At 32.4% G+C, this 57,925-nt stretch overlaps 6 protein-coding genes across 6 annotated transcripts; 3 read left to right on the plus strand and 3 right to left on the minus strand.

Annotated features, from left to right (window-relative positions):
• The first annotated feature begins 2,413 nt into the window (after positions 1-2,413).
• CYP24 (peptidyl-prolyl cis-trans isomerase CYP24) lies at positions 2,414-5,574 on the plus strand. Its single transcript, NM_001249146.2, has 7 exons — positions 2,414-2,545; positions 2,807-2,885; positions 3,735-3,782; positions 3,873-3,896; positions 4,330-4,512; positions 4,623-4,698; positions 4,999-5,574. Exons 1-7 carry the CDS (start codon positions 2,480-2,482, stop codon positions 5,135-5,137), a joined length of 615 nt encoding a protein of 204 aa, NP_001236075.1. The 5' UTR covers positions 2,414-2,479; the 3' UTR covers positions 5,138-5,574.
• A 2,239-nt stretch (positions 5,575-7,813) lies between these two features.
• LOC100795279 (SMR domain-containing protein At5g58720) lies at positions 7,814-13,960 on the minus strand. The gene is made up of 11 exons (XM_003551227.5): positions 13,323-13,960; positions 12,723-12,748; positions 11,898-12,020; positions 11,572-11,648; positions 10,662-10,891; positions 9,537-9,613; positions 9,361-9,417; positions 8,794-8,861; positions 8,587-8,693; positions 8,407-8,477; positions 7,814-8,207 (listed from the first exon to the last, which is right to left on the minus strand). The coding sequence occupies exons 1-11, from the start codon at positions 13,882-13,884 to the stop codon at positions 8,076-8,078; spliced, it is 1,530 nt and encodes a 509-aa protein (XP_003551275.1). The 5' UTR covers positions 13,885-13,960; the 3' UTR covers positions 7,814-8,075.
• Positions 13,961-17,354: 3,394 nt separating this feature from the next.
• Positions 17,355-19,627, minus strand: LOC100306544 (HSP20-like chaperones superfamily protein). Its single transcript, NM_001249590.2, is given in 5 exon segments — positions 17,355-17,659; positions 18,458-18,600; positions 19,001-19,049; positions 19,142-19,290; positions 19,391-19,627. Coding segments are annotated over 5 exon segments (477 nt in total). The 5' UTR covers positions 19,440-19,627; the 3' UTR covers positions 17,355-17,572.
• Positions 19,628-24,405: 4,778 nt separating this feature from the next.
• LOC100778821 (vacuolar cation/proton exchanger 3) lies at positions 24,406-29,684 on the plus strand. Its single transcript, XM_003552907.3, has 11 exons — positions 24,406-24,773; positions 25,879-25,946; positions 26,059-26,087; positions 26,215-26,411; positions 26,817-27,032; positions 28,122-28,241; positions 28,365-28,481; positions 28,605-28,658; positions 28,754-28,870; positions 28,978-29,077; positions 29,358-29,684. The coding sequence occupies exons 1-11, from the start codon at positions 24,492-24,494 to the stop codon at positions 29,366-29,368; spliced, it is 1,311 nt and encodes a 436-aa protein (XP_003552955.2). The 5' UTR covers positions 24,406-24,491; the 3' UTR covers positions 29,369-29,684.
• A 4,207-nt stretch (positions 29,685-33,891) lies between these two features.
• On the plus strand, positions 33,892-35,709 carry LOC100779347 ((S)-8-oxocitronellyl enol synthase CYC2). The gene has a single exon (XM_003552908.4). It carries the CDS (start codon positions 34,096-34,098, stop codon positions 35,278-35,280), a length of 1,185 nt encoding a protein of 394 aa, XP_003552956.2. The 5' UTR covers positions 33,892-34,095; the 3' UTR covers positions 35,281-35,709.
• Positions 35,710-41,481: 5,772 nt separating this feature from the next.
• Positions 41,482-50,986, minus strand: LOC100805373 (ABC transporter G family member 31). Its single transcript, XM_003551231.4, has 23 exons — positions 50,646-50,986; positions 49,807-49,927; positions 49,428-49,516; positions 48,667-48,751; positions 47,900-48,056; positions 47,719-47,795; positions 47,474-47,618; positions 46,770-47,071; positions 46,402-46,683; positions 45,723-46,039; positions 45,469-45,629; positions 45,284-45,387; positions 45,025-45,181; positions 44,692-44,867; positions 44,246-44,578; positions 43,864-44,154; positions 43,679-43,762; positions 43,355-43,488; positions 42,918-43,145; positions 42,641-42,812; positions 42,467-42,554; positions 42,011-42,177; positions 41,482-41,918 (listed from the first exon to the last, which is right to left on the minus strand). The coding sequence occupies exons 1-23, from the start codon at positions 50,984-50,986 to the stop codon at positions 41,637-41,639; spliced, it is 4,293 nt and encodes a 1,430-aa protein (XP_003551279.2). The 3' UTR covers positions 41,482-41,636.
• Positions 50,987-57,925: the final 6,939 nt, after the last annotated feature.

A 57,925-nucleotide genomic window follows, 5' to 3' on the forward strand; every position in this document is an offset into this window, starting at 1 on the left:
AGATTGATATTTTGAGCAAAGAGATATCAGATGAAGAAATGAGGAGATTTGTGTTCCTTATGGGTAGTTATAAGGCTCCCGGTGAAGATGGTTTCCAAGCTTTATTCTACCAGAGCCAATGGGAGGAGGTAGGTCCTTCTTTATGTGAGACATTGTTGTAACAATATTTTATGGCAAACCGAAAAAATGACTGGCTGAGTCACGAACAATGTCGCTTTTTTTAAGACGTTTTGTGGCACTGCCAAAAATTGTGCAAGCAGACTATCAACCACGACGTCCCCAGGATAAAACAGCCCAGATCACTGTATAAGATTCCCACTGCACTGAGGAAACATTTTCTAGAATTACACCCTCTTGTATGACTTGAAAAGTCACTCTAAAACCACCCGAAAATATAACTTGAAAAGTCACTCTAATAGTCAACCGAAAAATGTGACTTAAAAAGTCACTCTTAAAGGCAACCGAAAAATATGACTTACAAAATCACTCTTAAAGCCAACCGAAAAATGTGACTTAAAAAATCACTCTTAAAGTCAACCAAAATTTTAGAGCAACAAAAAGAAAGAAGGAGAAGTTTGTCGAAAATACATCAGCTGAAATATGGGAGGGAGAAAGAAAAGTTGAGAAAATGCTTCTCAACTAGGATAAGGAAAAAAGAAAAAATGAGCTCTCTATATATAGGGAGTGAAACACTATTCAAATGTTTATCCTTAGCGATGTGGAACTTGAAGTCTTTTTTTTTCCTTTCTTTTTTTTTAAACTTTCATCCTTTGTTCTAACAGACATCTTTTCATAAATCCTTCTGAGGTCAGAAAATTGAATATTACTTTAATTACTCTTATTCCTAAAGTTGACCATGCTAGCAAACTCTTCCAATTTAGACCCATTAGTCTTTGTAATGTTTCGTATAAATTATGTACTAAGATATTGGTGTCTAGATTAAGAGAAGTGATGGAGAAGCTGGTGAGTCCAAGTCAGGGTAGTTTTGTGCCTAATAGACAGAGTAGGGACAATATCATCATCACACAAGAGACCATTCACTCTATGAAGATGAAAAAAGGGGAAAAAGGTTGAATGACTATCAAAATAGACCTTGAGAAAGCTTATGATAGATTAAGTTGGGATTTCATCACTGATACTCTCAAAGAGGTAAGCCTACGCTCAAATTCTATAGATGTTGTTTTCCATTATATAACTACTTCAACTATTAAAATGCTCTAGAATGGGGAGGCTTTAGAAGAATTCCATCAAACAAGAGGAATAAGGCAAGGAGATCTTTTATCTCCTTACGTTTTTGTCCTATGCATGGAGAGGTTGAGTCATATTATTTCAGTGGCGATGTAGAGAAAATTCTGGAGACCCTTTAAAGTGGGGAAAAATGGTCCTTCAATTTCTTACCTAACATTTACTGATGATTTAATTCTTTTTGCGGAAGCTTCTATGGATCACGTGGAAGTTATTTCAGCATGCTTGGGGTTATTCTATTAAAGTTCCAGAGAAAAAGTCAGAAAGGAGAAAACTTGAGTTTTCTTTTCTCAAAATGTGCAAAGGAGTGTTAGAGAAGAAAATCAGTCATGGTTTGAGTTTCCAAAGAACATATGATTAAGGGAGATACTCGGGGATAAATCTTCATCACAAGAGAGTATCAAAGTCCTCTTATAATTATATTGTGGAGAGAGTGCAAAAAAGGCTTAGTAATTGGAAGACTAACTCTAACTAAAGCAACTTTGAGTTCAATCCCCATGCATGCAATGCAATTTATGATAAGTTAGACCAAATTTGCAGGGGTTCCCTTTGGGTGGACACTAGCAATGAGAGGAGGATACAATGGGTGTTTTTATTTTTTCACCCTATTCCTTTTTTTAATATTTTTTTCCAAATTATCCTAATACAGTATTATTCTTCTTCCCAAATTACAAAGCACACCCCCTTTGATAAACCTTTGATTTTTAGGAAAATATTGCAAAATTGTGTTGGCAATTGAAGTGCTGAGTATCTGAGATGTGTAACAGTTAGAAAGGATTATACGAGAGGGACACCCCCTTTGATAAACCTTTGATTTTTAGGAAAATATTGCAAAATTGTGTTGGCAATTGAAGTGCTGAGTATCTGAGATGTGTAACAGTTAGAAAGGATTATACGAGAGGGAGGTAGAAAAACATGAGGGTAGTTTGGAGGGGGGAAAAAGAGAAGGAGTGTAGAAGTAAAAAAAGGAAAATGTAACTAGCAATAGCCAGAATTTGTTAGTGGAAACAATATTGATGGCCCGAAATGGAAGGAGCCCAGGTAATCAACAAATTAGATCACGCAATTTCTTCAACGAAATGCTTACGTGTCGCACATTGATTGGTTGAGATGACGAAAGAAAAGCGAGACTTTCTCATATATATAAGGACAATCCCCAACATCGTTTATTGTGTCTCACTCACATCACACACACTCTCATAGCTGTAGCGGCGACACTAAGATCGGAGAAAGAATGGCGAAAACGACGTCGTTGCTGCTCTTTACACTGCTCCTCTTCGGAACCCTAGCTCTCATCCAGGTCTCAATTTCCCTATTCAAATTTTAGATTTACTCCAATCTCTCTGGGATCAAGGGAATAATGGGTCAACAATTGAGCTTGAGATCGAGATTCATTTTTGTCAGAGGGAAAATCTGTTATGATATCATCTTAATGTAAAATAAAATTCCATGTTAATGAAAAATATGTTAATTGCAATTGGGTTTTGTTACACATTTATTCTCTTCCCCCCATTTTTAATTTTTTTAATTTTGTGGCCAATGTGTGGGTTCACATTCACAGGCGAAGAAATCGAAGGAGGATTTGAAGGAGGTGACCCACAAGGTTTACTTTGATGTTGAGATTAATGGAAAAGAAGCAGGTCATTGAGCTTAATTAATTCCTCCTTACGCCTTTTATTCACTCTGTGTTGTGTCTATGCTTTGCTTTCGTTGATATGATTCTAAGTAAAGTGAGATGATTGAGTAGACTTATTTCTGCTTAGAGTAATCTTCTAAAAATTCAATTTTAGTTTTTTGCTTACACTTTCACATAAATCATTTCCCATGACCAAATATTAAAACTTATTTAACCAGCAATCTACCTAATGGCAGGAATCACTGATTCATATAAAGTGAAATATTGGTTAAATAAGTTTGGTATTTGATTAGTGGAAGTGATTTGGGATTTCGTGGTGATGTGATGGGAGTGGAACTGGAAGTGTGTGTGTGTGTGTGTGGATTCTTTTCTTATTAATGAATCCTCATTGCAAAATCCCAAATGATCAGAATTCCCTATTTCCCTATATATGTAAAATTGAAACTTGGAAGGTAGAATTTAGGGAGAACTTATCTCTGCTAGAGAATTGATAGGTGAGAAAATTGTCGTTGTTAGAGGTATAGGTTTTTTTTCCTTGATCAGGTATCCTCATAGGTAAAGCTGTAAGATAACCCTTAGGTTGGGGATGGTGGTTAGATACTAAAACCCTTCCCAGAATGGCAACTCAAATTCACCTGTGGTCACAGTCCATTTCTGCTATTGTTGATAGATAAGTTGGTGTAGTGTTGTTAAATGACACCGCCATAGTTTGTTAAGGGAGGCCCACTATGGTGGCACATAGACCGCAATGGTGTTCTGTAACAGAGTTGGTGTTTCATTATTTCTTTTCCCCAGAATTTTGAGTTTCAAATATGGACCTTTGGTATTTATGCGATGATGATTGACTTTCCAGGTCGTATTGTAATGGGTCTTTATGGGAAGGCTGTTCCAAAAACTGCAGGTTGGGTTTTCAAGTTCTCTGTGCTTTGATTCTTCTCAATGATCACTGTTAACGTTAACTAAAGCCTTTTTTTGATTTCCATTTCTGCAGAAAACTTCCGAGCACTTTGCACAGGTGAGCTTGTTTTTGCTGCTTCAATATATTGTTTTATCATATAATCGAATAACTTGTTTCAATTCCTATATAAGGGTTTCTTCTTCAGCTATTTTACAGAAATAAGTGAATAAATAGATTCTTTCAATGTAAGAACTGATGAGTAACAATTGGCCTAATTAGACTGCTCTACGTATGAGAACAAATAGAGGACCGATGTATTAGGACATAGTCTAGTTCTTAGAGACAAGGTGGATTATGTGTTGTTCACTTGTTTCTTTTCACTTATGTTTGAGTTGTATACTTGTATTGACATTTCCTCCTCCCTTTCTTAATAATATTAGATGATGATATCACTGTTTGAATTTATAAGGTGCCTATGTTCATCTTTAAAATTAAAATATATTATATACTCAATTTTACATTTTTACTCTTGTTTGGTCCAAATTATTAGGGGAAAAGGGAACTGGTAAAAGTGGAAAGCCTCTCCATTACAAAGGTAGCTCATTCCATAGAATTATTCCTAGCTTTATGCTTCAAGGAGGTGATTTTACACAAGGAAATGGAATGGGTGGAGAATCAATTTACGGAGAGAAGTTTGCTGATGAGAACTTCAAGTTAAAGCATACTGGACCAGGTGATATTCTTTTTTTCCCCTCCTTTTTATTGTTATAGTGTTGGCAAAACATTAATTCAAATGAATCTATGATGGGATTAAATCTTTTTTATTATTTTATTTATGAACAGGACTTCTATCAATGGCAAATGCTGGTCCTAATACCAATGGTTCACAATTTTTCATTACAACTGTGACAACTAGCTGGTAATTAAATCTAGATCAATAACTTATTGCAGAAGAAAACAAATATCAAAATCTTATGTTCTACTGCTTACTGAATCATTTTTCTCTTTTCATTAAAGCATATTTGTAGTGCATAATACTTCGATTCTGCTATGATTTTATGATGTACATCAATTTATGAAGGCCTGTATTTCCTGTAACCATTTAGGCAGATTGTGCAGTGTGACTTTAGATATATGAACGAGTTTCTTTGGTATTCCTTTTGTCATAAATGTTGTTGCCATGCATTACTAACTACTAATGTATACATCTATTTGATAGGTTGGACGGAAGGCATGTTGTTTTTGGTAAAGTTCTTTCTGGAATGGATGTTGTTTACAAGATTGAAGCTGAAGGAACACAAAGTGGCACTCCCAAGAGCAAGGTTGTGATTGTTGACAGTGGTGAACTCCCTCTATAATTGTACTTCTTGATTCTCAATCAGGACTTGTTGAAGGTGTTCCCAGTTTTCATTTCAATTCCATCTACGAGACTACTTATCTTTTATAAGCATGTTCTAATAGATCAATGACTAGTTGTATGTTTGTGATACTTATTAGATAAAGTTTTTCCCCCTAATGATAATATGGAAAATGGCATTTGTGAACATGAACATTGTAGAGGGAAATCTAAGTGAACATGGCTGTTGAATATTAGCAGCTGCCCTTAATGTGGAGTATCTTGAGCTAGGAAAAAAAATTGGCACAAAATCAATTTATGTTCTGCAGTTATGTTGCAATTTGACCCTTTAGTCCTCACTGTGGTTTTAGCTACAGTCAAAGAAGTTAATATAAACTTTCATGATGAGAGCATGTTCCTTTAAGAATAGTTTATTTTAACCAACAAATTATAATTTATGGTTAAGATGATTTTTTTTAAGTACACTTGTATGGTTTTACAATTTTAGTAAACAATGATAATATTCGAACTGGATAAACTTTTTTAATTCTAAAAATTGGTGGAGCAAAAACTTGGCCTATAATTGGTGAAAATTAGTGAGAAAAACTAGTTTGAATTAGGAGAATGAAAAGCTAATTTGCACATTAGTCGAATACATTTAACTTTAAGGGGAATCCCCTCCCCCCCCCCGCAAACAGGTATTTGCTTTTGCAAGGAACGCAAAAAGAAGACGGATTCTAGCTACAAGTTATAAGTGCTAGAAATTCAAGTATACTAATACATACCATTTCCTTGTGGCAAGAAATAAAAGTTGAATATAATATCTAATAACGGTCATCATGTATATAAAAAAAATGAGTCTTAAGTTTTTGTTACCATTAATGTTGAGCTTTAAAGAGACAATAAGAAAAAACTTAAAAAATAATAATATAAATAAGAATGATAAAATAGATAGTCAAATAAGGGAGGATTAAATAAGAAATGATAGTGTATGAAGAGATATTGATTTGACATCGAACAATAATTTTTTTTATAAAAAAAATCAATGTAATCTTAATGTGCAAAGACCAAGAATAACAATGAAAAATGTTATAAGAATATTGAAAACTTAGTTTTTAACCAAGTACAATTACATGATCCCTATAGTCGACCTTACTCGGTGCAATAAAATGTTTGTTGTCGTAAGAGCATCTCCTATACAAGAACTTAATTTGGGTTCTTAACTTAGTAAGTTTTTTGTTGCCACATAAAATTTAAAAACATCATTAAATTTTACTCTTTTATTTAAAGGCAAAAAGGAGATGATATATTAAAATTGGACCAGCCTTCAACAGAAGACGTTTGTAAAGAGATCCTTAAAATTTACTGATACGGCAAAATACAACTTGAATTCTTAATTTAATGGATCTCATTTAATCTCTCAACTCATACAAAAAAGTCCACTTTGAGGTAGATTTTTTTTAATGGTTAAACAACCTTGGTTATAATTTTTTATATAAACAATTTCTATAAGAACTCTAAAACCTCATTTGATCCAATGGTAGTATCAAATTGCTTAACTTTAAGAACATATAAGCAATTGCATTAGTTACTCTAAGTGGCTTAGTTAGCACTTACTGGTTGAACCTTTGAGCAAGGTAGTCAAATTCAAAAGTCTATGTAAACTTTAAGTTTCACTCAACTCATAAATTTGTAATAGTTTACCTAATATAAAAAACAATATAAGGGAACTTATAAATTATTATGTAATTCTCTCAATGAATCAAATGTTGTTTGAGTTCAAGTTTCTTGAATCAACCCAATAAGTTTGCATTGCACTTCTTTGAGCGATACCTTGTGCTTGGATTAACAAGGATTTTAATAAGATCTAAATACATCTTTCCATATAATCAGGCTATTCGTTCTTGTATTAACAACTCTAGCAAACCACAATGAGTGACCAAGATTGCAAGGAATGGGGGTTTATAAGTAAATCATATAATAAGCATAATTGAAAAAACACCGATAATAGAGAAAACGTGAAAACAATGGAGCTTAAAGGACTCACATGCATGCTGAATGGATGAACCGAATAGGTCAGCACAAAAAGCTTTGCTAATGGGATTCACTATTTCAGAAAGCATGTGAGAAAGATTGCTAATGGTTATGGCAGAAGCTTCATAAATGAACCAAGGGAGGTTGATTCAGTAAGCTTTGCAAATGAAACAAGGGGCTGAGGGAGAGAAACAGGAAGGGTAGGAAACTGCTATAGGAAGGTTGTTGTTCGTTTTCTGTGAAAGAGCTGAGAACATAAAAGGCTTAACCTTGGTTTCACCCCTTGAAGTGACAGAAGATGTGCCAGAGAGAACATGAGAGAGCTTAGATCTAAAAGTGAGCCCTAATTGCCCAAGATACCAGCACAAATCCATGTCATCTTACTCTAAAATGGGTGTGGAAAATCGCCAACTCAGACATGAACTCGTGAGTTTGAGGGATCCCACCTGAGTTTGTCCAAGTTCACCAAGAAACATCACAACCAATTCAGCTTAATTTGCAGGAGCGAGCCCGTAAACTCAAACAAATTTACAATTTAACCAGAGATTAACAACCATACCTTTGAGCCAACCAATGCCCGTGGCATCAAGCATACTAGTGTGTATAATTATTACCCTCAACAAATTTTAAAAAAAAAAACATAGAGAAATTAAACATAAAATCCTGAAAATCAAACATCATCTTTACATATTCATGTATGTACACCACTGGGTCATTAGCCTAATCCGGAAATGCAATTCTGACTCATACAATACAACCAGATTCAATAGAGCTACAGGTTCCACATGATATGATAGAACCAAGAAGTCCCAAGATCTAGCTCGGCTAACAATAATGTACATGTCAATGTCACAGCTCTAATTTATTTATTTTCACCAGGCTATTAATCTAAATATGGTACAACAAGCTGATGCACTTAGACATGCTTAATCATTACTGTCACTGTCACTGCTGGTGTCTAGAAAGCTATACTCTCTCCATCCGCTGAGTTTAATCAATACAGTTCCCTGGTTCTCTTCCCTCCATTCAATTGCTTCTCTATCTAAAAGGTTTATAACCTGTATAAACCAAATGGCAAGGAACCATCATTTAGAAACAGTTATGGTCCCTTCAAAAATGATCAAGAATTTCTAGGATTTAAACAAGAAAAAATAATTCAATTTCCCTGTTAACAACCAAGTTCCAAAATATTCATTGAACACTGTTTATACATTAGATCATAAAAGATTGATTAGAAGAGGGTGGATTAAAGCATACTGATTGTTTCAGCTTAGACTTTCCAACACCATGTGATCCACATCCTGTAATAACCCTTAGAGTCTGGACAGCTGAAGCAGACATAAAAGGCAATCAGATAAAGTAAAAGCAAATGCAATGCTGTTTTAGTTTTAAGTCACGAGAAAACATGAGAACCTAGATCCTAAAAAAAAGGCTTACAGGGAACATATGATCCAAACAGAAGGTGTAGTTTCAGCATTCTCATTGCTTGTTTCACGTGCTGCCCATGTAAGTCAATAGTTATCATATTTTCTATACCTTTGTTTCTGCATATACCACTAACAATAGCTTAATACGAGCAATAGTACATGAGGCGAATGTGAAAAGGAAGTTTTCTGGCCTTAGACTTTAAAGAAATCCACCGACCTAGCAATAAATATGTCATGGCTGGCCTTAGTGTCTGCTTTCTGAGCTAATCTAGTTTGTTCTTTACCCTAGCAAGACATAGAAATAGTTAGCATTATATAACAAGGTGACCCATACCGAAGGATCTGAAAAAATAGTTAGTGTGTATATATAAACCACCACAAAGTAGTCAGTATCCCACCAAAAACCATTAACTTAGAAAATAATATCTTAAATATTCTATAAAACAATGAACCTTGACAAGGAACATACAAAACATAAGTTGTATTTGAATCTCAAAACCACATTATCAAATACTTTAACATCTACAGGGGCATAAAAGGAAGAAACAAAGCAATATACAGAGGAAAGGAGAAAGTAAACATTCAGACAAACCTTACTACCAAGATAGACCAATATTTAGGGGAAACGAAATCAATATAATGTTCAAGCTATATCGTAGAAGATAAAATGAAAAGATAAAATCACACCAAAACATTATTATGAATACCCATCTCAATTATCAGTGCAAAATGAGTGTCTTATGTTCTCCACACAAAATTTCATGGTTCTATTCGAAGAATGAACCTGGTCAGAAAGATATGCAGCATAAGCTCGTTCCCGTTTGGTATATGCTGTTGCAGCCTGCAAAATAATGGCACCCTTGTATGTTCTCAACTGACATTTGAACTCCATAACAAAGTGGCTAAAAGATCACAAAGGGAAATAAAATAATCCCAAGAAAAGGTCAAATGTGAACTTACTTTCGTATAATAAGATTTCACTGAATCCCATTGCTGCTTTGAATCTTCCCTAAACACATGATATTCATCTCCCTTAGCTACAAATGAGGAAAGCAAAAAAAGTAAATGAACTCTCACAGTTTGAATTTGCTAGCCTCAAGGAAATAATCAAATTGAAGCATATTATATTAGAAATAAAGATAATCTAAAAGACTAAATACATGATAAGATTGGAGTAAATGAACTGTTATGGTTGGGGAAAGCTAAGAACTCTTTTCCTCATTTTTCGAGAATAAGAAACTTAGTTGGACAGACCACCAAGAAGTAGTGTTTTAAACTAGTACAGATTGTCGGGACAAATTTAAACACATACTCTGATAACTAGTTACATTTATAAAAAAAAATGTATATCACTTGCCATGATTATAACAAATTTTTTAACTATTTCCTAATTTAATGGTTTGATCTCTTTCCCATTTGCCAAAAATATATCGTTAACTAATCATTCCTACAAGGCTACAATTTGTTTGGCATTTATATTTTTTCTAAAGCAAACCATTGAAAACAATATGGCACAAGCATTGCTTGAATGCTTGTTCTGTAGTGCTGCTCCAACTAATCAAACGAGATCAGAGACCAAGCAAAACAAATATATTTGAGAAGACCCCATCCCGCATTTTCTGTCCATACTCAACAATATTCAGTCTTTTCCAGTCAGATCCAACCTTTCTTAGCAAACTCTACCAATGTAGCAGAGGTAATCTTGCCAAAATTGCATGATGTATCCTCCTCGCTCTGACTCAGGTTGCCTAGGACAGCAAGCCCCCAAGCCACCTGGCCACACCATATAGATGAGGTAGTAACTCAACCATATTAATTTCATTAATCCTTAGATTGAGTGAATTGCAAGCCAACATACTTTGTAAAACCAATGACAGTCCTATTTCAAATCATGATTAAAGGTAAAACAGAAGGAGAAATGAGCATGCAACAGATTCATAAAGGTATTTGCAATTACTGAAAATCAGCCAACTATTTTTGAATAATAAAATGGAAACACAAAGGCACTAACCAACAAATACTGTTTAAGGCTGTTTAAGGCAAGCCTATACAAGTAAAAGTATTTAAAAAATTGTCATTTTGTACCACACGTATGTTGCTGAGATTCTGCAACATGCGGAGAAACATTGAACCCAGGTCCCAAAGACTGGATTTTCTTTACTACATTTCTCCAATTCATGGTATCTTTGTCATGTTCAGTGCTTTTGGGAATATTAAACAAAGATTCCAACACCTTCTGAGGAATTTCAGACTTTGTACATCCTGGGCTAATAGCAGAATCAGCTTTAGAACTATTGAGAACCTCCACATATTTCCTAAAACCAAGAAACAACTAAGCTAGTGGAGTTAGGTTCCAAATATCAAAATCCTTGATTAAGAAGATATTGAGATTCAAATGCAGGAAGGTGTAAATGGTGACAAAAAGCAAATGCTAGAATTAGAGGATATTAAAGTAAGAGGCCAGCCAAAAAAAAAAAAACAAGTTCTTATTATGTTCTTATTTATTTAGGTACAATAGTGGTGTTGATTTTTTATTTTAAGGGTGTATCCCTCCTAGGGATTGCGCATTATAGCTCACGCTCAAGATTGAATCTACTACAATTCAATGCAAGGAGTAGAGAATGATAATGTTTAGCCTGCTTAGCAGAGGATTTCAATCAAATGAATGTACCTTTAGTATTTCTAAGCAGACACTTAGAAACTAGAAGAATATAAATGCATATGTAAAGGTACAATTTAAATATTGTGCACCAAGACATATCTATTGGCAATATTCAATTGCCAACTCAAATTTTCACCTTCAATAATTTTATTTACCGGGTTACTTTAATAGCTAAATATCATGCTATGGTGAAACAGGTTTAAAGATGTTGCTTTAGTCATACATAGATCCTTTACCAAAATTGTTTCCTCTTTTTGGGAAGGAGGTGCATCATGAAAGAGAAATGGGAAGAAAAAGCCATGATAGCATAATAAATACATTGATATAATTTACCTTCCAAAAGGCCATGGATTATCAGAAAGATAACCTTCCGATGAAAGAGATGTGCACTCTGATCTCCTGTCTATCAACTGTGACAAAAATTTGGCAACAAAGTAGAGGTGAATAGATAAATAATATAAAAACTATACGCTGTACAGTACAATTGCAATAGCTTAAGCATATTACATAGTTTTTCAGAAGAGAACACATGACCAGTTAAAAGATAAAACAACAACAACAACAACAACAAAGCATTATCCCACTAGGTAAGGTTAGCTAAGTTAAAAGATAAACCAAGTACAAATTTGAAGTAAGCAAAATTCTATTCTGCCACTTACACTGTCATTGGGGTCAGCAAAGAACCTCTCATCATCAATGTTGTCCACTCTGTAGTTAGGATGTCTATCAGTATTCGGTTTGTCATTTGTGGAAGCAGCTAAATCAAGCAATACATCTGAGGCCTGGAAAATCATACTTACAGCTAATCATATAACAAAACTAGCATAAGTTTATTTGATCAATATATCTCACTAAAACTCCTGTAGAGATATGAAAAAAGATACTGCAACACAACTATCCATTTGCACAAAAAATGTCCATGGAATTAAAAGGAAGTACAACTAGAATAGCCACACATATTGGCCAACAAACTCAAACAAAATAGCAGTGCCACAGGAAGCAGTGAAGTAAAAAGAAAATTGGTGCTTCATTAATGAAAGTTCCATAACAAGGAAAAATTGGCACCAAAATATTGTTCCCCAATTCATATTTAATTAGGAAAATTTACCAAGATGTTTGTCTTAAAGAAGGCATGTGAGAAATTAAGAATACAAAACAGTATCCTCCTAAAGCAGAGAAAACAAGGGAGGGAATGAAACCAAAATTAATATATCAACTCAAAATTGCTCTCCCATCAACCTACATATTCCATATATAGAACCAAGAAACACAAATGCCAAACTGGGTGTGGAGATAACCATCCTGCTCTAAAACATAGGCACCACAAAACCAACAAAAAGAGCACAAACAGACAACAATAAACTTTTTTAATTACACACACAATAATTAACTGACTAAAAGTAATAAGTGCAATATTGAAAACAATACACGAACATCAAGTGTTAAGGACATAAGTGAAGTACAATCTCAGATTGTCATCATACCGTTTCAATATCATATCCACACTGACCTGCATGCAAAGAAAATTCCAAGGTCAAGCAATAAATAGTAAACCAAAAGAAGCTAATCTTCAAAACAAAATTTCATAAATGACAACCTCATATGTACAATGTCTATAATAAGGTTGCTTCCTTGCGTAACATCAAAAAACTTTAAGAAAGAGAATACATCTCTTAATTCTATGTAAACTCAAAAGACAATCTAATTCTCCTTTTAGAATCACATCAAGCGGTTGGATATTAAACAAGGTTTAAAACTTGCAACGATTACAAAATTGAAATCATAACTTTTTTTTTTCTTTTTTCTTTCAAAAGTGCAACATCTAGTAATTCATTTTTCTACAGCCACAAATCCTGCATCCTTCCTGATCAAGTTCTATAGGTGTTATTCTCCAATCAGAACTGGAGTTTTACCTCGATAATCCGCATAACAAAGGATTACATGAAATATCATCTCAACACCGAGGCAAAACTCCAATTATGATTAAAGAACAACACCAGAAGTATGAATGGAATTTTATCTGAGTTTTGACCAAATTAAAATTACAAAAATAAAAAATAACATAAAAAAAGGCAAATACTCACAAAGAACGTCTCTAACAACAGCCAAGTTAATATCAGAATCATCCCCCAGCATAGAGCAGAGGAATTGCTCTGCCTCCTCCATTTCAAAAACTCCATTAGAACTAAACCCCTTGTTCCTTATATTGTTCCTCCTCACATATTCCTTCCCCAAAACCGTTGAAACAGTGCCAGTTGAAGCAACCACCTTCTTCTTCTGCTGCCTCCCACCTTTCGAACCCAATTCCAACCCCGAACAAGAAGAAGAACCGCCCCCACCGCTGCTTCCGCCGCTAGAAGAAGAACCATAAGAAAAACACGAGAACGAATCCTCGAATCTGTCCGAAGAACCCTTCCTCAGGATCTCCGAAGCCCTGTCGGGATCTCCCCCTGCAATCTCATAGGCCATGGAAGCTTCCCTGATTGAAGACAAGGAGAAAGCCTCAACCAGTGCCTCCAAAACGCTGCGTTTTCTCTTCTCTTCTTCTTCGTTTTCATTCCCAGCAACAACAACACCTTTGTTGTTCTCCTCAAGTACCTTCTTCTGCGCCGGCTTCGGCCTCTTCTTCTTCCTGGGGTTCTTCATCTCCGGATCTAGGGGCCTACGGAAGGAACGGAATTAGAGAATCTCAAGAGTTTGTTTGAGAAGAAAAGAAAACCAATAGAATTAGAAAATTGTTAATTAATAGTAGGAGTAAGTACTCACCTTTTTTTTTTTCCTAAATGTGTAATTCACTTTCCTAAATGTGTAATTCACTAATAGTTGTATTTGAAAGATGAAAATATAAAATTTAGTCAAATTATAAAAAGTTAGACAAATGTATATGGGTTAACTTTTATCTTTAATAAAATAGGTTATGTGACACAAAAGATAAATTTGTCTGATTGTCAGCTGATCATATCTAAATCACTAGCATGAACATATTTATCTTTTGAAATTTAAAAAGTATGACAAATATATCCGCTAATAATAGATTGTAATTAATTATTATAATTTTTAAAAATTTATAATGATTGTAACAAAATTTTGTGAGAGTTACTTACAGTATCTATTTTCGTTATATAATTTTTTTTCAAGTTTCATCAAACGGTTGAGACATATATAAAATATTACTAGTGAAAGTGAATTTTTATTGTTTTGGCGAATTCTTCTTACTTATCTTTGACTACAAAAAAAAAAAATCAATCCTTTGATTGTTAAATTTTAAATAAATGCTATCAACACAAAAAAAAATTACTATAAAACAATAAAAAAATTATTATTTATGTTTAATCAAACATTATTTATTTAATTATTTTTTTATAATTTTTCATAATAAAATATGAATGTCTATTAATATATGCAATGACATCAAATTATAAATTATAATAATAATATTTTGTTGATTTTTAAATTTTTTTTAATCACACAATTATTTTTTAATGACTAACCATTCAAAAAATCATAACCTTAAAAAAATCATTTCAAAGGAGGTAATTATTTTTTACAAATTAAAAGTGTCATTGTAATTGCAATTTTTTTTAAATATTATTCATGGATCTAATTTAACTATAATGTTTTACGATAAACATTTTTTTTTTACTTGAACTTTTCATCAAGCATATGAGTGTAAAAAAATTATATATAATTTATAAAACAAATATTCTTTTTTCTTTTAAACTCAATTTAATTTACTAGTTTGTTAAACAAGATTATCGCAATCATAATAAATTTTTTCAAATTATAATAATTAGTCACAATCCACTATTAACGTTTGGATGGATTTTTGTTACACTTTTTACACTTTCGGAACTAAATTTTATATTTTCATCTTTCATGGATACATTTGTCAGCGATGTGGGAAGACAAAAAGTCAAACAAAATATTATATGATAAATATGTTTCTATGCTGACAATTAAAAATGGTCAAGTTGACAATCATTTCAGTGATAAATGTATCTCTTTGTGTATTTATTAACAATAACGGATGAAAGTTAAGAGTCAGGTATATTTGTAGCACTTTTTACACTTTCGGATAATAAATTTTATATTTTCATCTTTCAGATACTCATTTATCAGCGAATTACACATTCAGACACAAAAGTGATTATTTATCTTTAATAATAGATAACTAGTATATTGAAGTTTTAATTAATGGGGTGAATAACAATCTATATGTTTTCAAAACCATATTCATACCACAACTTGGTTATCTAAACAAATAATTTTTATTTAAATTTTATTTAGTTTTTAGTCAAATTTTAAATTGGCTAAGATATATTTTCATATTAATCTTATTTTTATTGGATAACAATAATATATATATATATATATATATATATATATATATATATATATATATATATATATATAACTATTTTAAGAAGACTCAATAGTTTAAAAAAATTGTTATTTGTTACAAAACCATTACTATAAGCATAAATTTGTTAATTTTTACTGTAATAATTAAACTCCTTTTTATAATTAATGATTTTTTTATGAAACTTAAAATATTGGGATAAGAAACAAATTTTATCAATTATAAAAGAGAATATATATATATATATATATATATATATATATATAGTGAGTAAAATGTTTTTATATTAATATTTAATTATAAATTTTTATATAAAATAAATATAAAATTTTTATTAGTTGATAACGTCAATTTTTTTTTATAAAAAATATACTAACCTTTCATATAAATTAAACTCTTATAAAATTTTGTTAAATAAAATATAACTTGTAACAGAAAAATAAAATTTGAAGTAAAGAAGAAAAAATCATAACAATTTAGAGAAAATAATAATTAAGTATATTTTTTTAAGAGAAATATGATATTTATAAATACAAAAGATAATTAAAAAAGTATAAGAGATTAATAGAAATATAATAATATTATAAAAGATATGAAGAATCATAAATTGATTATTCATAAAAAAATCAATTTATTTAAAAGTTTTAGGAAAAATGGAAAAAAGAATGTACCATCACCAAATTAGAGGTTGGTGGACGGTGGTTGGCGACTTGGCATTCGTCTCTTTTTCTTACTTTAATACTTTGTGTGTTCCTGATCTCTTTTTTTTTTTTTTTTCAGGAAAAGTGTCCAATTGTTCACTTATTTATAGGCGCAGGAGTCGAAAACCATTTAGCATCTGGATCAATTATTTTGATCAACTTTTTCGAATTTAAATCTTACATATAAATATTTAGAGGATTTTTTCTATAATTATATTTTATTCAATTTAATTAAAATTGTCTCAAATAAAAAATATACAAAAGATCTTAAAAAAATAGAGTATAAGTTTTAGATAAATTAGCAATTCCAAAAAACAATAATCCTAGTAGTTTTGATTTTGACAAATCAATTAGAGTATTTAGATTTTAAATTAAATGTTTTTTTTAAGATTTAAATTCAATGTTGGTTGATGACACTTTGTCGGTTGTGGTTAATTATTTTTGCAAGTCAAATGTGAGTGTGAGATTTGACAAATGGACCGTTCTACTGAGTGTGAGATTATTAACTTGCACTTGTACGTATGTTAAAATTTGGGTGGTATGCCATAAACTTGAATCCATCTAAAAATTGAACATCATGCCGAATTTTCATGCTTACAGCTTAATCAAATTAGATATTATCTAAGGATTAAAAATATCAGATTGAGTAAATGCTTTCTAACCTAAGAAATTAAGCTTTATCTATATTAGTATTCAAACTACAAACATAGAAATTATATATTATTAGATTTTTTAGGTTTCTACATGAAACGAAGTGTAGAGGAAGGAGTTTTTCTATCTCGAATTATGCTTTGATATAATTTAGATGTCAATCGTTCTTCATCACTCAAATAATCTAAATCGGTACTACTTGGTACTTGCCACAAACAATGCCACATGAAAACAATACTTTTCTTACTTTTTATTGCTTGACACGATCAGTGTACTTACCACCAACCAGAAAGTTCATATTTTATATCCCATCCAACCCTTCCTCAATCTGGTTTGATAATCGGTGACCCATAGAAGACTTTAAAATAGTAAAGCAGACCTTAAGTTATTATTGTCCACGTCTTGCTAAAAATGCTCTATGTTTTATATACATATTTAAATGCCAAGGGTCAGATAAGAGATTAATAAATACCACAAGATGTCAAAACAGATTAGAGGAAGTGCATTAAGATTGCCATAATTAAATGACATCTAACAAAGAGGAGACAAATACCACAACAGATTATTGCCATCTGATCATCATCTTAGAGCAGACAAATACAAATTACAGCATCTAAGATCATCAATCTGATCGGATTCCACCCATGAAGGTCCTTGGATCAGGACAGTTTCCAGAAAATTGAGCTTGTGAAAAATCAAAACCTGGGTTCTGCAGGAGGCAATAAGATCATCATCCATATATTGCAAGATTAAGAGTCGTCTATGATTCATCACATGATACATCATGCAATTTGAATCATGAGTCAAAAGATTACTTTTCCTTTAGGAGAATAATCAGTGCTGACCAGATCAGAATATAAAATCTCGACTCAGTCAGTGTTCCCGTTAACCCTTAGCAAGAAACTTCAAAATATATATTATCATTCAAGCACATCAAAATCTAATCAGTGCATCTAATAATGAAATAAGAAATTATCTGCCTAGTTCAAGATTGTCCTTGAAAAAAGTCTAATGGGAGCAGCATGCCAAGTTCATTAATAATTCAACTCATGCCAACTATTGAAGCATAGTTGACAATTGTTGGTGAGGACAAACAAACACTAAAATGGGAGTGCATCAACTAGCAATAAAGCATCAAGTGTTGGAAATCAGTAGTCTTAACAAGTAGAATTTTCATCTTAACATCAATTGTGTTTACCCACATTAGCTACCCACAAATAATTAGTATGCACAAATGAATAATACCTGCTAATTATCAGATCCTCTTCTCAATATTATACACAGCTTAGGCAAAAAACAATATCAACCAAAGAACACACTTTGAAAATGAAGGAACACAACCTGGCAGCTAGATGGCTAGACCCAACAGATGAAACATATGAAGGCAATAATAATAGAACATAACGAACAAGGATGCTGAGAAGCACATGATACACATATCATGGGGTTGCAAATGAAATCCAAATCCCAACACCCGGAAAAGGATTCTGATGAAAGAAAAACCCACCTCCTCTTGAAATCTCTGAAGCATGAGTCGCTTCTGCTCAAGATCAGTAGCGTAAGGGTCCAACTGACCCTGACCTAATATGGGAGAAGCCCATGTCTGACCCTTATCTCTTTTCTGCAGTGTTATGTGCATTATGTCATCCTCTGCAGGTCAAATTCCAAAATCACCATCACCATCACCATCAAACTTCACCAAATAAATCACATTTATTCCATCTTTGATTCTGAAAACAAAAGTCTTCCTCAATTGATTCCAAAGCCAAAACAATACCACTAAAAATATAAGTTTAATTGACATGTGTCAAAGTTTTACACTGCCACCAAATTGGAAATCATTACTGCAACAACTTTTAAGGTAATTATTATAAAAATTAACAAACTTATAATACATAGATTGGCAGTTTCTGATTGGATCACAATATAAAACAACTAAAAACTTTTACACCATAAGGGCATAAATGCTTAATTAAAAAAAAGTATATAATTATAAATTTGAGCCAAAAAAAAAAGAAAAAACAATTAGGGAAATCGCTTAAACCTTTACCTAAGGTCCAAAAAGAAGAATCTGTCTTCACCGGGCTAGTAAGATCATGCTGAAAAATCACACACAAATAAATAAGGGGCAAATTACAATAAAATAAGAGAAGATGGGAAAGGAAATGGAGTGGAGGGAAATTAGGGTTACGTTGAGATACGGAGGATTGCCTTTGATGCCAAGTTCGAGGTGCTTGGACTGAATCTTACAGTAGAATTGCTTGGAATGAACGTTAGGAGGAAGAGTTATGTAAATATTGACCTCGTCAAGGGTTTGATCCCACTCGAACACCTTTTGACCTAAAATCACACACACGGGTTTGTTTGATTCGGATTCACTTGATGAAAATCAGAACAGAGCAAAATTGGAGAAATTGAGATAGGGAAATTAAAAATGTACCGTTGTGAACGAAGCTGTGACGCTTTTCGGGGGCTAATTTTTCCGCCATGTTTTGTTTCTAGGGTTTTCTGCACTGACTCTCTTCTTCTTCTTCGTTTCTGATTCCTCCTCAGTTCTTCTTCTTTCCCCTTCGTTCGCGCGGTTTCCTTTGTTATTATTTTTCGTAACTGTAAAATTATTATTATTATTATTATTATTATTATTATTATTATTCTGTACTCATTCCCGAAACTTCTCTTCTTTTCATCGTGGGGGATTATTCTCACATATATGCCCGCAAATTCTAACATATTTTTTGGTTCTTTTCTTATCCTTATTTTCAGAAAAATAGAGATAAAATAAAGTTATTATAATTCAACAATTCGATGCACAAAATTCATTCTTTATATAAAATAAAGTTATTATAAAGTTATTTTTTGATCCCATCTTTTCTTCTCCTTATCTATCTCTCTTTCTCTCTCTCACTTTATCTTCACTTCTCTCGTTCATCCTCTTTTTCTCTTCTTCCTCCTTGTCATGCCACATGGTGAGATTTTAGCTTGCATTTTAATTTTGGACAAAGGTATCAGTGACTTACAACTAAAATGTATGAATATGATGTTTAATTTTGTTTTAAGATTTAAGGATTTTAAATTCCTTACAAAACTTAATTTAAAAACATTATTCGTTAATGTAAATTTTGTGAGTTTAAAACTACCATTAACATATTTTTAAAATTGCCATCATGTCAACAATTTCTTTTTTTTTTTTTTGCAATATCCACTTCGAGGATTAGAATAAGCTATTTCCAAATCAAGGGATCTAAAAAAATTATTTTTAAATTTTTGGAACTAAAAATCTACTTTTAAATTTAGAAAATACACAAAAAAAATTAATCCAAAATTGAGATTGTAGCCATGTCACTGGTTCTGCTAATGTGGTTGATGGTTAGGTACTATTTTTTTTGTAAAATTGGGAGATAAGAAACATATTTACTGAAAATTTAAAAAACTAAAAAGGCATAATTAAGTAAAGAAAACTTAAAAGAATAAATATATTTAATATTTTTAAGATATTAATAATTTGAGTTGAACTCAATAAAAAGTTAACTCATAAACTGAAAAATTATTTTTCAATTGTATGTATCATTTTGATGATATTATTAATTCATCAAATATGAGATATTCTCACACTAAGATTGAATATCTCCAATATAAAATTTAAAGAATTGAATATATATATATATATATATATATATATATATATATATATATATATATATATATATATATATATATATATATATATATATATATATATATATAAAGTGATCCCGCAATAAATCAAGATATCAAATTAGAATTTAAATTTCAGACATAATTTAATTCTCAAAAGTTAACTAGAATTGTTATTTATTTATATAATATTATTTTAATTTTATGATTATTTGAGTGGATCTTTAACAAGGTATTTAATACTTTGTTTATTTACTAACTCAAATGATTAATAAAAATATGCTGCATAAATAAGTTCCATATATGGAAAGCCTAGTTAGTTTCCGTATGAAATTCATTGTGATCAAACTTTAATCATATGATTTACTATGTTAAACCTAAGTTTAAACAACCTAGAAGGAAAATGTGCCACTTAACTACATTTAATTACAAGTGCTGACTTTATGGTAAAGAATCTCCCTTAGATGCATAGTGCATTGTATACAGTACTATGGTAGGAAACTTCGTCCCCTTATTGAGTATCTTCAAGAAGCAGCAAACTGCTATATAATGTTGTGCCGACACTAGTTCCTTTCTCTCCGTAAAAACTCCCAAAAGTTTACTTGTTATGTATGCTCTGGAATTAATACCAGCCAATGCTATACGGATTTTGATGCTTAATTTACGTCATTGGAGAATTATCATATTACTACAAATTAAGTTCATATTAAATTATCATATAACCTTACACAATTACCCCTTTTTATATCATGAAGCAAACCTAGAACCTGCTTCCCTCTTTTTCCCCATCTCACCCCAAAAAAATGCAATGCACATTCTAGTGCACAAACTCAACTAACAAGAGGAAAATTGAAGCTGAAGAAAGGAAATTCACCTTAGAGTGTGTTTGGATGGAGAAATTTAAAATTTTAAGAATTTTAAATATTTCAATTGAAATTCTTTTATTTTCAAAATTTTGTGTTTGGATAAAAAAAATTAAAATTATGAGGATGAAAAAAATGAATGAAAAAAAAGAATATATGATTGATGTGCTAATTATACGTGTTCCTCTATGCTCACATTTGATCGTGTTTCTTGAAGAAGACTGTAAGAAGAAAATTTCAATTTCTCATCTTTTAGAAGGAAATTGAAATTCCAGAATTTTAGTTGTTTAAAATTTTGTTTTAAAATTCCAAAATTTTAAATTTTTCATAAAAAAATCCAAACAATGAATTCTAAATTACAGAAATTCAAATTCTCTGATAAATTACTTTCCTCAGTTAAAATTCTCTATCGCACTCTTAGTGACATTAGGATGTTCAAGTTTATGTCAAACAACAACTTCTTGTGTAAACCTCGGTCACAACAAGTGAACAAATATCAATGACTATTCTAGTCTTTACCGTCAACACCCTTGTGTTTTTCTTTGATTACAGTCAACACTTTGATGAAGCAAATTAAGACACGAATAAGAGAAAAAGTGAAACAAAATCAAATTAAAAGAGAAAGAGAAAATGGAGTGGCGCAAGTTAAGGAAGTGAAGAGTATCCTTTTCAATTCTTTCTTCTGAAGCTCCTTTTGGTAAGCATCGGTAGGGTTCATGACCTTGCCGCCCTTTGTCATCTTCATTTTAGAAACACTGAACCCTCTCTTTCTCTCCTTATTGTTCCTCTTTTGAAATTGAAACCCTTTCCCTTTTTCTTTGTTCTTTTTGTTCTGTAACAACCTCACCATGATGGTTTTTGCTTTCGTCTTTGTCGATACCAGAGGAATAATCGACCATCGGCAAAATCGAGGTTGTGGATTTGGTCTTGGAAGCGTTGATGGAAAGGTGACCGTTTTGGAAATCCTAGAGAAAGAGTTCAAGAGGGAGATAGAAAGTGACAAGAAAATAGAGTGACACATTAAATATTAAAAACAATGAAAAATCTTCTAAGACGATTTTTTTTAAAAATCATCTTGAAATGACAACCTTTTAAGACAATTTTCACAAAATTATTATAGATTAATTATATTTATTTACAATTCTAAGATAAGACTGTTATGCATGGTAAAATATAATTTTTATAATTTTTTTTAGTAATGTCTTCTTTTGAGAGAATATACTTACTACCATTCAAACTTTTTATACATCATGCTACAATAATAATAACAGAAAAATACTTATTATTGTGGTTTGTGTAAAGTTCTGAATTCGTAGAGTTTTATTTTTCTTTTACAGCCAAAAACGAATAATTTTATATATATAATCTTGATTCTGTTACAAGTTGTTACAGAGATCCAGTTTGAAAGCATACAAAACTTAAAAGAAATTGCATGTTACCATACCAAATGACTACCCGACATCCCCTGTATCGTACGAGTTTTTTAGTAATGGCTTTTGTATAATGAAACAATTCTTATATGGTTTTGTATAATGAAACAATTCTTATATGGCTTTGTATAATGAAACAATTCCTGTATCACGGTATTTTCTTAACATGTTCATGATCCGAGTGATAATGATTTCAAATGTCTTAATCAAAATTTTGATTCAAAGTTTTTGAAAAAAAAATATGATTAAAAGAAAAGATTCTGAATTAAAATAGTGACTAATCAAGATTCTCTAACGGAATTATAGATATTTCATAACAAAAAAAAAAAAATCAGAGTATTTTGTGCACAAGACTCCGAATTCAATTAAGTTTTTTTAGCTCATATTTGGAGTGACTTTCATATACCTAAATATCTTTTTATTCTTGCAATATACTATTTTTTTTATCCTTATAAAATTAATTTTTTAAATAGACTTTGTAAACTTTTTTTGGTCCTTATTATTTTGTTAGTCCCTGTAATATTACAGGGACAAATTTTTTAATCAAGTGCCCAAATTAAAAAATTTTATGAGGATGAAAAAACGATATATTACAAAAACAAAAAACTATATTTAAGTCGACTTTGATATGTTTTTTATGTCCTTGACTATATCTTACATCCTTTAAACATAATAAATATTAATATACGGTGTTTTTGAGTGAGTGTTTCCAAAATTAGTTTTGAATAAAATTAACTTTTATGTAATGTGATTCATCTTTAGATGTTTTTATTTTAAAGCAAATTAGTAATAAAGTTTGAAATAATTTTTTTATTTAACGTAAAATCTACCTTAAATTATTTTGATTCAACATCAATTTCTCAATGTAAAATAAACATATAAATATTTACTTAAAATCTCAGTATTTCAACTTAATTCTGAATTACTCAACTGAATTCAAACACTGAGAGTCAAAGTAACAACCTTTTTTAAAAGTTAAATTAACCAACAAGTTAATTAGATTCTCAAAGTAAAACATTTATAACTAGGCTTTTAATTTTGTAAACAAATTATCATGCTATAAACTAACATCAGAGACTCACAAAAGTTTTACAAAATTGGGGATTCAATTACATTTTTTTAAAAAAAATACAGACTTAATTAAAAATCCAAATATTTCACGTACCTAATCATTAATTTAACCTTGTTTATACAACAAAAATTAGACACCCCCTATATCACATTATCACTTCACTACTAACATCCAATAATAAAACACCCATGGGTTCTACAAGCGCAGTGTAAAATACTCATGCTATCTAGCAAGAGTTGTGAAAATTCCTCGAAACTTCAAAACTTCAATTCTTCAAAAGAACTAGATGGTACATGGTTACATACGGCTTCTCACTAATAATCTCCTCCAACAAATGAATATTGGGAAGCTATCATCGTTGTACGTATAATAAAGGCTATACCATAAATTTCTCACTATATATATTCAACCCAATAGGTTTCTAGTCCTTATAGCTACTATATATACATATTTTACCTCATTCACATCTTCACGAGTGATATAAGGAACTAAGAAGTCTTAATTAATTTTGGTGCGCTTCAAATGACACACCACACCATGGAGGAGGACTTGAACATCTTGGAGGTTAACACTGAGCCTTGCAACAACAATGCTATTACAAGTGCAAAGATTGCACCACCACAGGGAAAGAACCTTAGTCCAAATGTAACAAAGAAGTGTCTATTTCTGGTCACCAAACTTCGCTTCCAAATGCTCGGCAATTTCACAACCAATTTGCGAGAGGTCATTTTTGGGACTAAGCTTGCAGTGCTTTTTCCTGCTGTCCCTTTAGCTGTTGTTGCAGATTTTTATAAACTTGGAAGAGTAAGTATGAAACAGACTGTTCCATTATTTTCAAGTTAATTACTTCTTACATATATACCATGTCAATGTACTAATTAGCTTACATAGATATGATGATAATACCCAAATTGGCATCAGGATTGTTTATTAACTTGAGAATGTTATAAATTCACCGCAATGGGCCTAGTGGTAAGAGGCTAATAGGATATAATTTACACAAGTTGTTAAAATTTCTTATTGGTAATAGGGTTAATTAAGTTTTCAGTCTTTTAATTTTTTAGCTTCTAATTTTTAGTTTTTTTAAATTTCTTATACAAATTTTATTCTTTTATTAATTTTCTGTCAATAATTTTAGTCTTTCTAAATTTTTTGTCTGTTTTTAGTTTTTTGTTTATTTTTATTGTTCAAAATTAGTCCGTTAGTTTGTGAATTTTTAATCCCTTGTTTATTTTATATTTGGAATTATTTCTGAGCAATAAAAATAAATGAAGGGCTAAAGATGGATAAAAAGTTTTGGAGGGTCTAAAAATGATAATGGAAAATTAATGAAGTTTATAAGTTACCAAAACTATTTTCAGGGACCAAAATTTTTAATATGAAAAAGTTGAGGGACTAAAAATTTAATTCCCTAATTAATAATATGACCTATTATAATGGTTCTTTGGGCCATATATTATTTCAGATAGTGATCTTTTTGCTTAAGTGATATTTTTAAATACTATTTAAACATTTTATCTAAGAAAGATAATTTCTGAAAAAATTATTATATGATCTGAGATCATTCGGTTTCAATAATTCTAGCTAATATATTTTTTTTAGGTCACATGTCATTATTGTGAAATATCCATCATTTCTATCGATAACTAATCTTTATAAAAAAATATAACTAACCATTTTTATATCACAAGTAGTCAAGTTTTTTAATTTATGAAAAGTAGCTACATGTCATGTGATGTTACCAGATCAAACAGTAATTTTTCGTAGTTTCAGATAGTGGTTAGACAAGCTAAAGTAGATTGCTCAATAAGTGTTGTAGGAGTAGTAGTTTTGGCACATTAGATAGCACTTGCTCAAAAGCGTTAGTGAAGTAACTAATTACATATATTTAACTACTTTTCTGCCATAGCCTTGGATTTTTGCTTTGAGCCTACTTGGACTCACCCCTCTAGCTGAACGTGTCAGCTTCCTTACTGAGTAAGTTTGCATCTCACTTCCTATATTAACATCATATAGTCACTACAAATTTATATATCAGTTCATGTTTCTAATACTTTTAATCTGTTTGATTTTTCTCTCGAAATTGAAGGCAAATTGCGTATTACACTGGCCCCACAGGTAAAAACTAAATCATATTAATCTCTCATGATTTTCATACAATAATGGTAATTGAAAAATACAATGCAGCATTAAGCTTTTCTTACTAATATTGTGTGACAATGGAAAGTGGCTGAATATTTTTCAGTTGGAGGGCTTCTGAATGCAACCTGTGGTAATGCAACTGAGATGATCATATCTTTGCTAGCACTTCACCAAAACAAAGTAAATGTTGTGAAGTTCTCTCTGCTGGGATCTATTTTCTCAAACCTTCTATTAGTTCTTGGAAGCTCACTCCTTTGTGGTGGCTTAGCCAACCTTAGGAAGGAACAAAGATATGACAGAGTATATAAGGCTTCTTACCTTCTTGTTTCCATAGTTTGAAAATTGGTTAAATTAACGAGTAGGTCCCTAGACTATATGGGAATTTTTAATTAGGCCCTAAACTAAAAAAGATTGTAATTGAGTCCTTGATCTTGTAATTTTTTTTATAATTAAGTCCTTGAAATTAGTTTGCGGTAGCTTGAAACCATCAGAAAGTGGCAATATGTGGCAGTTTTAAAAATCTTATGGACTCAATTGCAAACATTTTAAAAGATTAAGGACTCGATTACAAATTGTTCAATTTAAGGACCTAAATAAAAATTCCTAAATAGTTTAGGGAATTAATTTAACCTTGAAAATTTTCTCACTGTTTAATATTCTTGTCGTCCCTGAATTTGTTTTGTTATTTGGTGATTGAATGAACAGAAACAGGCAGATGTAAACTCACTACTTTTGTTGCTGGGGTTGCTATGCCATTTGCTGCCATTACTGCTCAGATATGCCTTAGCAGGAGAATATCCTTCTATAGCCACTAGTAATCTACAATTGTCAAGAGCAAGCAGCATTGTTATGCTTCTAGCATATGCTGGATACATCTTTTTTCAATTAAAAACACATCGACAACTTTTTGATGCACAAGAGGTGATTGATATTTAAGCTTTAAATAGAGTAATTTGATTGGCTTCATCATTTCTACTAATTACAATGTCTAGAAAAATAAAAATGTTACCCAATATATGACAATAATTATGACTTGTTAAGGATGCAGAGCAAGCATAAAGAAAATTTTCATTTTTTATAAAATAACTTTGCCTAATATTTTTTGAGTAATATTATTCCAAAACACTTTTTCTATAATATTATTTTTTTTATTCCTCTTCATCACATGATATCAACTATCTTATCCCACACTTCTTATTTATTTGCAATGTGAATTGATGCATTAGTAAACTCTATCATCTTACTTTTTAGTTGTTTTCGTAATGCTATATATATATATATATATTTTATTTCAATTCCTAATAAAATGACATGTGAGAAAAACATAATTATGCCAAATGACAGTTTTATATTGCACATGCTTATCATGTGTATTTTTTTTATTAATAAATGAATGAATAGGAGAGAAAGAGTATACGGGTGACGATTAGGTGGTAATAAAATAAACTTCAGAATAGCAGAGACAATTTAAATTTCGTGAACACATTGACCTTTAGGCAAATAACAAGCTGAGATATTGAATATACGATTCTCTAATATAGTGATATACAAGTGTTTAAATAAAAATTAGGAAAACAGAAAGCAACCGTTGGAGTCTTCACATAACCAACTTTAGATGTTGACTTTATTTCGTTATGTCTTTCTTAGAATTAGTAAGTTTCACTCTTATGCTAGCTATGACTTCTGGCCTAATAATAAATACTACTTGATATGACAAGTGAAATTAATAACAATGAAAGGATTATTAGCAACTATCTTTTTTATTTTTTTTAATATTCTTAGCAACTATCTGATAAAGCAATTTGTTTTAACTAATTAGGAACTTGATTTTTCTTAAATGACAAAACTAGATGGAATCCAAAATGGGTTCTAGATACCAATAATCAAAGACAATAAAAAAATGCTCATCTATGTTGTGATTTGTAGTCATTGCAACACATCAACTTTTGATTTTTAACTTAATAGTAAGTTTTCGACACAATGATAATTATGATTAGGACTTAATCACAGGAAGATGAAAATGAAGATGAAGAGAAGGCTGTGATAGGATTTTGGAGTGCATTTTCTTGGTTGGTCGGTATGACACTTATCATATCTCTGCTTTCTGAATATGTTGTTGCAACCATTGAGGTACATACGGACAAGTACTCTTTTTTTTTTTTAACTACATTATTCTTGAAGTGCATAAATTCAGAATTTTCAATGGCTTGAAGTTAGATTAATGGGGTTGTCTATCCTTTCATGCTTAACTAGGCTGCTTCAGATTCTTGGGGCATTTCTGTTAGCTTCATTAGCATAATTTTGTTACCAATTGTTGGGAACGCTGCAGAACATGCTGGCTCAATCATATTTGCTTTCAAGAACAAGTTGGTATGGTTTATAAATCAATTCTTTTGTTAAGCATAAGTTTTAACTTGTATATAAGCTTAATTAGTTTTATCAATTGCCTTTATTTTAAAACTATGCATGAATGTGATTGAAATTATCATGCAGGACATATCTTTGGGGGTTGCTATGGGATCTGCAACCCAAATTTCTATGTTTGTGGTAAGGCTAAACTATTATTGTCTATTATATAAGGCCTAAAGTGTGGACAATAATCTGATGACAACAAATTTTGGTTATCTAATTATTAATGCCAGGTTCCATTTAGTGTGGTTGTTGCATGGATAATGGGTATAGAAATGGACTTGGATTTCAATCTCCTTGAAACTGGGTGTCTTGCTTTTACAATTATTGTTACAGCATTCACTTTGCAGGTAAACTAAGCATAACACTATCTGCATATACATCTGATCACTTTATCTTTTCGCTTTTCTTTCTTAATTTTTTCGCTAATTAAACGATTTTATTGTATGCCATGTAGGATGGAACTTCACACTACCTGAAAGGAGTGGTTCTTTTCCTGTGTTACATCATCATTGCTGCATGCTTTTTTGTTCATAAAACTAGTACTCCACTAATCAGTAAGTATATGTCTTTGCTATTCGAAGTCAAGAAGTTCAATATTATAAAAGTAACATTTTACATTGCCAAAATATTAACAATCGACGTAGAAAAAAACGCGCTATATAAATATTACTTAGTTCGTCTTTGTTAGGGATAAATGTACAAACAATAAAGTAATGACTTTATTTCATTTGTTCCATTCACGGATAAATACCAAAAACATAACTAAATAGCAATTTGAACTACTTTCAAATCAAATGATGGTGGATTTGACCTTGTTAATTATCTGTGTTACAGATCAAGCATAGAGTAGGGTCAATTTCTGAGCTAGACCATAAATTGGTATGGAGAGGTGCATCCCCTTTTAGGTGGAAGCCGTGTCTTTGAAAGTAATGAAGGCTTGGAGGTCCTCAAGAAAGTCAGAAAACCATAGAAGATAGATTTGAATGTTTCCCTATAATAAGGTATATACAGACTACAGTGTGGCATTTGGGGTTATTTGAAAACCCTTTTCCTTTCCTTTAATTAACTTTTCCATGTTTCCCGCTTACTCCATAATGATACCCATTTATTTTTCTTTCAATGTAGAAAAACAATAAACAGCAAATAAAGAATGTTGCCTTATTTATTGCCTTTATTATTAAGAAACACCCTTTAAGTTTTCTCTTTACGATTTGATTCACTTTATTTATAAAAAGAGTACATACATTAATATTATAAGGATTTTTTACTCCATAGTTCAATCACATCTTTCATAATTTTTATTGATGGATAGTGTAAAAAAATTTATATTAATTGTACTAGAAATTAAACTCATTTATAAAACATTATGTGTGGAAATATTTTTCTTTTAATAGGGCCTCTTCAAAGAGATAGGTGCCACTATCGTCCCCGGTTGAAAAAAAAAAACTCACAAAATCCCAAGGTGCCACATAAAAAATGTTCAAGGAAAAGGTCATATTGAAAATCATGATAGAGATTAGAGAATTGCAAACACAAATTTAATTTAATAAAAGGATTAAAAGTGTTTATTTGACTATTTAAACTAATCACTTACTAATCACATGTGCGTCTAACTACAATCACTAACTATTTAAACTAATGATCAACTAACTCAACTATATTTGTAATAGATGCTGAAATCTAAATTTAATAGAATGAATAAAAGCATATTACAAGTCCAAAACACGGCTTATATAGATTAAGAAAAAATTATGAACCACTAAATGATCCCATGATGATGTGCATCTACCTATAATCGCCAATTTAAACTAATCATCAACTTACTCAACTATATTATAATATGTAGTTTCACATAATATTATGCCTAATATTTTTTTCATTGCTAAAAAAAACCTTTTAACTCAAACAATTTATAAATTTAAGTAATAATTTACTCTTTCGTCTTAATTTTTAATTGCCCGAAAAATTGGGTAAGGTGTTTCCGTTGTATATAAAAAATTTGTTAGCTTAATGTTTTCCAACATTACTATTGTGACATTCTTTATCGCAACATATATATTTATATAATATCATACATTAAAATACATAATTAATTAAAATAATTTTATTCAATAAACATAAAGAAACTCACGTGAATAAAAAGTTTCTATTCGTGTTAATTACCAAATTAAAAACTTATTAAATAAGGGTAAGAAAACATCTCTGGCCCAAAACAAGGTCATCCAATTTTTTTACAAAAGAAAACAAGTTAAGCAGTGAAATAACATGTTCAGAACATTATACAAATAATACAAAAACTTATGTCTCAATGTCACGTTCTATTAGAGCATTGTGTTCCAACGTTCTCTAGCATGAAGTTCTCCATAGCCATCCACCTAATCATCTGCTCCCATGAACACAAAGTTCGAGATCATCACAGGATCTAAACATAAACAACACACAAAGAGTGAGTTATCGCATTCCTAACTAATAAAGAGAAATAGAACAACATAGATATACATATCATATACATGAAATGGAGCTTACTTAAATACAACTCATGTCATTCCATCACTTATCGCGTGACATCACATCTCACACATTTTTACATCATTCACGTACTCAAGGATTAAAACACAATATCACTCAACCAATCAATATCGATCTATACATGCAACAAATATACTAAGACTCAATCCTATATATAAGTGGTACCATGTCACTGAAAAATTTCATCGGACACTAAGGAGTACATGACAAGACAGACCACACACTGTTAAGTCAAGTCTCTCTCACTAGGTAAAATCATAGGAAAAACAGTCAATGTTATTTTGTTTTGAGAGAATGTTCCAACCATATGGAATCAACATTGACTTCAAGAAACATCCAAACCGAGTGTATTTATCCCCAAGGCCTACACTCCGAAGAGTCCATTAGGGCCTCTCCCTCCTGATTCAGGTCCAACCTAAAAAACATTTTAACACACAAACTCTATCTATGAATTATACAAAACACATGACTCCTCAATTGTTCTCAAAATAATTTTAACTTGTCGCGTCTTAAAGTGATTAAATTCGTCAGGTTCCCCCAATGGATCCATCACAATACTTATTGTGCATTAACTCGTTGCTCTTAAAAGGTCTTAGAGTCGTGTGATTGTATGGTTCATAGCTCACAACTCGATGCATACAACATCTCAATACACATGTGTGATCTCACAATTTAACGCATATTCAACTTGTCACTTACACATAGTTCATCATTCTTCCATAATCCCTAGACAACACAGTCGTCACGCCTTAGACATTATATACATGTCACACAATAATAATATTAATATGTTATGTTCATACGATTAAACCCTTCAAACAATTTCACATAATTATATAAAATCAAAGGTATCAAAATCATAAGTCAAAAACATGAAAACACTAAGAACACTTAATTTTATCAACCAATTCGCATCAGGGCATTAATTGGCCTGTCAAACATAACAATCTCGTAATTATAATCATAAAGGAAGAATCACAATATAGTAAACTTCCCAAAATAAATCCCAATTTGATGCCCTAAGGATCCCTACACATGTTCATTCTAATTTCAATTGCGATAAACTCATCTCTTACCTCTAAGCGGGCTCACATGTGTAGTCTGACAGTGATAATGACATCTCTAGCAGTTTCCTAAGATTCCTCTGATTGCTCTGCTAGGATTTCCAAGCGTTAGAGAGAAAGAGAAAGGATTAGAGTATCCATTTCACCGTCTTCGTGCGAGGGACATTTCTCTCACCAAAGATACTATTTCGAAAATCCCAACGGTGGAGATCTACGAAAATAAGTTTTGAATCGCGTTTTTGAATTTCATGACGATCTAACGGTTAACGAGTCTGAGATTGTAGTTTTAGTGGAACAGGTTTGGGTGTATGTGGAAAAAAAAAAGTTTCGTGTGAGGGACATCTTTCTCACCACAGACGTTATTTCACAAATTCTAATGTTGAGGATGTGCGAAAATGTGTTCCAAACCTGATGTTCAAATTTCACAACGATTCAACAGTTATCGAGTCTGGAATTATAATTTTACTAGGACAAATTTGAGTGCGAAAAAAAGAGAAGGTTTTGAGAAAGGGAGAAAGGAAAACGAATTTGAGAGGAATAAAAAGCATAGAAATATATCGTAAATGTAAAAATTGATATAATATGTCTCTATTTAAAATTAGGGTACTCTTAATCTATTATTTACTATATTTTTTTATTATTTTATAGAAAAAGAACTTTATTTTACTCCATATTAAATGAATCAATAAAACATCATTTTTATGTTCTAAGAACATATATTTATTTTATTTACTTTAAAATTATTATTTTAATTAATAAAACTATTTCTTCTTATTTATTTAATTTATAAAAATCTCATTATTTTTTTAAAATTTTATTTATTTTTAAATAAAATCATTTTTAATTTATTTTTTGAAAAATGGAGTGTTGCAACTATTCTCACAAGATGATGGCACACGGTTTCCTCCAAACTAAAAGGAATAATCATTGTACTTTTGAATCATAAACCCTATATATAATCACACCCTTTTTTTTTTATCTTTTAAGCAACAAGGTGCCCCACATAGTGTAGGAGTAGGACTAACATCAGAAATAAACTTTTTACATGTATTTAGATAAAATAAAACAAAATGGACTAAAAAAAATATAAATCAAACTTTTTGAAAACTCTTGGCGTCTAATTTTTTTCATACATACGAATGAACTAATCTATTAGAGCTTAATTAGAAAGTTGTTTTAATAGGATTTCACTATTAACAAATTCTCATAAATTAGAAACAAATTTAAATTGATTTTAGTTCACCTTTCTCCACTTTGCTCATAAGCCTCAAAGACTTCGCTCGCAACTAGATTTTTTAAAATAATTTCTAGACTAGAAAGAAGAGGAAGACCTACATTCATGTATAGTGTGACCATATATTTATTAATGATGGAGTTCCCTGGGCATTGGGTAGTGTAGTTAGTTATATATATTATTGGCATAACACGCTAATATATATGTTATTTTAACTTGCTTGTAACCGCAACGCCAGCATTGGAACGGCCATAGGCACAACCTGCCGGTTGAATTTGGAACTCAACACTCCTTGTTGCCTCCACCTATTTCCAATAGCCAATTAAGTGGTTTGGTCAAATTTTATTCAATTCATAAAGTTGATTTAAGAAATTGATTTTTGTGAATATATGTTTTCTTATACATATAAACACGGAAATCAATCATTTGATCAAAGGACATAATTATCTTGTTAATATGGTCGTTGGTAATGAAGTACATAGTTGTAGCTAGGCATTGAAGAACGCTATAAAATAACACCCTCATGTCTCTTATCTTGGCAACAACCAGCATCTATCTTACTTGGAATTTTAAACTCAAACGGCTACCTTACAAGTCATAACTATGCCAGCCCAGAAACACTCCTCAAAAGAAGAGCAATATAAACAACAAGCTGATTGGTGTTAGGACAGTTAGAAAGCCCACATTATTGCTACTCCAAGTTGCAAATATGCACGCAATGAGGCACCACATTCATTAGTATAAAATGGTTTCAATTTGGAAGGGAGGGTCAGCATCTAGAGCCCCCCATGTGGCAATGGCAGCAACCATAGAGACAAGCAGCTATGTTGCTATCATCTTTGGGGTCACTGGACTTGTTGGGAGAGAGTTGGCTAGGAGGCTTCTTTTAGAACCTTCTTGGAAGAAGGTTTATGGCATAGCTAGAAACCCAGAAACACCACCAACCCTTATTATAAGCCCTTGTTACCATTTCATTTCTTGCAATTTGCTGAACCCTTTGAAGACTCAGAAGAAGCTGTCTGGCTTGCAAGATGTGACTCATGTGTTTTGGGTAACATGGGCCAGCCAGTTCCCATCAGAGACACAAGAAAGTTGTGACCAGAACAAGGCCATGATGTGCAATGCTTTGAACTCTATGGTCTCAGTAGCTAAGAATCTAAAGCATGTTTCCCTTCAAACAGGAACCAAGCACTATGTGTCACTGCATCCCCCCTTTGATGAAGAGAAGTTCCACTATTACTACTACCATGAAGAGTTCCCCAGAATGAGCAGATCCCTTAACTTCTACTATGCCTTGGAGGATTTGCTCATGGAGAAATTGAGTGGTAAGGTGTCTTGGTCTGTGCATAGGCCTGGTTTGTTGTTTGGTAGTTCTGTTAGGTCATTTTATAACTTCATGGGGAGCTTGTGTGTTTATGGGGCTATTTGTAAACATTTGAGGCTCCCTTTTGTGTTTGGGGGGACAAGGAAGTGTTGGGAGGAGTCATATATTGATGGATCAGATGCTAGGCTTGTAGCTGATCAGCACATTTGGGCAGCCACAAATGGTGACATAATTTCCATCAATGGCCAAGCCTTCAACTCAATCAATGGCCCAAGTTTCACTTGGAAGGAGATTTGGCCTATTGTTGGGAAGAAAATGGGAGTGCAAGTCCCACAAGACATGGTTGTGGAGAGCTTTTGGTTTTCAAAAGCCATGACTGGGAAGGAGGAAGTTTGGGAAGAGATTGTGGAGGAAAACGGGTTGGTTCACACGACTGTTGAGAATTTGGCCAATTGGGAGTTTTTAGATGCCTTGTTTCGTTTCCCTTTGAAACTCTTGGGATGCAGAAATAAAGTTGATGGACTTGGTTTTGGTGCAAGGTACAAGACATTGAATTCAATATTGTATTGGATTGATTGCATGAGAGATGAGAAGCTAATTCCCTAGAGGCTTCGTATTGCTAGCTTTGACTTGAACTTTGAAGATGTGTTTGGTAACAGAAATTTATGGAGCACTAGAAGATGATGGGGTTTTCCTTAAGAAAATTAGTGGCAGGGTGTGCTTTGCATGTGCTGGTTGACTAGCCCTTTATTGCTGCATAGTTTACTAGTTTATATACAGATGGAATCACCCAATTTAATAATGTATATAACTTATTTTCTACATTACTGTCCCCTGGTGTCACTTATGTGTGGCTACAGGTGGAGGGGTTGCTTTGTCTTCACTTTCCACATTTTCTTTTTCTTCTGTTTTTGCAGTAATCATATAGTAATTAAAAAAAAATTCTCTAAGATAACACGGTGTATCAAATGTTCAGGTTGTTCTCTTTTAAGTCCTTTCTTCTGGTCATATTTGAGACCATGTTAATTTGAGTAATGCTGTATCAAATGTTCAACACGGTATATTGCTTTTTCATTTCAATACTTACAAATTAAAAGGTAATATATTCAATATCTTACAAATATAAAAAGTATTCAATATTTTTTACATTTAGTGACTAGGAAAATTTATAAGATTAGGAAGATAGGAAATTATTCTAATTAAATGAAAGAGCTTCTAAGGTAGAGACCAATTTGACCATTAGCACCATATGTAGACAGCATACAAACTTCAACCAAGACAAACTAAATGCTCCAATGGTAATAGGCCAGGAGTCGAGGATATTAAAGAATATTTATATTAGGTTTAACTATATTTTTTATTCCTATAATTTAGTGTTTTTTTTTTCATTTTCATCCCTGTAATTTTTTTATTTTAGTTCTTACAATATGTATTTGTTTTATTTTTTGTTTTTAAAATGTGACACCCTCTACCCCGACGTATATATATAAATAAATAAAAGAAATAAGAGATCAAATTTAATTAAAAGTTTTTAAAATATATTTAAATACAAGTCTTTCAAAAGGGTAAAAGACTCATATTCACTTTTCTAACACCATAATAAAACTTGTTCAAATAATTAATAAATTATTTCGGCTTAAAACAAGGTTGTCCAAGATTTCATACAATTAATATAACAACTTATACCCTAATGTCACATCCTATCACAACATTGTGTCCTTCAGCACAAGGTTCCTTAAAGTAATTCACCTAGTCATCTACTCCCCCGAACACAAAGTTCAAGATCATCACAGAATCCAAATACAAACAATAGAGGGAGTGAGTCATCACATTCCTAACTAATAGAAAAAAAATAAGATAACATATAGGTATAAATATTATATAACAAAATACAATTTACTTGAGCATCACTCACGTTATTTCACCACATGTCTCATTCGTTTTCACAACATTCGCATACTCAATAGTCAAAACACCATATCATCAAATCAATCAATATAGAACAATACACAAGTGTTATGCAGCAGATACACTAAGACTCAATCCTATATGCAATGTGGTATCATGTCAGTGAAAAATCTCGTCGGGCGCCTAGGAGTACATGACAAGACAAACCACATACTAGCAAGTCAAGTCACTCTCACTAAGTAATATCATAGAGAGACCAGTTAGGGTCACAATGTTTTGCGAGAATGCTCTAACTATGTGGGATCGGCACAGGTTTAAAGGAGCACTCAAACCGGGTGACCCTCAAGGCCTACACTCTGAAGAGTCCGTTAGGGTCTCTCCCTCCTAATTCAGGTCCAACCCAGAAAACATTTTAGCACACAAACTTTATCTATGAACTGTACAAAACACACGACTCCTCAATTGTTCTCAAAATAATTTTAACTCGTCACCCTTAAAGGGACTTATGGTCGTGTGATTGTACAATTCATAGTTCACAACTCAATGCACACAACATCTCAATGCACATATATATCTCAATCATATACATACTTAATTTATCACATATACTCAATCTCAATCACAACGATATAATCTCAATTTAACACGTTATCACACCTCATGAATCATATACACTTTACCTATGAACTATGCAATACACACAATTACTCAATTATTTTCAAAGTCATTTTAACCCGTCGGATTCCCACAGTGGATCTCATCACAATACTCGTCGCGCAAAACTCGTCGCCTTTAAAGAGTCTTACAGTTGTGTGATTGCACAATTCATAGCTCACAACACAATACACATATCAATATACATGTATTTCATCATTCATCACATGTTCAATTCACCACATACTCACAGTTTGAATCATCATTTCATATCCCCAATATAACAATTTATACAAAAGACTATCACAACCTGGGGAGTAAAACCCTCAAATAATATTACACAATTATATCAAAATCATAGGTCAAAATATACAAATATCAAGAGCACAATTTATCAAGCAATTCTCATTAGATCATAAATATTTTATTTATAATCATAAAGGAAAAATTGCAACTTAATAAATATCCCAAAATAAAATCCTAATTTAATCCTCTAAGGATCCCTACACATGTTCTCACTAATCCCCAATTGTGAATAACTCATCCCTTACCTCTAAGTGGGCTCACGTGTCTTCCGACAGAGATAGAGACATCTCTGACAAGTTCCTGAAATTCCTCTGGTTGCTCTGATAGGGTTCTCAAACGTTAGAGAGAAAGAGAAGGGATTGAAGCCTCCATTTGTACTATCTTCATGTGATTCCTTTTTCTCCTCCCACGAATATTATCTCACAAATCCCAACGATGAAAGTGTGCGCAATTTAATTTCGAACAACATATCCAAATTTGACTATAATCCAACGGTAAACTATTTCGAGATCATAGTTTTACCGAGACAGTTTTGGGTTTCTATGGGAAAATAAAAGGCTACATTGCGAAGGGTATTCCTCTAAGCTCAGATTTTGAAATTCCCAACGGTGAGAATGCTCGGAATTTGGTTGCAAACCTAGTGCTTAAATTTCACGATGATCCAACGGTAAATGAGTTCAAGATCGTCATTTTTCTGAGACATGTTTGATGGTCTACGAGAAAAGAGAGGTTGAGAAGGGAAAACAAAATTGAGAGGCGGAGGACGCGACTAAGGAATCAGTCTGAAAACCGACCTAGCATTTTTCTATTTATAGATTGGTATTCACGACCTATTATTTATTTTATTTATTTATTTTTATTATTTTATAAAAAAAGAAACTCTACTTTATTCTCCATCAAATGAATAATAAAATACTCTTTTTATTTTCTCTCAAGCCATTATTTTAATTAATAAAGTTATTTCCCCTTATTTATTTAATTATAAAACCTCATCATTTTTTAAAACTTTATTTATTTACAAATAAAAATTCTTTTTAAATTAATTTACGATATATAAAACGTTATCTTCAACAATAAAAAAATATTATTTAAAGTATTTTAAGGACGAAAATTAAAATAAACACAAATTTACGGTAACTAAGCAACTAAGCTGAACACAATTTTTATATCTTGTCATTCTATTTCTAACTACAATATGTAGCATGCTGTAATTAACAAGTTGACTTTACAAAAAATAAATAAAACTCATATAAATATGAAATGTATTTATTTATAAATATTTACTTACATACATATGTGTTGAAGATATACTTTTGTAACTGCATAATATTTTATTTTTCAGTTTTTAAAATAAGATTTAGTAAATAAGTTGGTTTCCTATATTTTAGGAGTAAGCCAGTTTTAATGGATTAGCCTAGTTAATAAGTGGTTCCTATCTTTAAGGAGCAAGTTAGTTTTAATATTCTGTTTTGCTAATATCTTGTTATCTAATTAGTTTATCTTTTGCTATTTATTGTATCTCTGCTGAGAACAATTTGAATTAGAATAGAATAATTCTATTTCCTCTGCATACATATTGTCTCTCTTTTCTCCTCTGTTTTTTATAATTTCCTCCACAAAACCAACAATTGGTATCGAGAGCTTTGTTCTTACGGGATCTGTACCATGGAAGGTGAAGCAAGTTTTTCCCACATAACTCTTCCAATCTTTGATAGAGAGAATTATGATCTTTGGGAAGTGAAAATGCAATCCTACATGGAATCTTTGGATTTGTGGGATGCTGTGGAAGAGGATTATGAAATATATCCGCTGCCTGAAAATCCCACCACGGCCCAAATTAAAAATCACAAGGAAAGAAAGATGAAGAAGACAAAGGCAAGGTCATGTTTGTTCACTGGTGTTTCACAAATGATTTTCATCAGAATCATGACTCTTAAATCACCCAAAGCAATTTGGGATTATTTGAAAAAGGAATATGCTGGAGATGATAGAATACGAAACATGCAAGTGCTGAATTTAAGAAGGGAATTTGAGCTTCAAAGGATGGAAGAGTCAGATACAATCAAAGAATACTCAAACAAATGGTTGGGTATTGCCAACAAGATAAAGTTGTTGGGAAGTGATTTTGCTGATTCGAGAATTGTAGAGAATTTTGGTAACGGTGCTGGAGAGGTATGAAGCATCTATAGCTTCATTGGAGAACACAAATGATCTGTCGAAAATCACATTGGCAGAAGTGCTACATGCCCTACAAGCTCAAGAGCAGCAAAGGTTGATGAGGCAAGATCGTGTTGTCGAAGGTGCTTTGCCCGCCAAACATCATGAAATTGATGAAAGCAAAAAGGATTTTTTCAAGAAGAATCAACCAGCAAGCAGTGAAAACAGTGCAAACCACCAAGGTAAGGATAAAAAGAAAAATTATCCACCTTGTCAACATTGTGGCAAAAAAGGTCATGCACCTTTCAGATGTTGGAGGAGACTAGATGCAAAATGTGACAAGTGCAACCAGATAGGGCATGAAGCGGTGATCTGCCCCAACAAAAATCACCATGATGAAGGAGCTCAGATTGCTAATCAAGACGAGGAGGACCAATTGTTTGTGGCCACAAGCTTCTTGAGTAGTGAATCAAGTGAAAGTTGGTTGATTGATAGTGGTTGTACGAACCACATGACATATGATAAGACTCTATTCAAGGATTTGAAGCCAACTAATGTCTCAAAGGTCAGAATTGGAAATGGTGGCTATATTCCAGTAAAAGGAAAAGGAATTGTTGCAATTTCAACATGTTCAGGTATCAAATTAATATCAGATGTTCTTTATGTACCTAACATTGACCAAAACTTGCTAAGTGTAGGTCAGTTGATTAAAAAGGGATTTAAAGTGTCATTTGAACATCAACATTGCTTTATCTATGACATTTTTGGTCGGGAAGTTCTAAGGGTTAAAATGAAAGGTAAAAACTTTTCATTTGATCCAGTAGAGGAGGATCATACAACCTATTTCACTCAAGTCACACCCTCGGAACTCTGGCACAAGAGACTTGATCATTGCCATCTTGAAAGAATGCTAAACATGAAAAAAAGGAAATATGCAAAAGAAAATTTGAAGAAGTTTCAAATGGAGGAATGCAAGTCTGTTAGCACACCAATGAATCAAAAGGAGAAGTTTAGCAAAGAAGAAGGTGTTGATAACATTGATGAAGGATATTATGGGAGTTTGATTGGATGTCCAATGTATCTCACTACAACAAGGCCAAACATTCTATTTTCTCAAAAGAACAAAATTGGAATTTTTGTTGGCAATCAAGTAGTCATTGCTATCACAAACAATCCCGTGTGTCATGGGAAGATTAAACATTTCAACATCAAGGTTTATTATTTGATAAAGATGCAACAAAGTGAAGAAGTGAACTTAATTTACTGCAAGTCTAAAGATCAACTGGCTGACATGTTTACAAAGTCACTACCTATCAACAAACTTGAACTCAAAGAATTGGAGTTTGCAGTTCCAAAAGCAAGGAGGAGTGTTGAAGATATACTTTTGTAACTGCATAATATTTTATTTTTCAGTTTTTAAAATAGGATTTAGTAAATAAGTTGGTTTCCTATATTTTAGGAGTAAGTCAGTTGTAATGGATTAGCCTAGTTAATAAGTGGTTCCTATCTTTAAGGAGCAAGTTAGTTTTAATATTCTGTTTTGCTAATATCTTGTTATCTAATTAGTTTATCTTTTGCTATTTATTGTATCTCTGCTGAGAACAATTTGAATTAGAATAGAATAATTCTATTTCCTCTGCATACATATTGTCTCTCTTTTCTCATCTGTTTTTTATAATTTTCTCCACAAAACCAACAATATGTCTTAAATTCAATCCATAATCCTTTTATTTTTTCTTTTACAAAAAGGTTCCACATTCTTTAAGTGAATCTCTTCCTAGTTCCAAGCTTGCAATGATGAAAAATAGGTAGAATAACGGCAGAAATTGGAGCTTCTACAATAGTTGATTTTGAAAGAATCCTAGCTCAAAAAAGAAAAGGCCAAATGGCACGGTGTTTAGCAGTGTCTTCTCTGATCTTGAACACTATTTCTTGAATCACCTCTTTTGGAAATTCAAGACTTTAATGGACACAGCAAAGGAACCAAAGAAAAGGACATTGAAGCAAATAAGCACAATTACTGACAGCAACACTGATGACATTCCATTAATTTTAGTGTCATATTCAAGAGTAGCAGCTATGAATTCTTTCACATTGCCTTTAAATCCAGGTCCCACGAGCATTTCTTCCACATCACCAAGTTGAGATGTGATAATACCACGTAGTGTCCAAGAAACTGGGCAGAGATAATGGAACCACATCCACCATACAGGTATATGCTGAAACATTGCAAGACTCATTGATATCAGGGCCAAAATAGAAAAAGGTTAGATACAAGTAAATCTACATAATTAAGGGCTATTTCACTCACAGATTTTGGAATAAGAAATCCGGATACAAGATTCCATAGAGAGTAAAATGCAGAAGAAATAACAGCTGCAAAGTGTTGTGTAGGTGTAATGCCAACAGCCATCATGCCGTAAAAGGTGAAGTACATAAATGTGAGGAACATGAACACAAGATAGAGGAAAAACTTTCCTGAACAAGAGAAAGAAAAGCCATAGTATTATGTTAGTGTTTGTCTGAGGACAAATTTTGGAATACAACATAAGAAAAAATAAATATGTAGGCAGAAAATTTCTTAAACTTTGGCTGCTGAGACCACACAGATTTTATTCATGTTGAACATCTTCAACTACTATCTTCTAAACATACATGAGTTATGATTCATGTAACTAAAGTGAAAAGTCCTTGTTGATGTAAATTTTAGGTGGATAACCGGTTCATGATGCAGGAAGCATATCAATATGGAAACTTGAGATCTTACCAACATCCCTTTCAAAATTGACCATGAAATATGTGATTACACCAAATACTATTGTCTGAAGAGCAACATATGGGATCTCCACCAGCCCCTGTTAATAAGATGAAGTAACATGATACACGCAATTTGCAAGTGAAATATAGCCTTAAAAATAGTTCCTAGTAGAACGGCACCTACCTGAGCTATTGCGTATGAGATTGGAGAGTACATTCCAGCAGCCTTCTCTCTATAAAACACTGTCCTTTCTATTGAAACAACAGGTTGTACAGAAGATGCATTATTGACTCCAAGGAAAAGGCATGCAGAAAAAAGTGCACCCATTATGACATACACTTGATGCGTAGTTTGCCTGAAGAACATTCAGTGACATGGTTATCATAACTACTTTTGCTTTTGTTTTGATTGATAAGATACTTTTTCTTATGACAAAATGAGAATTATAAAGGAAGCATACCTTTTAGTACCGATGTCCCAAAATATGGTACCGAATATGAAGGCGCATATGATTGTAAAGAATATCCTCATTGCATTGTACGGTGGGCTCCTCCAGTACACTAGATTCTGCTTCCATAAACACTTGAGAAATTGTGCCCATGTGTTTTGTGAATATATTGTGTCAAACTTCAATGGTTTTGAGCCAGGAGGAGGTTGTCCATGTTTCTTAATAGAGGCTAACACCCCCCTGAGGTAAAGATGTGACAGAATCATTAATCCCACATGGAAAACAATCTTTCTATGCATAAGGTTGTAACCTAATGACTTTTATATATTTCTAAAAAATGATGATCTTGTGTTGTTAATATTGCTATTATTGTTTATCTTATTCATAGATCTTATACATTCCTCAAATACAAGACCATGCCAGTAGCACACATGAAAATAAATAAGAACCTGAATTGTTCAGAACTTTCGTAAATTTCGGAAAAGTCGACACCAAGTTTCTCTTCTACAGCTGGTGTGGTAACCTCAAGCATCCAAGTAGCTGGATTGTAGCCACTGGGGATTGAGGAGGTTCCTTTAATACTCTGCAGAACAAATAGGAATAAATTTAATACTTAAAAATTATAATAAACTCAACAAGGTACTACTCTATAGTCTAAACTCTAAACTGATATAGTAATTTAATCTGTTCACAGCTCTTTCATGTTCTTAAAAAAGCAAGAAGTATGAATGGAATGTAAAAATGTAAAAGAAATGATTGAAAGATAGTGTTACCTGAAAATATTTTATCATTATATCTGATTGCCTGCCAATCTTCCCTCCATATATGACTCGTCCTCCACGTTTCATGAGAAGTAACTGGGAATGAAGAATCAAAGTTTAGAACCTCTTAGATAAGCTACTTAATCGATAGGTATAACAGTAGTAAATTGATTAGAAATAGTAATTGAACAACTAACCTCATCAAATGCTTCAAAAATGTCAATACTGGGTTGATGTATGGTGCAAACCACTGTTCTACCAGTATCAACTGTATTACGAACTGCTCTCATAACAATGGCCGCTGCACGCGCATCAAGTCCAGATGTAGGTTCATCCATAAAAATTATGGAAGGGTTTGCTACAAGCTCGACGGCAATTGTCAGTCGCTTTCTCTGCTCTGTTGATAAACCAGAAGTACCAGGCATTCCAACCAAACCCTTTCTTAAACTATCAAGCTCTACTAGTTTCATTACTTGTTCAACAAATTCCTGAAGAACAAATTACTATGTCAATGAACTGATTATAATTAAGCACACTTAACACTATTCGTTATCATCACTTGTTCAGCAAAGAACTTACATGCTTTTTCTCCATGCTTACTTCCTTTGGAAGCCTTAATGATGCAGAAAACCACAGGGACTCCTCAACTGTCAGCTGAGGAGAATGAATATCATTTTGTTCTACATATCCTGATATTCTGGCAAATGTTTGTTGCACTTTTGGATAGCCAGATATTTTAATTTCACCCTCAATATATCCTCCTGTTTTCCTTCCAGCAAGAACATCCATCAAAGTGGTCTTTCCTGCTCCACTTGATCCCATTAAAGCTGTAAGGACACCAGGTGCAAAAACGCCACTCACGTTTGACAAGAGTTTTAGCCTAGTTTCTGCTATGCCTTGATTTGCTATCTCCTGTGAAAAGCAAGTTCATTCAGAAAGAATTAAAGGTGAAGAAGCTTCTACTACTTGTATTTGTCTTTGAAAAAAAAAAAATTCAGGAAACTGAAACTACAAATGCCCCCCACCTTTGGCATATCAACATAATAATTGACACCGTGGAATGTCATTGTCATAGGCTCAAAAGGAAGACTCATTCCCTTGGCTTTTCCATCATCACCACTAGATTTAGATCCATTTTTATTAGAACTCTCTTTTGAATCGTCTTCATCACCAAGAAGAATGGCACGTGCTTTTTGGAGTGCTGTGGCATTCAAAAGCAAAAAGGAGCATAAACTAGTATCCTTTGATTCGAGAAAATGACAGTCCTTGCCTTCTTAGAGATCAAACCATTGCATACCAAAAGAAATTTCATTGCTTAAATGAGAATAAAAAGATAAGGAAAATTGTTCTAAACTTACGATTCAGATAGGACAAGCCCAAAGTGACCAAGCAGTTGAAAATAAGAGCGTAGAGTGTTAAAACTCCCAAACCAACCCAATACCAGTAATCCTCAGCTGGTATATCGAATCCCTTGAGAATATTAAGGCCAACTGTGTTGCTCCCAAAAGCCGAATGCTAAAACACAGTTTCCATAATTACTTTTACATAAATTTCTATAAACCGCTAGCAATAAGGATAGAAAAGCAAGAATAAATTTAATTAGCGTGCATGAAATACCTGCATCCATCTTGTGGCAGTAAATTCATTGACTGAAATTGCTCTTTGACCATAGGTAAGAGGTGACAACCAGTAACCCCAAATCCACCATGGCTTAATCATACCTATATGAGTAAGAATCAAATCATTAATCAAAAAACTCCATTATATCTGCATTTTATGCAGTAGCTCTTGGTGCAGCCTACCTTTTGGGATAATAAATCCTCCCAGCAAGAAGATAATCATCAATGCAGCTGTTCCAAATGTATTAGCAATGACCATATCGCGTGCAAGAGCAGCCATAAACCGGAAGAGACCTAATGCCATTTGGTGAAGCATAAATAGCAAAAGCATGTAGCGGAAAAATCTGAAATATTAATCAGAATGCAAAGATTATTAGTCTTGAATATTTTTTAAACAACCAAAAGAAAATCCCAACAAAGGATGTAAAGAAAAGTACCTTCCAGGAGCAGGGGCAAATCCAACAGTGTAGTATACAACACAAGACCATATAACAGCTTCAACAAGGGAATAAGGTACACCAAGAATCCAAGTGGCCAAAGACCATGCCCATCCAGGATAAAATAAATTGCCTCTTTGTTTGAAAAAGACAGGTAGCCTAGCTATCATGAGTGTCAACTCAGAATAGCCATTAAACATCATGTGTACGAGTCCGAAAAATAGTGCAGATTGGTAGAGATTGCCATATTCCTCATCCTTATTATGAAATTTTGTTTGAATGAACATTGTGCATGTGACAATTCCAACAAATGTAACCTTTGGCAGCAAGAGAAATTGTCAAATTTAGAATCATGAGAAGATACCCACAAACAATAATTGAGAAATTCACAAAGCACAAGCCTATATTCTAACAAATGTTCTGTGAGTGATACAAAGAATTCACAAACATTAGGCGTTATATTGATACATCGTGTGTATTTTGAAACTCTAAACTTATGATCATCTTGTCTATATGTTTTCCATGTTGAATTGATTGGCAGGGAAATTTGTTGGAGCCTTGGAGATAATCTATGATCTACATTTAAATATTAGCTCTACTTTTAAGTTGAAAAATATTAAGAATTGAAAAAATATAGAGACAAGTGCATCCTTATTTACTTGAGTATATATATACATACCTGGCAGGTCCTAAAAATATAGAGAAACCTATGCCCGTTGAGCAAGGTCAACTCTCGCGAGAAACAAGCCTTAAAGAGCTCCCATTTTGGCACAGCAAATCTAGTTGTGGGCAAAGCTGAAGGATGACTCTTTGATTTATCAAAGGGAGCAGTACACATGGATTCTACAGATTTTCCAAATCTGGAATTTTTAAAGGCTTCTGCAATCTCTGGCACTGAAATAAATTTATATGGCTTTGAAGAATCAGCCCAGTATTGAGCTTGATCTTTTTTAGAGGTCACCTGACACAGGAAAATAACACGTTTTAAGCAATAATTTTATAAAGCATTTGCGTTTGACCATTAAAGGAGCAAAAATCTACAAATACCTCTTGAAGAAAATCTGCAACTCCCTTGCGGGATGGAAGTTTGAAGCCTAATGATTCAAAAAACTCCAGCGCATCTTTTATGGGGCCTTGATATACAACATACCCCTCTGACAGAAGCAGAAGATCATCAAAGAGCTCAAATGTTTCTGGTGCAGGTTGAAGTAGAGCCATCAGAACAGTAGCATCCATTTGATGAACAAAATTTCTTATGCATTTCACTATCTGGAATGTGGTAGAGCTATCAAGTCCAGTCGATATTTCGTCCATAAATAGAGCTTTTCGTGGTCCAACAATCATTTCTCCTGGAGAAAAAATATGAAATGCAAAAGTATGTCATTGCTTGCTACAATTTTTAACTTCAATTAGTGCCTTCATAATGTCTTAATTTCTGGTATAGACACAGTCAAAACAACTATGGATTGAATTTTGTATCATCTAGAAATTATGTGTTCCTAGAACAAATATGGATTCAAATGTATGAACTGTGTTAGTTTCTCTATTACTATATATTAATTTCCAATCTCAGGAGTCAAAAACAAAATTCTAAATGAAATCTCCTTAAAGAGGGACTGAATTTGGACCCTCTTTCTTTGTATGATACATTAAAGAGGTAATCCAGTTAGATTAACTTAAGAATATATCACAACAAGAGCCAGATTTCAAAGAAAATTGTAACAAATTCCTAGAAAGGGGAGAGAGATCACCTGTTGTAACTCTCCTTTTTTGGCCACCAGAGACCCCCCTTAACATATCATTTCCTACAACCGTATCTGAACATACATCAAGACCAAGCACTTTCAAAACATAATCTGTCATCACATTGTGCTTTTTGCCACCAACAAGTGTTGCCTGTTGAGTAAAATCAGTTTAAAAAAACGCAAATTAGAGGACTTCCCTGAACTTGCATATATGCATGATTTTTCAGATATTATTTATAAGATGAGACAACCTTCATGAATGCATCAATTTCTGGACTTGGCAGTATGTTTTTCTCCTTCTCCAAGCGTTCAAGATTTTTCACAATTTCTGTTTATGACATTAGACCAGGAAATTAAGGTATTGAATTCTGAAATGGAAAATAGAAATAACTAAAAATGGCACATAACGAAACTAATATGTTATATACATACCTACATCACTTGAACCTTGACATCTGTTAGCAAAATCAAAAGTTTGTCTCACTGTCAGTTCTGCTATGTGATTATCAGTTTGGCTAGTGTATGCAGAAGCCCTTTGAATACAGAACTCGTTTTGCTCATGGCCATTGTATGTTATACTACCACTTTTCTGCACAGGTATTAAAGGATCAAAGTTCTAATGTAATTCTATAATGAGAATGAAATTTTTGAAGAATGCTATGACGTATCAAAATTCTTGGTATGCTGACAATTCAGAAATGAACTTGTTTCAGTTAGATAAAGGCTATACAGTAGAATCAATCTTAATTCCTATTGGTATAATGATTTAAAGCACATTGGTTTCAGTGTTTCACTTGTTATTGTGCTATAACTAGACTACACTAACAAAACGATCATTCGTGTAGACACAAATTTTTGCTCAATTCCTATTCTATTTGTTTCAAAGAACCGAAAGGTACCTATAATATTAGCAATTACAAATTGTAAAGTAATACATATATATAACCCACACGGATGATGGTTATAGAGTTTAATTTCCATGAACTCCAAAATTTATATTGTCAAATCAATTATGAATTTTAAAGTAGTTATTGTAAACATCTAAATTATTGTATATGACAGTTTGTAACTTAATAACAATGTAAAAATCCTTTACTTAATAAGTGCATACACTATTTATTAGTCATAATTAAATTAATTTTAACAATTAGTTCTTTAGGACCGTAGAGAATATTAATCCTGCATAGAATTTGTACTACCTTGAGGTTGCTTTCAAGCTTTCCCGCAAGAGCCAAAAGTAAGGTAGTTTTGCCCGATCCTGGAGGTCCTAACAGCAACGTCATCCTACACAACAACACATAACGTTAAGCTTGATATTCATTACGATATAAACATATATGAAACTCTGAAATTTCTCCATAAAAAAATTCTATTATAACATTGCACATTAAAATATTAAAAAATTAATTGATTCAGTTCACTAGCCCGTTTCAAATGTTTGGCTAAATTTGAGTAAACTACATTCACATATCTATTTTTTTTTTCAGATTGCACACAATATACTTTCTTTTTGTCTCTATGCTAACTCTCTTAATTGTTTTAAATACATTTCACTATACTCCTTATACATTATAGTCCCTTAATTATTTAAAAAAATTATATTGTGTATCCTTATTTCTTATCGTGTGTATTTAGGAAAAAAAAATTAGAAATTGAATAAACCACCAATTTTGTTCTCAACCTATTATCCTCACCTCAATTGTCCCTAAAGTATTAAAATTGTTTAAGCAATCCTTGAAGTATAGGATATTCATCAGTTTAATTAGTTCTTAAGTTGATGCTCAAAGATTAATTTGAAAAATCTTTCAATATTTAAGAGATTACTTGACAGGATTTCTAACACTTTAAAGACTACTTAGTTTTTCTTACTTTATTGATCATTTAGGAAAAAGTAGTATTTCAAGGATCAAATTGATAGTTTACTCAATAAATAATGTAAAATAACAGAAAAACATTATACCTTCTAGGTTTGACAACACCACTGATATTATTCAAGATGGTCAAGGAATGTCTTTGAGGTCGACCTATTCCCATGCCAGTTATCATACCCTGGATGCCACCATTACTGATATGAATCAATTTTGCATTGTAATTAAGTTAGTAACTAATCACTAGCAATCATGGATTAAGACATATATAGCAATGGCGGGAGATCAAGGGCTAAGCGCTTGTGCTTCTATATTAATTATCTAACAGAAAACCTAATCGAATTATTGAGCTAGAGTACGGACAATATTATTGAACTAATGTTATTACACATAAACCATAATCAATATTTTTACTAAAAAATAATTTGATTAATTAGTAAATTAGTATGAGAGTGAGTAATAGATATGAACCTCAAAGACATCTCGCGTGTAATTGATCAAAGTTGGCAGAGCTCTTGAACCTATTTGAACATCAGCTCCAATTGTCAAGTTTTTGTATCTCACTTCGATACTTGGTACATCCAATCCAACCCTTTTGCATTCAACAATACAAGTAATTTAAATGCAAAATCATATATAAATCCTTTCATGCATGTAATATTACAAAATAAGCCTCAACATGAGAATTGCTATTTTTTTTGTCGGTTGCTCGTATATTAACGGACTGAAAAACCATTTGTAAATTATCGAGGGAACAGTCTTATAGTGACTCTGGAATTCTCATTCTTTCAGCTAAGAAGCATATAGATAATCAATCAAGTCTTCTTTTCCAAAAAATTGAAACAATTCTAACCTTATCTAGTCACAAATTATTATATATATATGTATGGTACTTTTGTAATAATTATTTTAAAATTCATATATACAGTAATTTCTAATTAATTGATAGTAAAAAAATCTTTCCATTTATAATTTTAGTGTGCAATGACAGTTACAAGGTTTAAACCTAAGATACTATGCAAACTGTCTGTACCTCTACCTAGCCGTGTGTTTGGTTTCTAGTTGGAAACCTTGCAAATGTCTTCTGCTCAACAGAAAAACTATATATTCTTGCTTCTCATTTTTATGCTTTGAAAAGTGGAAATTCTTGTTGCAATGATGCAAATGGGTTTCCAAACGCACACTAGGTCTCATTTCTCTACAAAGAAAACAATTCTCTTATTATTTTTTTTAATGTTAACCATTTATATATGATCTAATGGTAATGATAATGGTAAATAGATATAAATAAAAGATGGAAAAGTGTTTACCTGTCAAAGCGTTCCTTGATGGCAGAGAGGAGCTTGTAATTGTCTTGTTCATTGGTTGCCAAAGCATCCTTGACGAGGCGTTCACGGTGGGAGCGATTCAGCTTCCTCACATCAATCTGCTCCAAAACCTTGGCCTTCTTCTTCCCTGAGTCACCTCTGTTGCTCGTGTCCGAAGACGGCTTCCTCACCAACGCCGTGTTGACACGCTTCTGCGTTGGCAACCTCAACAATGCAGCCATTTGAAGCTCCTCCTCGTCTTCTTCCACCCATTCGGCATTGGAAGCCCTTGCAAAGGACTCCCTTTCCGATGTCATGTCGAAACTAAATCCTGCAATTGCCATGGCTTTTTCCTCTCTAACTCTCTTATTAGGAGAAAGAGAATTCGGGAAAGAGGAAAGAAGGATATATAATGTTTGATGAAAGTGAACGAATGGCGAGGAGAAGAAATAGTAGTGTTAATGAAATAAAAGAATGCACGTTGAAGAGAAGAATTTGGGGTCATTAGCTATTTAATACGAACCCCACATGTACATAAAGTGATGCATGGCCACACGGGTGACCAAGTCTACCATGCTAGGGTTTCGAGCAACCAGACAAATTTAGCTACCGCATATGATGCCCTCTTAAGTCTTTATTTCCCAATCCCATTGTATGATTGTTTGTTTGTTGTGGTCCCTTTCTAGAAGGAAACACTGTTTTCTTTTTTTGGATATACTACATGCTACATGAGGAATATATGTCTTTTGTCATTAAATAAATACATATAAGTTTTGTTAAACAAATATTTAGAGTTACATTTCATTTAGTAATATTATATATTATATATATGACATCTAAGTTATAAGTACAGACCTTTAGGTTTGACAAAATAAAATTTATATGTTTTTAATAATTATAAAAAAATATTACCTTATTTTGTTTTGTTTTCTAACCTAATAATCGGAATAATTATATGAACATTTTTCAAGATTAGTATTAATGGCAATTACATCTTATTTTAAAGTTATTATGTATGCGATGCAAGCATATAATTATAGAGGAAGTATATGTACAACTTTTTTTAAATAACGGACCTCTACATGTATAAATAATTTATAAAATAAAAATAGTAAGCTTAATATTTTAATTAATAAGGATATAAAAAAAATGTATTTTCGTTCCCTACTTAATATTTGATATCTAGCCTTTCTTTAATAATATGACAATGTCATTTTTCTAAGATTATATGATGATAAGGATGGAGTTTCTACTAAAATGAAGATCTAAGATTTGAGAATGTTTATCTCTACAGTCATAGTGTTAGTCCTAGTTAATTGGAATTCAATGTGTGAAGAAGTTTAAGGCATGCATGGGATCCTCACTCCCCTTTCTAGCTTGTTCTTTATTGTAGTAGAAAGCCAAGTGTGATATGTTTGGCGAGGCTGAGAAATTGGAGTTATATTTTCCCTAGCTAGTTATAAGTTAGAGTTTCTAGGGCATAATAAGTCATTTATAATTTGTAGGTGGCACTCTTATAATTGGAGATAAGAAGTTATAAGAATGTATGTGCAATAAAGGTGTTACTACAGATTATTTGAGGTGCTGTCATGCTTGAAGATGAATTTTCATAAAAGTTTATTAAAGTTCATGTTGATGATCGTTGGTTGACAGAGATAGCATGTTCTCTACATTATAAGGTTGGTGTGATTTCTTTTATTTTCCTTGAGTCGCCCATTCGAGCTAATCCCCAAAAGTTGTCTACACTATAACACTCGACCCCTTGATTAATAAGCTGAAATTAATTTGCATATTGTATTAAAAATTCCACTACAAGTAATATTAACTTCATTTCTTTTATTATAAATTTCTATAATTATATATGTAGAAATTTCATGACTGGCACACTCCCAATTTGTGTAAAACACAACTCTCAATAGAATTTTAAGGATTATTATATGTATTATACACAAAAGACTCATGCTTTAAAGTTAATAATATGCACACATTCAATTTTTCTGTTGGAGATCTCATTCGTATTTATTAGGAACATTACTCTTTGAGTGGGTTAATTTTGGTTTATTGTCTATCACTAGCTAGATGGTCTCTTCATAAGCCACTAATCTTCACACAAGGTTTAGAATTTTCATTTATTCTGCTAAAAAATTTAAAGAGTGACTTGATTCATCTTCCTTCTCAAGTTTTCTTGAGCCAACACACAGTATTAATATCCTAAACGCATTTAACTAATTTACCATTTCGTTTATTTATTAGTCACAATGATCTTATAACAAGATTACAAAAAAACAAACAGTGATCTTATAATTACAAGATTGAAAATTGGATAATTTTAAGTAGAATACCAACCAAACTTGCAATACTGCCACCATTTTTTTAGATAATTTTAAACGTATAAATGAATATCCTTGAAGTTTACAATTTAGGAAGATCATTGAACAATCTAGTAAAAAAATATAAAAAAAAGTATGGATATAACCCTAAACATGGAAGAAACCCGATTCTTTACATGATTTTGCTTACTGTATGTGATAAATATTGTCTTGTCCCCCCTAACCATTTTTCCTGGTTCTGTCCATGGTTGTTGAAATAGTAAACATATCTCTTTGGATGGTGGCAATATTGTGCTTTTACAGTTAGTCATGTCGTCATATCCAATTTAGTTTTTTTTTTTCCTTCTTCAAGGCATCAAAATGTATTATTCTCTTACTTGAGTCTCTTTTAAATAATTTCTTTGGGAAAGGAGTGATGCTAAACACAAAAATATACATTGGGTTGTCTAGTAAAATGTATGTAGAGAGAAGAATGACGGGGTTAGGGATTAAGAATCTAAAAGTTTTTAATTAACTTGGCCTTATTAGAAGAATGGTTATGAAGGATAGGGTCTACAAAAACCACATCAGTGATCGTTATATAAGTGTTACAAACACTTGGAGAAAAAAATTAGGATTTATTTTACATTCAAACTAAACAATAACAATAAATAGAGAAAAATAGATCTATGTACTTGGATGTGTGGTCTTGAAGTAATTTTTTTTTTCCAATAATGTAAAGATTCTACATGTATCCATACCGAAATCAATTTTTCCTATTAACTCTTTGATGAATGAAACTCTAAAGAACAAATTATTTTTATATTTTTCAGGTTTAAAACTAGAATTAAACTTTTTTATTTTGAATCTGGTGCATTTTTTTTCCTTAGATAGATACTTCTATTTATAATATTAAAGAGATATGGATTTGAGTTTTTTTTCAAAGAAAAAAATTTATATCTCTTTATCTTTATAAAAAATAAACATTATCTCATGTATTTTATTTCAAGAAATTTCCTGATATATATATATATATATATATATATATATATATATATATATATATATATATATATATATATATATATATATATAAAATTCACAATTAATCGCATGACTAATGACGATAATTAATCATGATGTAACACTAGAATATTATTCTTATTTTATGGATAATTTTCACATTTATAAAATAATACTACCTTCTATATTAATTATATTTTTTGTGCTAGTAAAAAATATAATAATATTCCACTAAAATGCTTATTTGATTAAATTAAATTCTCTAATTTAATCATCAAATAAATTATTTTCTTTTGTAATGATTGAAACACTCATTTGTATATGATCTCATAGGTTCAATACTAAACCCATATTAAATTAATCATAATTAATTTACTAATCAAGGTAGCTGTCTAACAACACTCCTTCAACATTCCTTAACTTTCAAATAACATGAAGTACCATCTTTTACCCTAAGAACCAATAGAATATAAGAATAATGTAATATTTTATTTCATTATTTATAGTTCAAGGTTAACTCTAGAGTATACTATTATTATCAAATTCTAATAAGCCAACATGTTTAATCAATGAATGATTTAAGAAACTCTTTTCTTCTTTTATTTAATTGTTTTGATGAAGGTCTTAATTCTATCATAGAGCTCAAATTCATTAACTAGAGTTGATAAATTCCTTCTTGATTAATCATTAATTTTACAAGTATTTAATCATATCAAATATTCATTCAACTAGTATCCAAAGACATTAATTGTCCAAAATTAAAATATAACAAATAATTTCTTAATTACTATAATAATCTCACGTCAAAGGAAACTATTATATTTCTTCTTAAGAATTCCTTATTGACATATTAGTAATATTTACTATTAGGAATTTTCAAGTAAGTCAGTTCAATGATGCCATATGTATATACATCATCTATATATATAATTTAATAAATGAGATTTATTAATCTTTATCTAATAAAGACAATTACATATATATTGATCCATTCGAATTATTGATGTTTTATTCACAATAATCATATGATCAAGAACAATTTAGATTAAAATTATAAAAGACTTGTTTCTCATTATCCTAATATCTATCATGATAACAAACATTTAATTTTAATCAAGGACTTGTCAAATTAACACGTTAATAAAATAATAAATATGATAATAAAATAAAGAACAATTATTTACTGAAATTAATAACATGATGGATTGGATCTTAAACATAGTATTTATTCCCAACAATCACAAGGTGTAAAAAATTGTTGCATATTTGCTTATGGGAGTCTACAACTAATAGGTAGTGCATGATCAAAGTGGTGGAGAGATATCTATTTCCTAGAAAAATCAAATGTAGGTATTGAGCAAAATTGGTTTTCAAGTAGAAGATTAACTGGATCAGCTAGGATCAGGTATGCTTGCCTAGATCAAAAGGAGGTCTTGGGATATAAAAACTCGAACTATTCGACATTAGTCTTTTCTCAAGGATGCACATGCCTACCCTAGCAGCTGATACCTCTGTATGGAGATGGAATTGGCAAAGACCTCTTTTGGTTTGGGAAGAGGAACTGCTAATGTAACTTATCATTGACCACAAGGGGTGGCTATACAACCTGGTATGGAACCTGGATCCAGGAAAGGCTTTTTCAGTGGCATAAGCTTATAAATTAACATCTTCAAGTCTGTTATATTAATGCAAGTATCGATTTATTACATTCTTCTTCGGTGATTCCTAGATTTTTTTGGAAGTCTGAGGTCCTCTCCAAGGTTCTAGTCTTCTCGTGGAGACTTCTTTTGGATAAGCTTCCAACTTGTGAGCAGCTGCAAATAGGGGAATTCACATACAAAACTACCAGACTTCATGCTATTTCTGTAACCTTCATACAGAAAGTGCCAATCATTTATTTCTTTCGTGTGAATTGACTATCATATCTGGTACGACTGATAAGGGTGTTAGTGCTATGTGCCTGGGCTTCGAGGGCCAGGGCCTCCAATGAAGAAGAAGGAACTTAAGCAGGTAAAGGAAAGGAATGAGAGGAGTATATTTCTTATTGATTCTGCTAGTTATTTACATGCGTATATATATAATTGCCTACTGCTAATGGATTTATCCATATCTTCTAGGAATATTTCGCATAACAGAATTGGTTATGGATGCATCCTAGCAGGGGACAACTAGAATCTAGCAAATCCTGCATTGCCAGCTCAGCTCCTCATCACTTGTATTGCAATTCAGGTGTAATCCCTGAGGTATGCAGGCCTGATAACTCTCCTCTTATATCTTGCTATTTGTACTCATGCATCATCTATTTCCCTTGTTTGCCCTTCTGCTGATGATGTTGTTGATCCACTGCTATAAACTTCCTTCGGCCCTTGGAGAATCACCTTGTCCTCAAGGTGATGATCCTGCTGGAGTTGTGCCCAATCTTCCCAAGAAGTCTCATCAGGAGACAATCCCTTCCATTGCACGAGCATTTCCCAAGATCCCTTCTCTGTGTGGCGGCGATAATCCAATATTGCTAGCGAGGTAATGAGTGGCTGATCATTGAGAAAATGTTCCGGAAGTGGGGCAGCTGCGCCAGAATCTGGGTCACCATGGAAAGGTTTTAGGAGAGAGCAGTGGAACACTGGATGAATACGGGCAGTCTCCGGTAGTTTCAGACGATAGGCAACTTTGCCGACACGATCAATGATTTGAAAAGGCCATAGAAACGTTTAGCAAGCTTTCTAAAACCAGCCCACGTTTCCTTTGCCGTTTGCTGACAGTAAGGGCGTAATTTCACTAGGACCCAACTACCAGGATCATAAGTCACTTCTCGACATTTAGTGTCTGTGGTTTTCTTCATATAAGCTTGAGCTTTGAGCAATTTCCGGCGAATGCTAGTAAACACTTCATCGCGAGCCATTAGAAGATCATCCACGGTGTCAAGCTTTGAGGAGCCCGCCAGGTAGTCTGGAAAGGAGAAGGGTTTGCGTCCGAATGTTATCTCGTAGGAAGTCGAACCCGTACCACTGTTCCACGAAGTATTATGGGATAACTCAACCCACGGTAGGAACTTGCCCCATGTTGCCGGTCGACGATGAACAAAAGCGCGCAGATATTGTTCAATCACTCTGTTCATTACCTCTGTCTGACCATCACTCTGAGGATGGTAGGCAGAACTCATTCGAAGATGAGTGCCACTCAATTTAAAAAGCTCTTGCCAGAAGCCACTGATGAATAAAGGATCCCGATCTAAAACTAAGCTTCTAGGGATGCCGTAGAGCTTGACAACAATATCGATGAACAACAAGGCTACCATGTGAGCCGTATGGGCCTGAGGTAGAATGCCCAAGTGAATCCCCTTCGAGAAACGGTCAACGACCACTAAGAGTACCATTTTGCCCTGGAAGGATGGAAGACCAGTGATGAAGTCAAGGGAGAGGTCCTCCCATGGCCTGAACGGGATTGGAAGAGGGCACAGCAAGCCCGTGACACGCTTCGTTTCATATTTCGTGAATTGGCATTCAGTGCAGTTAGCTACGAAGTTGGCGACATCAGCTCAAAGACCTGGCCATGTGAAATTTTCTGACAACCGTGCTATCGTCTTTGTGACTCCACTATGACCCCCCATAGGAGTGGCATGGTATTCGATCAAGAGAGATTGAATGAGTGGGATATCATGGGGTAACCATATTCGCCCCTTTTGGAGAATGAGATTCTGATTAATTGTGAAGTCAGGGTATGTTGCCGGAGAATCCAAAATTTCCTATCGTTGATGACAGTATTGCTGATGGGTGTCCAATTGATGCCTTAGTTCTTCAAGGAAGGTTAAGCAGGGAATTGAGAGGATAAAAAAAACGGACGCAAAGGATTCCGGTGACCGTGATAGAGCATCTGCCGCCTAATTATGGGCCCCTGATCGATATTGAATTTGATAATCAAATCCCATTAAGCGTGCTAAATACATATGCTGTT

The sequence above is a fragment of the Glycine max genome, chromosome 18 (genome assembly GCF_000004515.6).
Source record: "Glycine max cultivar Williams 82 chromosome 18, Glycine_max_v4.0, whole genome shotgun sequence".
NCBI lineage: Eukaryota > Viridiplantae > Streptophyta > Magnoliopsida > Fabales > Fabaceae > Glycine > Glycine max.

Excerpts from the sequence above, each read along its gene's own strand:
- CYP24 (NM_001249146.2), top strand. The coding sequence starts at position 2,480 with ATGGCGAAAACGACGTCGTTGCTGCTCTTTACACTGCTCCTCTTCGGA. Across the intron at positions 2,886-3,734 it reads GATTAATGGAAAAGAAGCAG|GTCGTATTGTAATGGGTCTT; the intron begins GTCATTGAGCTT and ends TTGACTTTCCAG. Across the intron at positions 3,783-3,872 it reads GGCTGTTCCAAAAACTGCAG|AAAACTTCCGAGCACTTTGC; the intron begins GTTGGGTTTTCA and ends CCATTTCTGCAG.
- LOC100779347 (XM_003552908.4), top strand. The coding sequence starts at position 34,096 with ATGGTTTCAATTTGGAAGGGAGGGTCAGCATCTAGAGCCCCCCATGTG.
- LOC100805373 (XM_003551231.4), bottom strand. The coding sequence starts at position 50,986 with ATGGCAATTGCAGGATTTAGTTTCGACATGACATCGGAAAGGGAGTCC. Across the intron at positions 42,555-42,640 it reads TCTCATACGCAATAGCTCAG|GGGCTGGTGGAGATCCCATA; the intron begins GTAGGTGCCGTT and ends TCTTATTAACAG. Across the intron at positions 42,178-42,466 it reads CAATTTTGAAAGGGATGTTG|GAAAGTTTTTCCTCTATCTT; the intron begins GTAAGATCTCAA and ends TCTCTTGTTCAG.
- LOC100795279 (XM_003551227.5), bottom strand. The coding sequence starts at position 13,884 with ATGAAGAACCCCAGGAAGAAGAAGAGGCCGAAGCCGGCGCAGAAGAAG. Across the intron at positions 9,614-10,661 it reads ATCTCAGCAACATACGTGTG|CTAAGGGAGATGAATATCAT; the intron begins GTACAAAATGAC and ends CCTCATTTGTAG. Across the intron at positions 8,208-8,406 it reads AGTCTAAGCTGAAACAATCA|GTTATAAACCTTTTAGATAG; the intron begins GTATGCTTTAAT and ends TGGTTTATACAG.
- LOC100778821 (XM_003552907.3), top strand. The coding sequence starts at position 24,492 with ATGACACACCACACCATGGAGGAGGACTTGAACATCTTGGAGGTTAAC. Across the intron at positions 26,412-26,816 it reads AGGAACAAAGATATGACAGA|AAACAGGCAGATGTAAACTC; the intron begins GTATATAAGGCT and ends TTGAATGAACAG. Across the intron at positions 28,482-28,604 it reads TTGCTTTCAAGAACAAGTTG|GACATATCTTTGGGGGTTGC; the intron begins GTATGGTTTATA and ends ATTATCATGCAG.